The sequence below is a fragment of the Benincasa hispida genome, chromosome 7, assembly GCF_027475165.1.
Source record: "Benincasa hispida cultivar pf3 chromosome 7, pf3_genome.v1.1, whole genome shotgun sequence".
Lineage (NCBI taxonomy): Eukaryota > Viridiplantae > Streptophyta > Magnoliopsida > Cucurbitales > Cucurbitaceae > Benincasa > Benincasa hispida.
In genome coordinates, this window is record NC_143484.1 from 38,830,323 (window position 1) to 38,902,411 (window position 72,089).

Here is a 72,089-nt window from a genome sequence, read left to right on the forward strand (position 1 = left end):
AAAGAGATTGTCCTTAGCTAAGTCGTGGAACACAAAATGAACAAAGACAAGTAACACAGACGGTAAACCAACCTAGAATGACTGGAACTAGAGGTGAAGGATCCAGTGTAGCTAAGCAGAAAGACGGTACTCTTAGATTATGCATAGACTATAGACAACTGAATAAAGTGACCATTAAGAATAAGTACCCATTGCCTCGTATAGATGATCTCTTCGATCAGTTAAAGGGAGCAACAATGTTCTCTTAGATAGATTTGAGGTCAGGCTATTACCAGTTGAAGGTGAAAGACACAGATGTTCCTAAAACTGCATTCAGAACTAGTTATGGACATTTTGAGTTCCTAGTAATGCCGTTTGGACTGACAAATACTCCTACAGTATTTATGGACTTGATGAATAGGATATTCCATTCTTATCTGGATCAGTTTGTGATAGTATTTATAGATGACATACTAGTGTATTCTAATAGTGCGGAAAAACACAAAGAACATCTAAGGATGGTATTACAAACTTTAAGAGAAAAGAAGTTATATGCCAAATTTAGTAAGTGTGATTTTTGGTTTAATGAAGTCATATTTATTGGGCATATAGTTTCAGCTGACAGAGTTAGTGTTGATTCCCAAAAGATAGAAGCAATAGTTAATTGGGAATGACCCCTGAATGTAACCGAAGTACGCAATTTTCTGGGTTTAGCAGGTTATTATAGGAGATTCGTGGAGGGTTTCTCTAATATAGCCCTTCCATTGACAAACCTGACCAGAAAAGATGCGAAGTTTGAATGGTCGCCAGAATGCGAGCATAGTTTCCAAGTGCTGAAACAAAGGTTAGTATGAGCAGCAGTATTAACTCTACCTAAACCAGGTAAGGGGTTTGAAGTTTATTGTGATGCATCCCAACAAGGATTAGGATGTGTGCTGATGCAGGAGGGAAAAGTAATAGCTTATGCTTCGCGACAGTTAAAGAAGCATGAATGTAATTACCCTACACACGACTTAGAATTAGCAGCAGTTGTGTTAGCTCTAAAATTGAGGAGACATTACCTGTTTGGTAAGCAATGTCATATATTTACAGATCATAAGAGTCTAAAGCATATCTTTGATCAAAAGGAACTAAACTTAAGACAGAGAAAATGGCTTGAATTGATTAAAGATTATAACTGTACAATTGACTATCACCCAGGTAAAGCAAATGTGGTAGTTGATGCCTTAAGTCGAAAAACTAGATCAGTTAAAACTAGTATCAATTCAGTGAAGGGTACACTGATTCATGAGTTGTATAATGCTAGGGCAATATTATCAGTAGGTCGAAAAGGAGAATTACTAGCCTTATTTCAAGTACGTCCTACTCTTGTAGAAAATATTCTACGTGAGTAATTAAAGGAGAACTGTCTGTGTTACGTGAGCAATTAAAGTATTCGAGGGTGGAACGAGATAGTGCACTGGAGAACTGTCTCTCGATGCTTGTAAGATATTTCTCCAGTAGTACGATCTCACCATACAACAGATGATCGATGAATAGACTGGTCGTACAAAACATCAGGATCAACAGGTCCTGGGTTTTAAAGCCATGATCTGAAAAAAAAAATATTTATTTCTCAATTAAAAAATATTTGTTTCTCAATTAGAAGAATAATGTACAACTTAATTAAAAGAATAATGTACAACTTTATAATAAAAAAAAATTGAATATACAATAAAAGATAAGTGGGTGAAAGAAATCTCGCTAATTTTTTTATGAGGATCTCGCTCTAGAAGAAAATCTCGTTAATTTTGTGATGAGGATCTCACTCTAGAAGAGAATCTCGCTAGAAATGTGGGTTGAATCTCGCTGGTAAGGTGAGCATCGCTAGGAAGACAGTTTGTTAAAGAAATGTTTGATCTCGCTCATGAGGATCTCGCTCATGAGGAGGATCTCGCTCATGAGCAAGATCTTGCTCATAATTGTCTTCACTTTATTTACTTTCCATAGAAATATATATATATATATATACATGACCAATGGGAAAAAAGCTAATAATCATTAATGAAAAAATAACAACAATAACAGAATTTTGTTACAACTAATAACTATAATTGAGTAAGTTTATGAAAGTGCATATATTAAAATTGACTATAATCGAATAAGTCTGAAAAAATATAGTCAATCTTGATTTTATTATCAAGTAAATTAAAAAAATGCAAAATAAGTAAATAGAATAGTAGAGAAAAGTAAGAGTAAATTCACTTAGGATATGCAGTGTGTGGGTAAAAAATAATGTAGAACTTTATTGATTACAATAAAAAAAATTGAATATACAATAAATTATTATAAAAAAAATTGTATATACAATAAATTATAATAAAAAAAATTGAATATACAATAAATTATAATAAAAAAATTGAATATACAATAAAATGAATATATAATAAAAAAAATTATTTATTTTTCAATCCCTAACTATCTGGAGCTTGTCTTAGTAACGAAGGACACTTCCTTTGATTATGTCCTAACTAATTATAAAATCCACAGCGTTGTCGAGTGGCTGGTTCTGTCCAATCCATTTCGTTGTGATAACGTGAACTTTTCGGTCTATCAGGTTTTCTCAACAACGATGGATCAGGATGTAAGACGGGCATATTAAGGTGCGTGATTCAGTAATCTTCATGAGGTACAGGTTAAAATTGAAGAGAGTAACATTCAGCATACGAGGGAGTGAGTGAGCAAAAATGAAGAGGATGGTGGTTTAAAAGGATATATATATTGTTTAGAAAAACTTTGTTTTTCAAAAAATTTTCTCAAATCTCTCTCTTGAATTGGTCCAAGTCTGTTTTTGGGCATTGTTATTCTTCTCCTCAAAATTGCAGTGCCTGTGGGCTTCTTCATTTGAATTTGATGTTGTTGGGCTAGTATTAGTGGGTTGGATCCACCACTACTTGGGCCTTTACATTTGAAGTTTAACAAGGGGTTTCAACACATAGCCTAATTTAATAGGCCTAATTACATTATGGCATAAACCTACCATTTTTTCATAAATATCCCAATGGGCTAAGATTTTTCAAAATAGTCAGGCCCAAATATCATATAGACTTCTGTCTTATTTCTGAGGGTTTCGAAAATTAAAATAATAATAATAATATAAAATAAACCTATGTTTTTGTGTATCTCTTCTCCATGCATAGCCTAGGGTTTCGTGTCTATGTGCCATTGTCATTCCTTTTTTTAAAAAAAGGAAAAATTGTTGGACCCTTATTTCTTTCTTATTCTTTCTCCTTTCTTCCTCCTCTCTCTTTTTCTTCTTCCCCGTGATGTGAGTTGCAGTTGCTGATTGAAGGAATGGCAACACCAATCCCACTAACTTGGTGTTGATTGAAGTGTCAATCAGCATTGCCTAGTAGTAGTTGCATGCATATTCTTCATAAATATGTTGAATTTCAGCATTGAACGGAAGAAAGTATTGTGAATTTCTGAAATTCTACTGATTCCTCCAAAACCCTCTTCCTTCTCAGCTCAATTGATCTCAATTCAGTATTTCAACCACAATCTGAGTTAGAGAATAGTAGAGAAGATCCTCTTAATAGTCTACTGTGCATTTAGAGGCCAAATTCGTGAAGAGGAGCTGGAATTGAAAAGTTACTTCAAAGGTATTGTTCATCTTGAAACCCTCTCTTGAAAATAGTTTTACATGTATGCTTTCAAATTCAAATTAAGTGTAATTAGAGTGCTTATTGATTCTGATTTCTTTCAATGCATGTATGTTTACTCTATCAATTGGTATCAGAGCATGATTTAAGCACTTCATTAACGTTAATTTAAGTTTGGTGGGTGAATTTCTATAGATGCATGTTTGTGTTACTGATATGGTTGAAATTCAAATTTGGCGTTAGATTACTCTTTGATTATGTTGTTAAATTTGTAATTGGCTCTCGATTGATGAGCTTATATGTGTGCTCTAGAGTCTGTAATTTTATTAGAGTCAATAGAGTTGATTAGGTTGTAATCGAAGATGGAAGCAAATAAGGTCAGCAGCAAAAACTAAACTAGAGTTACTGCCCTCGCAGCGTCGCAACGCTGTTTGTAGAGCGTCACGATGTTGTTCATCTTGGAGCTGGAGGCGTTGCAACGCTGGGATGAAGCGTCATGACGTTGTTCATCCCAGCCCATAAAGGCTTGCGTTCTTGAGCCTGTTCACGGGAATTGACCGGTTCAGATGTCTCTTGGTCCGGTTCAGCCTCATTTGGAGCCTTGAAGAGTCGATTTAGACGGTTCGGGTCCGATTTGGGCCAGGTCAAGTGGTCTAGATTCAAATTAGAGTGTTTTTTTTAATTATTATTTGTAATAATTAGTTAATTTGCTTGCTTAGGATGCCAAAGTTGAACCATATCGGTGTTGTTTAAATATTTATGCATGTGATGTATGTTATATTTAAATTAAACATGTATGTACATAATATATGCCATGTAGATTTAAAATTCTGCCATAGGAAGCATGTTACATGCATTAAAAATATATTATAAAGAGTTATAATATATAGTATGCATGTTTAGGGTTTCTAAAGTTTAATATAAATATTATATTAAAGTTCGAATGTCTTTGATGATTGTTATGGATGGAAAGCATATCTATTGTTTTATAAGTTGTTATAAAATTAAATTAGACATTAAAATCCATAACAAAGATAAGTTGCATGCTCATTTAGGTTAACAATTTGTTTTAATAGTTAAAATATTTTGTTATCTTATAAAATACAGTTACAAACTCAACGGGTATATAATCTTGTCTAAGGCTGGAGGTATTTAAGTTGATGGTCTATGGAACACCTCCTACCTGGGGATTATGACCGACTAATTGAGCATTGCTAACCCATTTTATGAGCTTGTGTGAGCAGTGTGAGGTAATAAAATGATTGTATCACCTAGACATCGTAGGTTAAATCCAAATATAAACGTTATTCTTCAATAAATAATTACTTTAATGTATTTGATACATTAAATGAGAGGAAATAAATATTTGAATTTGATTCAAATATTTATTATGTAAATTGGATTTATATAATTAAGTTTAACATAAATAGGATTTATATTAAATATCATGCATTGTTGAGAGAATGAAAACTGCAGGTCATATTGTATTTGATACAATATTAAACTATAGGTCATGTGTTATATTAGATATAACATATAGTTTAATATATATTATATGATAAGGTAGTTATCATATATTTATATATTAAATTATTTTAATTTATTTTGAAAATGGTTTTGGGTGGGAGTTGTAACTCCCTTCCTCTCATTTCTCTCTATTTTAGTGTATGTGTGGATGTAATGCTTAATAAACTTATAGAATTCCAAAAAGATATAGATGTTTTTCTTTGGAAAAATAGTTTTTCCTCTCTTCTAAAAACCTAAGAGCCCACAACTTCTTAGTGATTCTCATCCCATTAGAGGATATAAGAGGCCTTTTTCGTGGTGGTGACCATTTGGATTGAGTTTGTTCGTGACAGATCCGGAAAAAGGAAATACGTAAAGAAGGGTTCTTCAAGGGTAAGTTTTTTCTCACCTAATTCTCTCATTTCCTTTTTGTTTGCATGCTGTAAATTTATGATTATGCATAACATTTTTACTCTGTAATTTTGATTCTATGAAAATAATTTTGGATCGATCTCCATGCTTTTGTTTAAGAAATTTCAAAGGTTCCTTCACCCTTGGTCTTCATTATTCTTCTTCCACTTTTTGGTGCTGGAAGAAAAGGATACAAACTTGGTTCTAGAGGTCGAACCTCTATGGAACTTCTTTGAGGATGAGGCAACATTTGCCTCACCCTTCTGTTCCTTGACTTTCATCAAAGATTGGTATGTTTATAGCTTGTTGAGCAAGGTGATCAGGTTGTAGTCAACTCTATTCATAATAACATTGTTATAGAACTGTAGGAAACTTTTGGGTAAAGTTTCCAAGATGAAGCTAACCTGACTGGCTTCATCAATAACAGACTCATTCATCTCTGTCACATTAAAGTAGACCATCATGTTCAGAACATGTTCTCAAACAGAGGCCCACTCTGGCATGTGGGCATTGAAGATGTATTTGAGCACATTATGCCTGATCTGAATGGACGACTGTCCAAACAATCCTCTTAGGACTCCATAATCTCACGGGCAATGAGCATGGGATCATGCTTCTTGGCCAAGACCTCAGATAGGCTTTCCAAGATGTACGCTTGGGCCTTTTCATTTGTCTGGACCCATTGCTCATATGCCTCTCGAACATTTCCGGTGGCATTGGCTGGTAGGACTTGAGGACACTCCTCGATCAGGATAAAACATAGGTCATCGATTATTAGAACTGTATTGATTGTGTTTTTCCAATTGCGTAGTTATTGTCTTTTAATTTTTCGGTGGCCAATATATTAAGTGTAGCAGAAGTCATATTGAATATTGCTAAAACATGCAATTTATTTATATTAGTTAAACAAACATGACCCAATTTGAAAAACCAATCAATTTAGCAAAATAATTTAATACACTCTATGTGACATCTATTTTGCAATTATGCTTTAGTGAAGTACGGTAAAAGCCACCGTAGGGTGAATCGTTATCCTTTCATTGAATTGAGACTATCTCAACCATTAATTACACAAAAAAAACTCTTGTTCCTATAATTATTAGTCATTATTGTTTGGTCCAAAAAATTGTTAACTAGTTTAACATTTTTCTTGTAAGTATAACCCCTCATTTTAGATTCTAGAGTTCCATCCCAATGAGCCAACCGTAGGAAAAAACCGATTGGACCAAAAACTAAAGCAATCCTATCCATTTCTGGAATTTGAGCAAAAAGTCATGCAAATGTTATCCATAAGGAGACACAAACAAAAGAAGCCTTAAAAGAGGTAGGAAAAAGTTAACACCTAGAGAAAAAGAGGGTTCCATGCATTGGAACTGGTAAGCACCATGCGGCAAGCTTGGTTCAATGATGCGGCCAGAGGCCTAAGGAGGGGCATTGTGGCTAAGTATAGAAAGTGGTATGTAGAGTTTATGCGATTAACTTTGTATGCCATTGATGAGGGTTAAGCTGGCAAGTGATGCGGCAGAAAGTCATGCCTTGAAGGGAGAAGGCTTGGGTGACCGCAAGGCTATGCAATGAAGTTTAAGCTGAGGAATTCAGCTTAATTAACGAGTAAGTAAACCAGGTGGCAGCCTTGTAAATTGATGGAACGAACACATGTGTAGTGGAAGAAAAACGAATCTAGTACTCTAATTAGGTTAATTACAAAGATAAGCATGCATTAATAAAACAAGTAAAAGGGAAAATAATACAACCTTTGTAGACTTTGAATCTCCTCCAAATTAGCTCCAATCTCCTCACGAACGGTTCGTAGACCACCACGATAGTCTTCCCGACTATTCTCATAATCTCATCCAATTCCACTATGGCCAAGAGTTTTTTTTTTTAAATTCAATAAACACTCCATTTTAAAGACCATTACATGCAAAATATATAACTTTGAGTTTGATGAGAATTTGACACTAAAAAATCCATTAACTCAAAATGGGGTTTAGTGGGGCATGTGTCTTCAAATGAAGACACCACTTAGCAATTCAATAGTTGGAATTTCTCACTCACAAATGTTGGATCTTTCCACTAACTTGGTCAAATTTTGACTCTCAAAGTCCAAAGTCAACAAATTTGACTTTTTGACTTTCAAAAATCAAAAGTCAACAATTTGACTTCCAATTTTGACCTAGTCAACAATTTGACTTTTAATGCAATTTTGACCAATTCCATTTAATTTAAAAAATAATTCTAACCATTAATTTAAAAATTAAATTAATATTAAATAATTAATTAAACAATTTAATTAATTTAATTTAATATTAAATCCAACACTAATCTCAATTTATACGAATCCCTATTCATAATCTTGATATTTAAATCTTATTTAAATATCTCCTATTTCCTCTCTCTTTATGTTTAATTCACAATTAAATATTAGGTCAAATAAATCGTATATATTTAACGCTTTGCTCCAAAAATCTAATTTGAACACTTCAAATTCGTTCATCACACTGTTCTATGGTTTAGTCCGATATGAGCTAGTAAAGGGACCTCATGGACCTACAGATCATGGGCTCCAATGATCCGTAATTAACCAAGTAAACTCTTTAACCTAATTAACCATCATTCGTTAACTACCGGATCACTCCAATAAAGCCCAGTAGTTGTACTCCGCTCACTGTAGATATATTATGTCCACTTGATATAACCATGGTTAGTAAGTTAACCCTTCACAGATTGTTCGTAATAACTGCTGGGTCAAAAGCTGTTTTACCTTCGAGATTACATCTTGCTCCTTAAGTCCCATTGATCCTTTAATGAACAATTGGTTTGTGATCAAATCACTAAATTGAGTCTTTCTCAGGTCAATGAAAGGGTGGGGCCCCTTTTCAAGACCTGAAGTCAACACTTAAAGGAACAACCTCTCTACTATCCCTAAAAGCAAGTAGGAGTGAATTTCGTCTTGCACCCTATGTCCCCAACTATCTACCCGTTCTTACCCTTGAAATGGGAGGCTTATTGAGCCAGTGCTGTTGAGCCAACCCTCACCCATGCAAATCTAAGGATAATCCCGTATAAATAGGGGTTCATGGTTAGCTCAGGATTAAGGTCAAGTTACCTAGGTCATTGTTGTGAAATAGTTAGTCTTAAACAGTAAACAACGTTATAAAGTAATAGTGACTTAATTCTTGATTTGATCTTATGCAAACTCATTACATAGGACGCCCTCTCTTCTTATGTCAATACATGAACAAATTAGGATCACTTCGTTTGTAGTACTTTACAATAAATTGTGACAACTATAGAATGGGTCGCATCTAATAGTGTTACCAGAATAAAGCACCCAATCTTATTCGGATACTATAGATCATTTTGACTATTTACTTGAACCTGATCCACTCTTATGTCTCCATATAAAGTTCAAGTACTCATATAATAGTCATGGATCTTTTAATTTATTAGATTTATTTCTCAAAACAAAATAAATAATTCATATATTCAATAACAACTTTATCGATTTACAAAATAAGTTAATTATTTACAAACCACGAGTTTTAGGACATAAAACCCAACAAACTCCCACTTGGACTAAAACTCCAGTGGTAACATACATATGAATACATTGAGTTTTTGAGTTTTACAGAGAAATACAATAAACTAAGACATCACATACCCATGGTTTGCCTTTAGGTTTCACATACCCATGGGTTTTTCTCCCACTTGCCCTAGGTTATACAACCTGCAGTCCTAGTTTCACTAGATGATCCTCAAACACTTTAGCCGAGAGGATCGCTGTAAACATATTAGTATACAAAGGACTTCTATACAAAACAATATAGGGAATGCATCTTATTACCACAACTTCTTGTTTCTTGATACTGTCACCAAAACCTAATGACTTGAGTTTCCACTAAATCCAAATTATGGCTAGGCTATTATACATTCCTCCCACTATATCGAGGTACCCTTAACTCTTTGAGTAAGATGCATCTGACTTATTGAAACAACTTTTGTTACAGTGTCAATTTTAATCAATAACTCTTATTGATATACTTTTGCTCTTATGGAAACTAAATATAATACACGGTGGCTTCTTGTACATATACTCACAAATACTTGATTTTCTTTTAAATGAAGAGTATACTACTTTGGGTTATCTACAGATAGGCATGCTATTTGAACGGTATTCCAATACTTAAGGTTTCGACATTAACACATGTGTCGATCTATTCCAGATTTCTGAACTATGTAAATATATTTTACTATCATAAACAGCTTTTATGAGCTCTCCATATCTCATATGGAGTTTCAGAAACACCTTAAAATGGAATGATGTTCAAAACGATTAAGGCAACTAGATGTAAAGAATTGTCACTAGATTTCATGTTCTATCAAAATAGCCCCAGAAATCTCTAATTCTCTGTACTCTCTACTTCGATCTAATTGAAGTGTTTCGCTTATTTTACCTAACAAGTTTTATATACCTTGAACCTTTTAAGTGTTTTAAACTTACAACATAGATAAATATAACTGTACTTTAGAATAACTATTGAAATATTCATACCCTTCTTTATGTTTTAACATTCACCAGACCATAAAAATTTGAATGTACAAGCTCTTAAGGGTTCTTTGGTTCTTAAAATTTTGATCATCTTATCTTCAAGATAAGACACGTATAGAGTTAAAAGATTTGTCTTCTAACTTATTTAGATGACCACTTTTAACCTTCTTAATCTGTTAGGTTTTTAAATGATGTATATTTTCTATGTTTATTCCCTCAATTGTGTTTATTATTTGCTTTAATTGCTAATTTTGTAGGTTTAAATGATTCCCGAAGCATTTTGGAGTCATTATAAGAAAATTGTGCAAAAAAAAAAAAAAAAAACTAAAAATGACTAAGAAAATCAACAAATTGAAGAGAACCGAGTAAACACCTAGGAGAGCATCGATTAAGGCTGTTGGATCATCAACCATCAAGTATTTAGCAGAATACTGTCAAATAGCATCAAGTAAAGATTATCGAGTATTTCAACCATCTTCCATCGAGTCATTGAGTTTCGTTTGATTCATTTTTCATCGAGTTAAGGCAATCGAGTAAAGAGCATCCTAAGCGTCGAGGATCGAGTATTGACCGTCGGGTGTCGAGGAGCAAGTATTAAACAAAAAAATTCGATGCGCTCATTCCTCTTTCCGAATTTTGACGCGATCCATCCGTGCACTTCGCAATGATTTCCTACTAGTATAAATGAGTTCAGTTCTTCAACGAGACAGGGGGAGATATTATTTTTTAGAAAATTCATCATTTTCTTGAGAGAAAAACTTAAAAGAAGAAAAACTCATTTTTTAGAGAGAGATTTCGATTTCCAAGAGCGATTCTTGTAATTTTCTGTGAGATTGAGTCAATTTGTACTTAGACTTGTATCAATATAAAACTATCAATGAAATGCTTAAAGAACTTCAACCTCTATGAGTAGGTAAATCTTTTTCATGGGTACTATGTAATTAGGCATTTTCTTGAGACTTTTCTTGAACTTTCTTTCATATAATTACTTTCTTTTGATTGTTCTTGCTGAGATTTAGAATCAAATTGATTAAGATTGAATTGACGAATCAAGATTAATTAATTTTTGTATGCAAAAATTACATGGTTCTATAACAAAATTGTAATTGTAGTTGCAAGAATTAGTAGTCTTGATAGAAAATGTGGACTTCTTTTCCTTTTTTCTTTAAAGAATCTATTAATTTAGCACATTCATGTAATCAATCTTGAATTTTTAGTCTTTTAATTTTAAGATTAGAATAGTTAAGAAAACCCATGAGTTCAATGCAATTTAGAGATCAGTTGTGAAATATCTTTAGGAAACAATTAAGACCTAGATTAGGGTTAATTATGAAATTAGCTAATTAGGGTAATAGAAATGTATTCTTAATGACTATTGATAATCTAATTACATGATTTCTTATTAAGTCAATGATAGAATTGCCTAGTTATATAAAATCCCCAAGATTTCATTTCCATTGAATTTTATCAATAAGATATTATTGAGTTTTTTACTCAATAAAGTTATTGATATTGCATTCTATTAGAAAATCCAATAAACAAATCCATGGCTATAGTGTGAATACTTTAACTTTATGTAGTGACATAAATAGGATCAAGTTATAGTATATAGTCTAATAGTCTATAATTATATCGATGAAATTGGGTATCTCATCTTGGTAACACTATTGGATGAGACCCATTTTGTATGCGGATATAAATGATGTGATCCACAAATCATTCATGCAGACACAGTGAGTGAGGGCATCCTATGCAATGAGTTTGCATAAAGACTAGACCTCGAAATATTCACTTTTCTTTATAACGACCGTTTACTGTTAAAACTGACTATTTCATACTAAAAAAACATAGGGTAACTCGATCTTAATCCTAAGCCAACTTTGAACTTCTATTTATTCAGGATTATCTTTTGATCTGCATAGGTGAGAGTAGTCCAACAACATTGTTCGATAAGCCTCCCATTTTGGGGAGCAGACCAGATAGATAGCCAGGGACATAGTTTTGCAATATGGAACTCACTCCTACCTGATTTAGGGTTAGCAGCTGGGTTGTTCTCTTAAGCACTGATGCATTGTCTTGAACAACGAGACCTCGCCCTCTCAAGGAGGAAAGGATTATGATTTATAAGTTGGACTATAAATCAATTGTTCAATGGAGGATTAGTGGGAGCTTAAGGAGCAAGATGTATTTATAGGGATAAAACGGTAATCTTTGACCCAACTGTAAATACGAGCGACCTATGAAGGATTAACTTATTGATTATGGTTAAAATAAACAGAAATATAACTACAGTGAGGAGAGTACAACTTTGAGCTATAGTGGAATGTCTTGGTAATTAACGAATAGTGATTAATTTAGTTTAAAGAGTTTAACCAATTAATTATAAGTCGTTAGATCTCATGATTTGTAGGTTCATAAGGTCCCTCTACTAGCTCGTATTTTGGATTAGTAAATTGAGTAATCTTAATGAGATTTGAAATTAGGGTTTAGAATTTAAAATATTCAAATTCAATTAGGGTTTAGAATTTAAAATGTTCAAATTCAATTAGGGTTTCTATTCAATTGTATTCGATATAATTGAAATGTTTAATTCTATCGAAATTAAAAGAAATTGAAGAATCAATTAGTGTTTAAAATATGATTTAATTTAATTTCATTATAACTGAATTGGTCTTTTATTAATTTAATATTAGATATTAAATTAACAAAATTAATTAAAAATTTTAATTAATCAATTTTATTTAAAAGTTAATTAATTGAGTTAATATATATATAACTAATAATTCAAATAAAATAGTTTAATTTGGAAATTAATTTTAGAAAACAAAACCAAATTTGGAAAATTCAAAAGTGGAGATTTACAAAAGTTGGAAAAGTTGGAAATCTCCACTGTGGTGCAAGACACCTTATTCATCCAATTCCATTTTCTCCATGAAGTAGGAGCTGGCCTTCATGCAAGCTTTGATTTTGCATGATGAAAGCTCCATAAATTGAAGTGCTAGGCTGAATAATTGATTCATGTTTTCAAGAATTTCTTGAAGAACACTGCATAAACCAAAAAATCTTCTTCATACTTTCATAATATCCAGCTCAATTTAGCGTTTCCACCACACAATCCTTACAAGAGAATAGTTAAGGAGATCTTCGTGATGGTCTACTTGTGGATTGAAGCACTTTCACGTAGAGTTATTTTCAAAATATAATGTTTTCTCAAACTATTTCCTCTTATAAATTCCTTTTCAAATGTGAGTTATTTGTTTCATATGTACTCGTATTTATGCTTGATGAAGCCTACTTTTGTGCAATTTTGAATTTTTATTGAAACTAGTGAGCTTTTAGTGTTGGTAAAAAAGGTCTCATATTCCCATGAATTTGGAAATTTATTATGAAAATTAATAGTTTAAATTACAACTTTAGCTCCTAAATTTTGCTTTTTTAGTTTGAAATTTCTAAAATTATAAATTTAGTTCTTAAATTTTTAATTTTTAAATAAATTATAGATGTATAAACATTAAAAAAAAGTTTAATTAGGTTCATATTTGTATCTAATAGCTTAATTATTTATAAAAAAAAAATTTGAATTTGTCATGGTCCTATTAAATACAAATTAAAAATCATATGGAGCAAAATAAAAAAATTTCTAGATATAAGACCATTTCCAATTTGATTGGTAATTTAACTAAATTAATATATATCAGCAAGTGATTGGAAAATGGTTAGAAATAGTACTTTAAGTTTTCATCTTACAAAACTAGCACGTTTTTTAAAATTTAGTTGAAATAATTTTCTCATACATCTAACATCGAGTTTTTGTTAAAAATTTTATTTTTCTAATTTATCTATTGTTTTGAGCCTTTTCTCACTATAACTTGATTACAAGATTTTTGTAAAAAAATCAAAATATTATCTAATCTTCTCAAACCTTTACAAAATTAAAAATTCACAATATCAAATAATATACAATTTGGAGAAATTTGAAAAGATAATCAATAAATTATTTAGATATTCAGGAAATCAATTTAGAAATTCGTCTAAATATAAATTAAAAGTAAGATTGGAAGACTTTATATAAAATTTCAGAAATATTTGCAAGTGGAAATTCAATAAGAAATAAGAGTTGGTATAAGATCTGGAGGGATTGAATATAATTTGAAAAAGTTATGTTATCGAGACATAAATAACACCGAAGTTCGATATATTTAACTTTTTCGATGAAATCTCGAACAAGATTAACACTGAGATTCTATATATATCCCAACTCTTACCCAATTTTTGCAAAATTTGATATTTTTCAAAACTTAAAAAGGTCAAATCAATTTAGAAAATCCATTTGGAAGTTCTTGTAAAAACATAAATTATGCTAAAGATTTAAAAAATTACGACATAATTTGATATAATATTTAGTAAAGATAAAGGAGAAAATTGAAAATATATTGGCATAAAATTTGGGAAGATTACATTGAAATTTAATAATGTCTGTGTATAATCAAGCGACATGTAACGAGAATGCTCAAAAGAATCGATAAATTAGAAAAAATTGATTTTAGGTTTTACTAAATATCGATCATCAATTTGGAATAGACCGAGAAAAACTATTATTATATAATTTTAAGAAAACACACTAATTTGGTAGGGTGAGAACTCGAAAGAGCTATTGATTACCTTTTCAAATATATATATATATATATATATATATATATATATATATATATATATATATATATATGTGGCGTTTGATAAATGGGTATGAGTTGTTGGGTTGGGTGGTATTTATTACCCATGTTTGTTAAACTCATAAAGAAAAACTGTGGGTTTTTAAAACCACTTTTTTTTACCCACCCAAAACTAATCCTAAAAAGCAGTGATATTTTCATTTCTTTCTCTCTTCCCTCATCTTTGCCGTTTGGATTATTCTCTGATTTTTTTTTTTACAGTCAAAGAATGATAACTTTTGCATACGTCATGACATGTAATTTTTTGTTTGTATTATGACACAGATATTATAAGTATCGAAAAGAACATATATTTTGTGAATTTTTTTTGGAAACGGCCACATGTTCGGTCGGTTCATATTATTTTTATGATCTTATGAAAAATGTTACTGTACTACATTACATTCTCACCATCATAATCAAATGAAAGGTAATTATTCTATGTACAATTTCAATTCCAAATATACTATCCATATTATATAAAAATAAACTCTATGATATATGAAATAATAAAGTTAAGTTAGCAAGATTCCATATCTATATATACAATATACCAATTAGTAATTGGGATAATTACCTTCAATATATATACAAACATTCAATATATACATACAATATATAATATACCAATTAATTTAGCAGCAATATGAAATATATTTTGTTGGTATGTTTTACCGATTGAAGAAAATTATAATTATTACAGTTTTTTAAAAGAATATATGGAAAATATTTTATTATGTTCTACAAATTGAGAAAAAAATTGAGATTGTTCAGTTTATGTCATAAATGATTTGAGAAAGTATGTGTATATTTGAAAATTAATCAACAATAGCAAAGCATAAAACTAAAAAAATAAAAGAATGAAATAAAAAACAAACAGAAAAAAATAGAACTAATCTCATTCACCAAAAACTGCATCAAATCCCAACTCAACTCTACACAACAAACACAGATAATAATTACCAACTCAACTCTACACAACAAACACAAACAATAATTACCAACTTAGCAACTCTTTGTAAATAAACACAAACAATTTAACTCATAATTTAACTTTCAAAATAATAATTACCTATCCAACTCAAAACTATGTACTTTTATCATATACCAAACACATCCCATGTGATTGTAGAAACTAGAAAGAGAGAAGTCTTTAGAAGCTCGGGGCCGGGGGTTTATGGTAATCGCCATTCTTCCTTCATCTTCCCCTTGTTTCTCCGTAGCCCGGTTTCTGATGGGACGCCGCATCCTTTGAAGTTTGGCCATGGAGGAGGAGATACGAACCTCTATTGATTCGTCTTCTTCAATCAATCTTCCTTTGCGGACCATCTGTCATGTGTATGTCATTCTCTCACTCAATTCATTACCACTTCAAATTTCTTTCCCTCCATTTCCTAATTTCATCCTTTCGATTTCGAATGCACTCATTTCAGGTGCCACAAACAATTTTCACACTATACATGTCCTCGTTGTAATTCTCGGTACTGTTCTCTGCAATGTTACAAGGTTAGTGAAAACCCATACAATAATTTTTTAGGGTTAGTGAGTGACGGGCTTGATTGGTGTATTTACTTGAATTATTTTTGGGTTTGCAGTCTCATAGTAACCGTTGTACTGAATCTTTCATGCGAGAAAATGTTGTCGAGGAGCTGCGTCAATTGCGGACGGACGATAGTACTAAACTTAAAACACTCGACATTTTGAAAAGGTTTCATTTGGAAGAGGAAAGGGAAAACTTGGATGAGGAGGATGGTATGTGGTTGCAAACCTTGGTTTGTTTACTAGTTATTTCTGAAAGTAAAATTCTGGTTTTGTATTTTATGGCTAAGTATAATTAAATTCAGCTCTGGTACCCTTTTCCCGGATAGAACTGTTGGGCAGATTCTAGCCATGTTCTAAACGGCTATTAAGGCTTGTGCCTTGAGGCTCGTCTCGAGTCTTCCACCTCTTTTGAGTCATAAGAGACTTATGCCTCCATGAAAACATACTGTGGCTTCAAGTCTTTATGTCTCATGAAATGATTAGAAGAATAGTATTCATTTTTCTCGTCCTTCAAAAAAATGAATGTTTGAGTTGTGACAATTTAACTATCACTACTTTTACTGTTTCACTTAGAAAGCATTGAAGGCATAAAATTTATGGTGCAGGTCAATCCTATTTGGCGATTGGGTGATTTTTTTCTAATACTTCTACGTGACTATTATGTGGTCATACTAATTTAGAGTTTGTAAACATATCATTAATTACATTTGAGACATACAGCTTAGTCTCGTGGCTTACAAAAAGCCTCAAGAATGCCTTTAGCCTTTTAAAAAATTGATTCTAGTTCTTAGTTGAGTGATGCTTTGCTTACTTCTCTAATTGAGACAAATAGTGGAACTTGATAGTGGCAATCAGAAGTTATCGGCACTATTGTTCTTTACTGATAAAATTGAAATGAAAATTTCTTTTTGTGAAGTTCTTTTAACAGAGTTTCGTAATTAAATCTTCCAACAGCTTATTATCTGCAATAACATGACTAAAGATTTTTTGTGCCTTTTTGCAGATTCGACTTTATCCGAGGAAACTATTGAAAAAGTTCTTGCAGGTATGATCCTCGGGAATCACTTCATTTTATGATAGGCCTTGATTCTATCTGAATTGTTCTCGCTTGACTTTCTTCCAATGCTTTTTAAACTGATTTTTCAACTCTTCTGTTTTTATGATATGTTCTCATCTGTAGGATTTCTATAAGTTTGTTTTATTTTTAGTTTTGACTGTCTCCAGATGGCAAATCATCTGATTCACATTGATGAAAGCAGAATTTTCTTCCTAATTTCTGCAGGTGACCAACTAAGTTTTGATGATTTATCTGTGGAGGAGAAGAAACGGTTCTTAAGGGCTATGGCGTCAGGAGAGTTGAGCAAGATGATTGAACCTTGGGAAGCTTGGTGGACGAAACCTTCTGCTAGAACAATATCTTTGAGCAAAGAAGGAACACCACTTGTTCAACTCCCCGCTGAGCAGAAACCGACAACTTCACTGGCAAGTGGAATGGAAGCGATGCAATCAAGTGCAATTCCTCAAGCACCTGATACCCCGTTACCTCCACTTAGCAAGCTTAGTTCTGCAGAGCCATCACCCTTGTTGGCTATACACTTGGTTGACATCATTTATAGTTATTGTTTCACACTTCGCTTGTACAATGGAGACTGGCAATCCGATGCTATAGGATCAGCTCTGGTTGTTTTGAGTGTCTCCTCTGTCTTGGGTCAAACTGGTCAACCAGAAACAGTTCTAGAGGCATTGTCATCTTGCTTGGAACAAACCTGTTCTCCAACTTATCGACACGTGGGGGGCTTGCAGCTTGGATTGAGTCTTATTGACGATGTCGCAATCCTGCTTTCACTGGGCAGTCCAGCTTTAGTGTGCTTGCTTTGCGACTTGCAGAGGCTTATTCAAGCTGGGGAGAGAGATCTGAAATCAGAAAAGAGGAGAAGAAAATCCAAGTGGTCAAACATTGGTACTAAGCTTAAACACGCTGACAGGAAGATCTTTTTCATCATGTGCTGGGTTCATGAGCAGCCAAGCGAAGTTTGGTCGACTTTGGAGAATATTGTAAAGATGGAGAAAAGTTCAATTATGGAGTTTGAGAATCATAAATTGTCAACAAAAATGGATAATAAGGTCAAAAGCAGGGATAAAGTTTTGATACAGGAGATAAAATGAGAATCATGTGCATACTTCTTTATATTTGTTGTGTTTTATCTTTGTCCTGGTTTATATATTAAGGATCCATTATGCCTTGGAACCTATTTCAGGGGTTTTGAATAGCTTGTGTGCTCAATCCTTGGAACAAATACAGGGAGAGAATTTGCAAGAACTATGATCATTGAGCACATTTTTTTTCGACCTTCCCCAAGTGCAAATTTGTTGACATTCTCTGATGTTATGAGCAAATCCACCGGTGGGGGGAAGTGTAAAGTATGGATATGTTATATAAGACGGGTCTTAACATTTTTTTTTCTTTTCGTTCTTATGAAAAGGAGACAATTGTTAAGACTATCATTACAAATTTGTCGAGAATAAGTTTAAGCAATCCCCTATCTTGGATTGAGCCAAATAGGTGGCTCCATATCCTCTTCACTATCGATCACTTTATTTTTCACTTGGAGAATAAAACAAATCAAACAGGTTTTCTAAGAGGCCAATGTCTATGTCGACATTTCTATTGATGTTCTCGTGTTTGACATTCGAGAGGGTGATTTTTAAAAAACAAAAAAACAAAAAAAAAGTCCATAAAATAAACATAAATAAATAATAAGCATCGATACTTTAGCGTTAGTTATCTTGACATACATTTTAAACTTTTGTTACTAAACACTATCTACCTCAAGACCTATGCTTGCTCCCTAGTCTCTTGAATGAGGAATTATGAATTGTAAACTCGTGGACTCACAATTTATATGTTCTTTTGTTGTGGGTTATTTTTTTACTCTATTTTCTAACTCTTGAGCCAAACAGACTCCTAATTGCTTAGGACCCCTCTTCTTGCTATTCCCAACTAATTAATAAGCAGCACATCACTTCAAGTTCTCTCCTTGTTGCTTGATTATGCCCACTTCCCTTCTCCCTTTGACTAAATTGGATTGAGTGCAATGGTCTATTTGCAGGCTTATTAGATTTATAATATAGACAATGAGGGAAATGGATAACAAAATGGACAAAAATCATTACATCCACAAAAGAAGACAACAAAATTAACAGCCCAAACCAGTGCTTAAACTAAACTACACAAAAAACCAGGTAGAGTAACAACAAATAAGATAAAAACATATGATAGACAAAACATTTGGCCAAAATCTGGTTAAAAAACAGAAGGTAGTTAGCTAACTTATTTGGATTTTATAGTTATCTTGCTGACAAGGTCATCAAGTTTTCATTTCAAGGGACAATATTTGGCTGTTTCAAACAATCACAATTTTAGCACAAGTTTTAGATATTATAATATAAACAACATAAAGTTTTAAAACCACCTTATTCCTCCTCTAAGCCCATTGAATTATCGTATTAATTTTAAAGAAATGGTTGTTTTAAATAAGCATCCAATAAGAGAGGTTTTTCTATTCTTTCCTTATTCCTCTTTTTTTTTTTTTTCCTTTTTTTTTTCACTACAAAGTGATTTTATTCACTTGAGGAATGGATTGCACTACTAAAAAAAAATACAGAGGGAAGTTAATTAATATAAAGGCTACAGACCATAGAAAGAACTACATAATACTAGACATTTATAAAAAGAAAAAAAAAAAAGAAAAAGAACTTAAATTTAAGGGGAACATATTCGATGTTCCTATGAACTGGAATCTTATTCTTGACACAATGTAAAAAATGCACAGATTCTTACTATAATGAGAAAAAGGACAACCTCTCAGTTATGCTGTTCACACCCCCTTTCTCTTGGGTAGGGACAGCTCAAGGTAGCTCGAGACCTTGGATGAATCCTTTTTGCTAAGCGAACTTTCAAGTCCAATTATATGCTTTAATCCCTACTGTTTGAGCCTTTTTTTTCAATATAGTCTTTTAAGTATTGACATTTTTCAATTTATTCCTTCACAGTTGATGGAGGTTGATACCTGGCAGTTTTAAGCTTCAGTATGTTCCATAATTGCTGAAAGAGAATAAAAAATTTCAGCTTGGTAAAGTTCTAAATGTTTTCATACCTAATGATTCTTAAATCCGCCTGTCACATTCAAAGAAGAATCTTTCACTCTGAAATCTCTAATCTTTGTTCTACTTTCTTGAAGACTCTGGAGAATGTATGAGCTTAGCTGTGAGCAAACTCTTGAACATAAATGAAAAGAAGAATCTCTGTTAGGTAAATTAGATCACTTAAGCATATATAGGAAAACAATATAAGGGTTGTTCATTGAGATTGCACAGAATTAACCGTTCCTTTGCAACAGGATATAAAACAGTGAAACCTTAGGATCAGTGATCTGTCTTTCTTCTGATGGCACGTGAAGATGCAAGAAAAAACGAGTGCTGCCATGTAGCAGATGCTCCAACCCAACCTCAGCCTCTGCCATCAGGTTTTTTATTTCTTTCTTACAGGCTCTTTTCTTGTGGTGTGTGTGTGTGGGTGGGTGGGGAGGGAGTGCCTTAGTTTCTATAAAATAGTTGGAATGAAGTTAAGGTAAATCTTGTTTCAATTCGCTTATCAGGAAAAAAGAGTTTTCGATGCCCACATACACAAAAGAAAGGGAACAGAAGCTTCCTTGAAGGATGGTAAGTATAGTTCTTAACCACCAGGTATTTCTCTTTGCAGTTTCATCCATCAACAACCAGAGACCGACATATTTTTGTTTACTTTGGAAATGTTTTTCTTTCTGGTTTAGTGTAGAAATTTAGGAAGACTGTCTTTTCACTGAGCAGATGCACTTGGTTTATCTGTTTAGTGTGTGTTTCATAAACTAATGGTTTTCAAAATTCTCTGCAGCATCTTTGCTTTGTGCTGTTGTTGGATTTGTGATGCTTGCTTTGATGTTAGTGTTATTGTATGATAAACATCAGCAGCAGCAAGATTTACACCAGATGCATAACCAACAGCCAATTATATTTAGCAATTTCACTATTAAGGCATGACTGAATTATGTATCCATGTGATCTATCACAATCTAAATATTTTCAAAATACCTTCTCTTCATATAGTTCTTCCAGGCCTCAGACAGCTGTACACATTTTCTAGTGGCTTCCACACTTGCAAGTTTCATGTCAATGTAATGAGAAGTGAAAACGTGTGAAATAGAGATATATTCTCATCCACTAATGGGTTACTGCTATAATTTAATTCTCTAACACCCCTGCCTTGCCAAGCCAAAAATCGAACTGATTATCCAAAGCATGTAAAGAACCAATCTAAAACAGATTGTTTTATCAACTAATGATAGTAACCAAGCAATCTTTAGATCATTGAGAAGCAGTTTAGTTTCATCAAGGCCCAAATCTTGCAGTTTAGGAAATGAAGAACAAGAATGATGGAATGTGTGGATAGTCCACTTAAAATGGACAAATTCGATGATATCAAAACAAACTTTGTGTGTTAGGTCACTTTGTGTGTTAGGTCATTTAAGTGATTGTATAAAGTTCATTGTTTTACTTCAAATTGAGAAAACTTGTTGCTTATCAGAAAGCAATGAAGTTACCTGCAACAACTTGTCTGAAACTGCACATAAATTGACACTAGCTTTTCTTTATTGCCCAAGATCTTTTTGAGAAGGAATGTCCTTAAACAATGGTTTCAAGACAGTCTCAAGAATTCCAGGAATTGTTCTTATGTTGATCTTCTATGATTAGCCAATCTAAAAATACAGTAGTTCCAGAAACGGCTCTCTTTTTCAACTCTTTTAGTACTTCAAAAATATATAAGTTGTAACTTGTAAGTAGTAATACACATTCGTATTTTAATGGAAATCTTTCGAGCAACTGAATAAGCAAAAATCATAGTAAACTGAACATGAATGTTTATGGACAAAAGTTATGGTATATACCATGCTGTTCAAATTTGCTCACAGGTACCTAAGTTATTGAAATTGAAATAGCTCCAGACGTACTAATAGCTTCGCAATGGTTGACTTCAAACTTGAATCGCCTTTCTGGGACAAATCAACAAGCACTGACCAAGCAGTTTCTCCATATTGGACTCTGTGCTCCTCAATTCTGAATATTCTCTCCAGTATCCACAATGCTTTTTGTTGAGCATCAACGTGGCCTGAACCTAAAACTTTTAAGATGGCTTGAATTCCAGACATCTTAACTATGTACTTGCTTCCATTGTCACAAATTTCATCTTCCAAAAGCGTGGTAAGGGCACTGAGGACAGCTTCATCTACTTCACTTTCTTTTCCTTCCAAAATTTGGATCATAGGAGGGATTGCATCAGCCTTGACCAAACAAAATGTTTTTTTTATAAAGCATTGCCTTCCATGAACTTCACAAATTGAATCTTTTGAAGGAGGTCCACATAACCACCTAGAAGTCCGGGACTTGCTGAGAGAGAGTGAGTTCTGCGACAACTGAGCTAGTGAAGTTGCTGCTTTGCTCTGAGCAATGGGCGACTCGCTTGACAGCAACTTCACCAGTAAAGGAATCACCCCTTGTTCTGCTGAATGAAGCTGTAATTTCCTATCAAATGGATTAGTAAACCGTACTAATAAACCCGCTACACTTTCTGAAGACAAAGATATAGAAACATCCGAATTAGCCAAGCCGGAATTCATGATGGAAATCAAGATGGGCACGAGATTTGCTTTTCTCAGCATCTCTGTTATTTTCTTTTGAGTTACAGGAACATTGCTTAGTATACCAACAGCAAAGACCCTTTCAGATATGCAATTGGTCGAGGAAATTATATTCAGAATTACACTTATGTGGCTCTCTTCTAGCTCTTCTGGTGCATCTTTCAATAGAGTATAAAGCAATTTCAAGGCACCGCTCTTGATCTTAGCATTATCTTCCATCAAAAAGGGGAAGAGAAGCTGGATTGCACCACTCTCCACCATCTTTTTTCTAACTTCAAGCGCATCAGGATTAGCAACAATGTTATTGAGTGCTTGCAAGAGGTGATTCTGAATTACAGGACTTGATAAGTTCAGAAGCGAGAGCATTTGCAGAGCCACATCATGGTTCATCAGGATTGATTCTGATTCAGAAATCTTTGCGAGAATTGCGGCTGCAGGTTCTCGTAGAGTCATAAGCACAGAAGTTACAGAGAAAAGGAGTTGAAGCAATAAAATGACAATCCCAGAACTAATCAACCGCTGGACATTTTCCTGCAAGCCTGAGAGGCTTTGCAATGCGCTTAAGGCTGATAATTTAGCTTCAAGCTTTTCAGTACGGAACATTTGGACAAGGGGTTCAATTGCTCCTTCTTCACCTAGTGAGGCTTTACTTTGTTCAGTGTGCTCCATCCTTGAAAGTGCCGTTGCCATAAGTATCTTATTCATGTTAGAACCTAAACACATGGACAGCATTCAACATTAAGAACTCATGAATTGCTTGATCTTAAAAGCATAAACATCGTATTTCTTTTTATGAGCTCGAAATCCAGAAATTTATAACTATAAGTGAATTTGGATCCTCCAGCAATCCAGATTTCCTGTTGGAGGGATGTAAAAGGGGATGCTAGAATCACTTGTATATCTCTACATTTGTACGATAATGTCTACATTGAGCATAACTCGCATGATTTCTCATATAAATGAAGATAGTGTCACTCAAATTGTATATCCACGCCTTATCTAGATAAGGAGAGATACTTTGGTTGCACTCCAATCAACTCCAAAGAACTAAACTAATCAAATGCTTTTAAACCTTGCAACAACATGATCAGTAATGCGGTGATCGCCACTAGATTATAGACATGATATTAAGATAAAGCATTAGTTCCCTCTTAAATGAGCTACTATAATTGCTCCCAAGTGTATAGTTCTCAAAGCATGTTCTGAAGAAATAAACAAAATGCATACTAGTTAGAGTTTTTGCTTTTGTTCTCTCACTTTACCTTCGATCAAATGCTGCACCATTGGCTTAAAATAACCAGCTTCTGCCATATAAAGCACATTCTGGGTATTCCCTGACAATACATTCAACAGTTTCCTTGCATCAGAGGAAGCAATTTGATCGTCCCCTTTCAGTATGGCAACCAACATAACAATACAACCCTGAACTCTGCCAAGCCGGCGCCGTACATTAACAAGATCACAGAGTTCCAACAACAATCCCACAGCTTCCCTCCTCTCCTCCTCATCCCCAGCCAAAGACTTGACCAATGTTGACAAAGGTCCCACATCTGCCATCATTTCCTGCAAATTATTGTGTTTCAGTGGATCGAAAATAACGGTCTCATAAAGGGTGCAATAGTCAGTTCCACTTATGGTTCTACCTTGCTTGCAGGACTGTTCCAAACAAGATACCTAAGTACTTGAATGATTATTAATCGATTAGTGGATTTGCTAGAACCCAAACGGTTCAGCAGAATTGAAATGATTCCCTCTTCATTGAGCCATTCATCATTAATATTTTTACTCTGTATCAACTCTTTCAACCCGACAACTGCACGCTTGACTTCATCATCATTCCCATACTTGAGATGCAGTGCAATGTCACAGACTTTAATGCTAATTCGTTCTTCTTCAATCTCCTCCACTCTCAAATCACATATGAACTCCGTGGTTCTACTTGAAGTTGAAGTTGAAGTTGGACTGCAATTCTCATTAAACTTCATGTTCATTAGTTCCTTGTGCAGCTCTCCAATCTTTGTTTTGAACTGCGTTGAAACCTCAACAGTAGCAAACAGGACAAGGCCCAAGGACCGGCCAAGATCATGAGCAATAGATTCAACATGTTTCATTTTTTGGTTGTGAACTTTAATCAAACTCTTGGCACGCTTTATCTCCTTCTCAAGGGATTCAACTGCTTTTCTGATTGATGGGGTGTCCATGATCTTGTCGTAGTCTCTCAAATCATTGAAAATTGGTGGGATTTTTTCCAAAACAAGAGCTAATTCAGTAAACATCTCTTTCTCTGTTTCTGAACTCTTGGATATGGACGCTAACTCATCTGTAGATGCTATAATTTGAGAGACAACCTCTGAGAAGGTCCTGTTTTCCATCTCCTTCAAATCTTTCATCTCTAAATTGATTTTCATCAACAGACAGATAGGAATAAAAATTTAACAACAAAGAACAAAACTATATAGAAATGGTCAAAAGGGTCTGTGAGGAATTCAAAGTAGAATAATAGAAAAAATGGAAAGGCAAGTTCTGAGCTGGTGTGATGCGATAATATAGAGAAAGAACAAGAAGACGATTAGATTAAAGCCCAGAGAAAAACGACAAAGACTTGCAGTTATATGACTAACTGTAGACTTAAAACTTGGAATTCGAAAATTTCATATTAAACATTAAACCCATATCTAACATAATACATTTTTAGAAAGGTCTAAATGGAAGTTTGTTGACGTTCAAAAGAGGCTTGTTCAGGTTAAAATTCGACAAATTTGAACCTCTGATCTAACCATTTATGATATGTTAAAAGAATCATATGTATTCAATTTTAAATATATACATAATTAAAAGAAACTCTTAATATAGTTTAAGTAGTGATAATGGATACTCACAAATAAATCGAGGGAAAGCTTGGTAGCTTAAATCTTTCTCGAACTAAAACAAAGTTTAATGGATTATTTAGTTTACATAGTTGATTACTAAATATTAAATGTTGACTTTTAAAATAAATGAGTATATATTTTAAAGAGCAATGATTAGGTGCAATCTATTCTTGTGCTCTCCACATCTTTATCACACAAAAAAGAAATTAGAGAAAATATTATCTTTTTAAAAAATAAAAATACTACATGATAATATTTGATTGAATTATACTTATTTTGATGCATGGTAGAGAATACCCAAATTTTTCATATTTAAAATGGCTTAAATTTATTTGTATGGCGTGAGTGGTTCGTGGGGCTAAGGAAAATTTGAGTGTTTGGAGTATTGGGAGGGAGGAATCAGGTACGAGTGGTGGACGGCTGTTCCATATGCTGAAATTGCTTAGCTAATTCCCTGTTTTTATTGTAGTTTCTTTTTCCTTTCCTTATACGATGGAATGACAATGACTCATCGTTGACCAAGTCTTTTTGTTCAAAAAGAGAGAGAGATTATCCCTTTTTCTTTTTTTTTTTAAGAAAAATCTTTTTATTTGAGAATAATTTTCGTATGGTCTAAAAAATTTCAAAATGTCACGCTAATTTTCAGCTTTTATCACCATTTTTATTTGATCCTTAAATTTTAAAGTTATGTATTTTTATTAGGAGGATTTTTAAAAGTAGAAATATAAGAAATTTATTTACACAAAATAACAAATTTTTAATCTTCATGGATAGAGAGTGATAAAAATCTATCATTGATAGACACTAATAGAATTTCATCAATTTTTTTTTTGTTATTTCTATAAATAGTTTAACATTGTTTCTATCTGTGAAAATTTTTCTTTTTATTAATGCTCACTTTCAGTCAATTTAGTTAATTGTTTTAGAATAGTTGTATGAAATTATTTGATTATTTTAAATAGTGAATTAAAATTGAAGAAAATTTGAGCTGGGATGACATAGAAATTGTATTGTTTTTAAATTAATTTATATAAAATTAACTAAAAGTCGGCATAAATGAAATTCTCGTGTAAATGTGTAAAAAGTTGAACTTAAGATCAATTAGAAACTAACTCAAATTTTAAACATAAAAATGTAATATTTTGAAATCTTAGATCAAATGAAAATTAGATTCAAAATTCAATAATAAAGGTAGAAATGAAAATGAACGTAACTCGACTGAATAAAAGTATAAGCCAAGATTAGAATTTTTTTAGACAATCATTACGAAGTTGGGTAACTTAGAAGTAAATTAAAACAATATATGAATTTGGATATATATATATATATATATATATATATATATATATATATACTAAGTTTATGTGATTTTTTTACAATTTTAATTGGATTTGTGTAGTTCAGAAGCCCTTTGACGAACTAGCTTACTCTATTAAGAAATTTCATATTAATTATCATTTTTTAAAATCTAATTAGCTAGTCAAAATTTGATCAATGATCATTTAATAAAAATTTAAAGTTGGGAGACATATAAATTGAGTTCAAAGATACAAAGAAATGACTATACAAATAAAGAGTATAATATGTTAATGTTGATACAAGTTTCAATAAAGTAGACGTTCATAAGTTAGAAATTATGTAGCTTTGTGATAATGAGATGTAAATTCTAGTTATAATAAATAAACTCACTATATAGATTTCATTTCTTAAGTATACATATTTGTTCTTTTGGTTTTCAATGTCAAACTTCTTATCAGACATCAATAAATCAAATCAGAATAAATTAAGTATTCCGATAGATTTGACAAAATAAATTTAAAAAATTAGGTCCATAATTCAGACTCATTATTTTTGTAAAAATAGCAAAAAAACAAGTTCATCCCAAATGATACATTTGGTATTCTTAATATACTATTAATATACACTTGATACACTACTAGTAGTATACACATGATACAATTGTTACATTGCTGATACACATTCAATACACTTGATACGCTATTGATATACGATTGAAAATGACTAGTTATTTAAGTGTTCTAAAAAAATATAAAAATGATTTTTCTTAAAAAAACATTTTTTCTCTAGTTATTCCAAACACGACCAAGTTGTCAAAATAAGTAAACTAAACTGAGTATCAGTGAGCTTTAGGTTGAATCTTTCCAACCTATTGTACTTTTGTATTTAAAAAAATGAAAGAAACAACATTATTTAAAAAGGAAAAATGTTCCAAAAGGGATATAAAAATGTAGCAAATATAAAAATTAAAGTAAGTAATAACTCATATTGTTGTAAACAAAAAAAAAAAAAAAAAAAAAATACAAAAAGTATATAGATAAAAAGGAAAAAAATATATAACTAATATACTTTAAATGTGTCATATTAGTTGATTAATATATATATATATAAAAAAGAGGGTGTGTTAAAAGAGCAAAATTAAAATACAGAATAACAAAAGTTTAAATTTGAAAACTTTACCATATCTACAATTTTCCATACGTTGAAAGTATGTCTCTAACAATACTTTTTAGATTTGCCACCCATTATAAATTCCCAATAAATTATGAAAAGGAACGAGAACAAATTATAGTTAGACATTTTTATGGTGCTGAAAATATACTCATTCAATAAATCTAATTTACCGGAAGATAATTCAATTGATATAAATTGTATATTCTCCCTGAAAAAAAAAAAAAGATATGAATGTTGGTACTGAAAAAATAAATTAATCCAACTTACAATATTCAAGATTTATTCAAAAATAAATTTCTTATTAAAATTAAAAGCCATAATGAACAACAACCTAATTACCACAAAAAATCAGAAAAAAGAAAGAAAGAAAGAAAAAAGAAATCGAATTTCTAACCTTTGAGAGAATGAGAGATTGTCTTATGCACTATATATAAAGAAAATATTTAAATTTCCCTTTCAATTTAAATTAAATTGATTTATATATCCAAGTGGCCAATATATGTGTCACTCTCGATTCATATACATGTTTTTAAGGAGATGACCATACATATCTTCCATATATTAATATTTGCAACCAATTATTTTTGTCCGTTTAAATTTATAATTTAACAATAATTAAAAAAAAAAAGAGAGAATAGTTTGAGTTCACACGTTATTGACTATAAATTAAATCTAAAAAAAAAACTATAAATTAAGTCTTATTCGTCTTTTGTCATTCCTTAATGAATTCAATATTCTATACCACAGTCCAAATGGAGACTTTGTTTGTGCTTTATTTATATATATACAAACGCAAGCTATAAATTGTTTTTTTTTGTTCAAAAAGTTTGAAGTAAAGGTACATAAAAAAAAAGGGTCCAATTCAAGGGGAGAAATTAAGAATATATATAAGAAAAAGAAAAAAAAAATGTATAAAGAATAACCTATCCATCAAATAATTACTAAGTTATCATTCATATGAGCATAACTGAGCAACTTTGACTTGATTGATAACGTTACTATTTTCTAATTTTTTTCATCCTTTTTAAAAAATAAATTTATTTGATAATCTATCTCCATTTTATTGAATGTGTTCAAGCCTTTCATTTTAGGCACGATAGTACATGTTTTTATATCATTTGAGTTATGCTTATTTTGATAAGTTTAAAACATACTTAAATTATAAAAATAATGAAAAAAAAGTATTTTATATTTGTAACCATCTAATTTCAAATTTCGTAGTATGATAGATATTGAAGTTTTTGACCTCAAGAATACGTGAAAATTACCATTGAGTTATCTTATTGTTATTTAATTTCAAATCTACATCTATTAACATAATAAAATACAAAATAAAAAACAAACTACTACATCTCATATGTTCGAAAAACATATAATTGTGTTATTATTTGTAAATGTATACTTTCGAAATTATATATATTCATAGCTAACGTATTTTTTTTTACGTTGTCAGAATTTTAAATCATCACACTCAATAATAAAAATATAAAAAAGATGAAATTATAAAAACTACTTTAACCCACGTCTGCTTGCATAGTCCTATTTCATGAATATGAATATTAAGTATCTTATTTTATTGTGTTATTATTTATTGGTAAATGCGTATATCTTAAGATTTTCTTTTGTAAATCATTAGTTCATCTATTCTAATTATTTGTTTTATAAAATCAATTTTAGAAGAAATTTAGCTTTGATGCATAAATGATTTTAAAAGATAATTCCAATAAAAATATAAAACTTAATTAAATAAAAACATTATACAAGCACCATTTTGATCAATTATGAGTTATAGTTTGTTATAACTCTCAAAATTCATTAAAAAAAAAAAAAAGAAAAGAAAAATTATTTCAAATGATAAAATTATTGAAAATATTTACAAGATATAGCAAAATTTTAGAAGTACTATAACGATGGATATTGAAAGACTTCAATCAGTGTCTGATTGAAGTCTTTCAATGTCTGTCAACATCTATCTTTGATAGTTCTAAAATTTTGTTATATTTTATAAGTATTTTGGTTCATTTTTTTATATTTAAAAACCGCCTTAAAAAAAAAAAACTTCCAAAATTCTTAATGTTTTTGCCTAAAAATTAAATAATTAATCGGAAAAACGACAGAATTGAACTACCAATCAGAGATTCTGCTCTACAATTTGCCGCCAGTTTCGGTTACGTTTTGCCACGAAGCCTTAGTTCACGACCTCCTTGCATGTGATATCCCGCCACGTATCATCGACGACGGCGACGGGGGCGGCAGCGGTTTCCGCTTTCTCTCCTGTAGCTTCAGATTCTCGACGGGGATGATTAAGGATCGTATTGTGCTAGCTTAGCTCCTTCAAACAATATGAATCCAGGAAGTTTGTTCGCTTCTGCGGCCATTAACATAGGCTTGGCCTTCATAGTTCTCTCCATCTTCTCCATCCTCAAGAAGCAGCCATCAAATGCCGCCATATATTACGCTCGCCGGCTCGCGCTCGGCCACCGCATTTCATTTGAACCTTTCACTTTCCATCGACTTATCCCTTCTGTCGCTTGGATTCCTCGGGCTTTTCGCCTCTCCGAAGATGAAATACTCTCTTCCGGTGGCCTTGATGCCCTCGTTACCATCAGACTCTTCAAGCTCGGGTGCAATTTCTCGGCATTTTCACTTCTCTCTAGCCTCGTTTTTGCTGAATTTAAGCGTTATTGAATCTCGATTGGGTTAAACCATTTGGCAAACTTTGCGAGTGTATTTTCTTTAAATGATTTGATCCTCTCGTCGTTTGAAGTTGAACTAATTTTTCGATTGATTGGTTTCAAGTCAGTAGCATTTCCAGTATTTCAATCATCATGATATAAGAGAGTATTAATTTTCAAGAATTATATGCGATGGTCTTTGATAAACCTAATCTGGTTTGCTTCTGGATGTAGCATAAATTTCGCTGCCGTGTGCTCTGTTATTGGGTTGGTGGTACTTCTCCCTATAAATTACTTCGGACAGGATAAGCCGTCCAGGAGCCACCATTCTCTGGATTCTTTAACAATATCCAATATCAGGGAAGGATCTGACTGGTTAGTATCGATTCTCCCCACGTTTTCTGTTTCATTAGAAACTGTTCCATAAAACGAGTTCATTTACTCATTTTCATAGGTTATAGGTTAATATCTAACTTAATCCTTAAATCATTGTTTATTTTGTTTTATTGAAGTTAATTTAGTGCCAATAACCAATCCAAACATAATAGCTCAATAGATAAGGAACCTATTAACATCCCAAAAGTTTCAATCCTTGACCTCTGCCATTGTTAAACTAAAATAAATAAATAAAATAAAATAAATTGAATGTCAATGTAAAATTTGGTATTAGAATTGTATGTAATATGGAAGGCTACCAATGGCTGATAATCTGGTCAATGGCTTTTGTAGAGCAGAACTATACTAAGTAGACAGTTAGTGGTTAGGTGGTTAATTCTGTTAATTGGCTTATAGTTTCGGCTGTGAAGGCAAATACTGCCTTAGCTGTATATACAATGCATCCGACTCTCTGGCATTTCAGATGAATATAAACATATTTGGTCCTTCTAGAGTATAAAATTCTTTGAATCTACTAGGATTTTAGGAAGCTGAAGCCACGTTGATGCATGTCAATCTGCCTCTGTTAACTTGAAAATACTTTTGGGCTAAGCTAGTCAGAAAGAATGAAGAAATTAGTGTTCAACCAATCACACTCACACTCAATTATCGAGTTTAATTTTGCGCATCACTTAAATGTTCATTTGTACAGAGTCTAAACCAACAAAGCAGATCATAACTGAACTGCTGGGACTTGACAGAAGCAGTTAGATCAGACTAACTTACAATGTCTCAGCTCTAGTATAACTAGTACCTGACTTATTGCATCTATATTCTTTATTGATTTATTCCTTCTCCACAGGCTTTGGGTACATTTTTCATGTTTATGCTTCATATCATTTTATGGAATATACCTCTTGCATAAGGTGACTACTAACCCTGAAGAAGCATTTATGTATATTAGATACGTGGAAAACAAGAGTTAACTGCATCCATCGATTTGTTTCAGGAGTATAAGGGGATATTGGTTAAAAGAATTCAACAGCTTAAGAGCATGAGACAAGGGCCTAATCAGTTTACTCTTCTAGTTCGTGAAGTTCCCTTATGCATTGAACACAAGGCTCATGGGTGTAGTGTTGAGCACTTCTTCTCAAAGTATCATCCATGTGCATATCATTCTTATCAAATATTATCTGATGTAAAGGAGCTTGACCATTCGTTGGTAATTTTAAAAGTTCTTGAGAGCTTAAGATATAGTTCTTATTTTACTCTAATGTTCTTATTAAAGACTTCTAATCATCTGATGTAGATGCTTATTTGCAGAAGCAGGCAAAGTCTATCATGGGAAAGATTGAGGAAGGAAGAAAAAAGTTTGGTTCTCAGAATGATAAGCGAGAACCCTTGCTCTCATATACATCTCAGCAAAATGCTTTGAAGATAGCTCTCCTTGAGGAAAAGCTTCGGAAGTATCATGATATAATTCATAACTTGCAGGTTCAAACTGCATCTAAGCACAAGGTAATTTTACCAGATTCAATTATTACATTTCAGTGGTAATCTGTAATCGATATTGGAGGTTACTTGACTATGATCATTATTTTAACCTATAAAAGTAGGAAAAATCTTGTCATTTTGTTAATAAGATGCTTTCTACTGACCAGGTGCTTTGTATTTGATATTCCCAGGGCAAAGTAGTTCATCACATCTCTTTACGTTGAATGATAGTATTAGATGATAGTGTGATATGCGTGCTACTACCCTGACCCTTCTGGTAACTTAAAATATGGGGATTCTTCGGGTACATAGTACACTACTTTATCATTTGATTCTTTCATATTATGTAGGAGCTTCCTGTAGCCTTTGTTACATTCAAGTCCCGTTTGGGTGCTGCATTGGCTTCTCAGTCACAACACTCCTTAAATCCTCTTTTGTGGATCACCGAGTTGGCTCCAGAACCAAGGGATGTATCATGGAAGAATTTGGCAATCCCTGTTAGACTTTTGCCCCTTCATGAATTTGGAGTTATTGTTGGAGCATCCCTTCTTACAATTTTCTTTGCAATCCCGGTTACTGCTGTTCAAGGAATAGCCAAATTTGAGAAATTAAAGAAGTGGTTTCCACCAGCCATGGCAATAAACATGATGTAATTTTATTTTTGTGGCATTTCTTGTCTTATGAATATAAATCCTGTTTTCTTTTCCTCTTTCTTTTCTTTTCATTTTTTTTTTCCAATTAACTCCTATTGTCCATTTTCATAGTTTTTCTTTTTCGTTTGGTCAAAATGTTATGTTAGTACAGTTTTTTATTTCTTTCATATAACTATTGATTTCATTTGATTGGATGATGTGTTATGATGGCAAGAGGTTTAAGTCTGTCATTCCATTGTCACCATTCCACTTACAGCCATACAAATAAGCGGCAAAAATTAATGCTTGTAGCTAAGTAAAAACTGTACTTTTGCGGCTGATTGCTTACTAGATCTCTTTCCATTGGATCATCACTTCTTGAAACCTTGAGAGCTAGTGTAATTATCTGAAAATCTGAATGATATGTGCTTACGCAACAACATACATATCATTAAACCAATAAGATTGCTTCTTCTATGTATTCTTTCTACATCAGATTTTCTTTCTGCTATCCTATTTAGTAGACTGCATCCACGAGGGTTCTAATGTATCAATTTTTCCTTCAGACCAGGATTAAGCTCCATTGTGACGGGTTATCTTCCTAGTGCAATACTAAACGGATTTATATATGTGGTCCCTTTTGCAATGCTTGCGATGGCCAAACTAGCAGGCTGTGTTTCAAGGAGTAAAGAGGAGATAAAAGCTTGTAACATGGTTTTTTATTTTCTGGTGGGAAATGTGTTCTTTTTGAGTTTGATATCAGGATCCTTACTTGATGAAATTGAAGAATATCTTACACATCCTAAAAACTTCCCCAGTCATCTTGCAAGTGCTGTATCTGCTCAAGTATGCCTATTCTCTTGTTCATAGTTTCTGACTGCTACACTGCTTCCGGAGTGTATGTGATTCTTGAATAAATTGCATGCATGCTTGGACAAAATTATTTGCTTCCATTATCTACATTTTTAAATCTACTAGAGAAACAAATCAATATAGTCCCCTAAACTTAGGGTGTTGCATAAATTAAAACTCCAAACTAATAATTGTATCAATTTAAACTTTAAACTTTCTTAAATGAATTAATTTACATACTCCATTAGAATTCTGTTTTAAAATCATTAATACACAACTTTCACACGTGTATAAGTCTTTTTTATATGTAGGGATTAACATAATATTATATATAAACACTAGAATCAAATAGATAGTAATAAATTTATTTATTTATTTTTTTTATTAATATGAGTAGTTTTTCATCAACTCATCTTCCCCTAGTTTTCTATACTTATTCAAGAAGAATTGCATAGTATTTTTTTCTTATGAATTTGGTGAGATGTTGGGAGAAGAATAATTTTATTTTAGGTGATTTAGAGTTGATTTTAAATGGAATAAAGTGAAAATAGTTATAGATCACTAATAGAGGGTTTAAATTGATTCACTTATGAAAGTTTAGGATTTAATTCGATACAATTATTAGTTTGAGATTTTAATTGATACAACTCCCGGTTGAAGGGTATAAGTTGATTTTTTACCCAGTTTATTAATATGAATTTTGCAATAACTATTTTTATTGGTTGAAGGTTGGTTTCTTTGTGTCACAGGCTGATTTCTTTGTGACGTATATATTGACAAATGGCTTATCAGGATTTTCTTTAGAGATTCTTCAACCTGGTTTACTATCATGGGATCTTCTAAAGTCATGTATATGTTGCAGTGGAAAGGAGAAAGAAGCTTATTTATACTCTCTCCCACATTCTAGAATTATCCCTTTTATCTCTCTCTTCCTACTCATTGGCATGGTATATGCAGTTGTTGCACCGTTACTGCTTCCAATTCTCATTGGCTACTTCTGCTTGGGCTATGTTGTATATGTCAATCAGGTTAATGCTCTCTAGTCTTATATCCCAAACGGGTTTTTCTTTTATTTTGTATGTGTGTGAATCATCTATATCTTGTGATGCATTTCACATCAGTGTGATGCGAATAGTTGCATGGTTTTTATACCCGTGTGAAAGGGACAAAAATAGATTTTTTTTGAAAGTTTGGGTTGGGTCGATCGGTTCGCCTATGGTGAGCACAGGTCGGATCCACCCTTCTACTGGTGATGCGTTCTTAGCCTAAGTTAGGAACAGTTAATTTTGTGTACTTGTGAATGAAGAATCATGTTCATGGTCCTGCTTTGGCCATATTTCTTCTTTTCTGGAGCAAGGGATTATCTTCTAAACATTTTACTGTAAACTAAAACAGAAGAGTGGAAACTGGTCCTTTGTCCCAATTTTGGGCCGTTATTAATTTTAATTGTCCATTTGTTAATTGATTCAACGGTTAGGATTTTAATCACAGTTGTCAATTTCTTCAATCTTCCCCTTTCATAAAATAACATCAAGGTTATATAAGATCAATCATCTAGGTTCTAAATAACTTATATTAAGCTTACTTCTTGCAGATTGAAGACGTTTATGCAACCACGTATGATACATTTGGGCTATACTGGCCCCACATTCATCACTATATAATAATAGGGATCCTTCTAATGCAAGTTACCATGATTGGCCTTTTTGGACTGAAGTCCAAGCCAGCAGCTTCCATTTCCACAATTCCACTACTTCTGATAACTTTATACTTCAACGAGCACTGTAAGAGTCGATTTCTTCCTACATTTCACTGCTATCCAATACAGGTAACTCATACCCATGTATTTTTTAATTTTTTATTCGAAGTAGAACAGAGATTTCAATGGTCGCCACTCTGAATCACGTAGCTGTGGTATTGAATATTTTACTAGCTTCCTTGTGGCAAAGTTTACAAAAGGAATTTGACAAGTTTTTATATCAACTCAACTCAAGCAATATATGTTGGGTTGATTGAATATTTTGAGTCTTAAAAACTGCAGGAAGCCTGGAAATATCTGTTCTTTTTTTAAAAAAATTATCATTATTATTTTTTTAATGCTGCATTTGTGCTCAGAGAACTGAAGGTCTAAGAAGCTAAGGAAGGAATGTTTGGTAGAATATGTCTCGTAGTATCTGTATTATTTACCCATATAATAAAAGTTGGGTAAATTGCTTTGCTTAGGAGGCTATGGAAAATGATGAACTTGACAAAAAGAGCAACGAGTTGGAAGTTAACTATGAAAAAGCAGCTGATGCTTATTGCCTGCCCTGCCTACAACCTCCGGACTTCTTACTGGCATCGGTGTCAACCTCCACACAGCCACTGGTAATCCCAACTTGATTTCAAGATTTACCAACTTTGATGGACTCCTTCGTAGGAAGTAGTTTAGAATAAATTTTGTGGAAAAACAAATTTGAGTTTGTTCCTGACCACCATTTAAGAACAAGAACGTGTGATGTCAGCATCCAATAAAGTTGGATCTTTAGCTGGTTCATGGAAAAGTATCAAATCTATTGATTACAATTGTATTTCCTGACTATTTTTTGTTATACGATTTCATGTTGAGTTTGAACATTGAATGCATAATAATTGAAGTGATACGTTCATTAGGTGGTCATCTTTTGTTCCTCTTGGATTGTTTGTGTAGTTCCATGCTTCTGAGTTCTAAATAGAGATATCATAGTGATTCATAATCATCCTATTAATATGTCTAATGTTTTTAAAAATTTCCAAATTGTTTCATGGATTTAAAATGATGGGAACTTTAAAGCATTCTGAGTTTCCCATGACAATATAATGAACGGTACAGAAACTTCTATGGTCAAATTCCCCATTCATGATTTTTCTTCTATTGTTAATTTTTTTAACACTATATTACGTATCTTTAGCATATCATGATGAGTATATTTTCTATTATATTCCAGCCTGTAAAGGCTTTTATTAAAGGTTCGATGACATGATGAAGATTATATTGAAGTTTGGTTTTCATAATACGTATCTCTTAATCATTGGTTGACCCAAAAGCTTAAGTTAATGGGTGAAGGTAAATTTAATATCATATCATCTAAAAGTATCTTTAGCATATCAAACTGAGTATATTTTCAAGGATAGTGGAGGAACACTGGTGAACTTTTGGTAAAGGCGGACTGGGAATTTTGGAATTGGTTTCTTGAAAATGGGATATTTTGTTGAAATTCATGATCTCAATGAACTTTAATGGGTTCAAAAGTAGATGGGATTGAAGAAGAAAGAAGGTACGTAACCTCAACCACCTTTTCTGATTAGTTATCATTGTTATTCAATTTGATCACACTGCTCCCTCAAAACATTTGTATGTGAAAGATAATTTCTTAACCACTGATCATACATTGGCTGTGCTTTTGTAAGGGTTTGTTCAGATTTTGCTCGGATTAATGATTATTTATTGTTAGTTATCTTGCTGCTTTCTTAACTTTATAGACCTTTCTTTTTAACAAGAAACAAACCTTTCACCGAAAGTAGAGATCTGCTTTTAGTTGGACAGTGTGTAAATAAGCTAACAACGAAAATTGAAGACATAATTATTAAGAATGAAAAAAAATGATCTTGAGAGCTGACAGATACAGATGGTTTGTAAACTCCCATACAAGTAAGCTGGCCTAAAACTTCTTAAGAAAATTTTGATAATCCACCCATTTGTCTAGGTATGATTTGAAGGAAATCAGCCTGGTGCATGTCCAAATTATCTTGAATCATTTAAAGCACATCCTTTGAAGGGATGCGATAAGCTAAAACAAGACTTTTATTAATAGCAAGAAACTAAACTCTTTGTTGATTTAATGAAAAGAGAGCTCAAGATAAAATAGGATTATAAGCGTAGAGAAATGAGAAACAAATCTTACCATGATATATACAAAGATTTGCCATGGAAATACTTCATCTAAGGATATAATAGTATCTATTCTCTGTAACACAAGGAGATGTTCCTGGATTTCTTAATGGGTGAAAATTGAAATAAATTATGAATTTTAAAAGTGAGTTTTAACATTCTGCTAACAAGAAAGGAACTTTTTGTTGATATATGAAAAGAAAGAATAAACACTTGTTCTATAACATTCTACTACAAACTTTTTGAACTGGGAACAAACTTTTCATGCCGTAGAAGTTCAAATTCTACAACTACAATTTAAACACTATTAAAATTTGTGTAATACTTTTCAGAATACCTTTGTCAAATGTGAAACTAAATGTTTATTTGGAAATGGTTTGCAAGAGAATAAACAGAGTCTGAGTATATTCAACACTCGCAAGATAATTATTAAGTTATGCAAGATATTATTCCACGAAACAGAACTCAAAAGGAAGCCATTCCCATTAGAAAATAAAAAAAAACCAAATCATATACTTTTATCTCCTCTTTACTCCACGTTTCAAAAAAAAAAAAAAAAAAAAAAAAAAAACTTGTTTAACCAATAAAATTATTTCTTTTACAACAAAAGATGGATGTAACAACTTTTTTTGACAGCTAACAGCATCCTTTCCTAATTATTAAATAGCTTATTATTGGTTGAAAATGGCTCAAAGTGTTCCATTAACATGTTGAAGGCTAACTTCATTCAAGGTTGTGTTCCTATCTTCTTGCAAGCTACACTAGGATGGCCTAATGCTCAATAAAGGTCATGTAAATAATAAAAGCGCTAAAAGGAAATGAATACAAGTCATGATTGCCACCTACTTATAATTTAATATCCTAGGAGGTTTCTGGCCAACCAAATGTGGTAGCGCTAGACGGTTGTCCTATGAGAATAGTTGATGATAATACTCTTTGATCAACTCATTATCATTTTTCTAAAATTGGTCATCTATCATGATCATTTAATCTGCATCAAATTTTCCTAGTAAAAGTGGCAGAGGTTTTTTAATCATTTTCATTATTCTCCTTGGAGGATAATATTATTTCTGCTTGACCTGAATTTAATTGACATTCATATTTTGTGAACACCTAATCCATATGTTAGCAGAAGAAGGAATTTCTCATGTTCCACCAGAAACTTGCTGTCATGCATTTCTCCTTTTCCCATCTCTTACATGGGTACTATGGAACTGATCAATAACTCTTCTTCCCTCTATTATTATTATTATTATTTTTTGTTTAGTTTATTTTTCCCTATAATTTGCTTCATGTCTGAGGTTTCTGATTTATTACTAACATTTATCAAACTATTTCTTTTTTAATAAAAAAAAGTGAATTTTTTCTTTGATTTTCCTTTTGATTTTGGGAATTCATGGCTGTTGTCTAATCGTTGATACCCTTTCTTGTTAACTGGTTATTTCGGAACAGATGAAAAGACTTTTAGTTATTGGTGCCAAATCTTCTTTATGACTATAAATTATACTTAACATTAATCTCACTGAAGTTGCAGTTCGAAAGGAAAATAAATGAAGAAACATGTTGAGTTGAGCATTCTTCCACAGCAGTATAACTAAGTTCATGCTAACATGTGCGCATAATTATTAGGATCATAGTGTTCGTACTGTGTCAAAATTTTCGCATTGTTATAGATTCATTAAGGACTGTTGTAGAACTTTAACTAAAAATGGTTTCCTCTGAAAATTAAAACATGTTTGGATTACTTTTTCTAAAAAGTTACTTTCTCGTAGTTTCTTTTTATTTTGTTATCATTGATAACTTGATTTTCTTTAGCGTTTCTTTAATTTTTGAGAACATCTAAAACCATTTCTTTCAGTTTTTTTTAAGTTGATTCATTACTTTCACAAGCCAACCACTGTTCTAGTAAACAATTTTGTTTACAGAAACAGAATAAAAAAATGTTTCTAAAATTGGCTCCCAAACAGTCACTCAAGTGTGATTGTGATTGAATTCCAGCAAGGGGTAAAGCTGTCATAAACAAGTGTAAATTGGATATGCACATAGCCTCTGTAGTGAAGATAATATGAATATATTATATTGGACCAAAATACACACTAGACTCAACATTGTTTGTTTTTATTGCTGCATTGCATAATCAACCACGTCACCTTGAACATAACAGTAACATAAATGAGTAGTATAGGAAGCTCAATCTATCTTTATTTTCCCCCTTAACAAGTTATTGTTTTCTTCATATAACTTCTTGACTCCCAGCTTGAAAGCTTCATTTATAAACTTACTTCTAAAATGAAACCATGCTAAAGTTTAAGGTTACTACATGTGTTCTTATTCCATGACATTATAAGCTTGAGGATACTTTCAAGGATGGCTGGGAAAAACTGGTGGATAATGTGGTTTTGGAAATGGCTTCTTGGGGATTGGGTGATGAGGAATTGGCTTGAAAAAGGGCTTCTTGTAGAATGGTATGTGGTGAGGAAGATACTTGAGTTTCTCTTCTTTGGTTTCTTCTCCATTTTTGGTCATATCAGCACCTGCATAATGAAAATATGGAAATGCTCTTAGATACTGTTTCCTTGGCCCTTGTACTAGAATTTTATGTTCAAATTAACAGGTATAGCAAAACAGAACTGTGATGTTCTTCAAAAGGAGTTGTGTAAAATAAGCATTTATGCCTTAAAGTGACCCAAGCGCTAACCCGAGAATAACTCAACTCCCACATGTTGTCAATAATGACCTAAAAAGAAGAAAAAGAATTAGTGAAGATACCTTGGGCAGGCAGAAAGGCAGCCTCATTTTCTTCTGCTGCATAGCAGAAGTTGGCAAGCAAAAACAAGGAGAGGAGGATGGCCACACAAATGGAAACAGTCTTCATTGCAAAAGGAGAGGTAAAACAAGGCAGACCCAAATTTTGATTCAAAAGTGCTTTTGGTTAAAGAAGGTTTTTATGGTGAGTTGCTCAGCACTCCCCGCACTTCTCCTATTTTATAGTGTGGCTATGGTCACTATGTTTACTTTGATAGCTACTTTGGAGGGTGTGTATGTGACTGCTGGCTAAAATTCATGGTTTTTTAACCTTTCGGATGGCGTAAAATTAAAGGGTTGTTTAAGAGTTGGTAATCTCACCAGCTTATTTGTGCTTAGGATTTATTAGCATTTAATCCAATTTCCAGCTGCCACCTATACTTTTAACACCGACCTCTTTTTTTGCATTATTATTCAAAGGTTCGAAATATCGAGGTTCTGATTTTATGGAAATATCAATAGAAATATTAGGAATCTTTATGGAAATTGATAGAAATTGTGATAATTAGTTAACGAAACTTTGATTTTGGCTTAACTAGACTATAGTTAACTATTTTTAATTATCATTTCTATAAAATAATACAACATTCAAATGTATATTGTAAATGTGTATGTAAATTTCGACACAAAAGTATAATTTTTTTTAAAGAATAGAAAAATAATTATAAAGTAATATAATTAAATATTTTGAGGGTGAAATGATGTCAAAATGAAAATTTTGGATGGTAAAAGAAAAAAAAAACTCACATTAATTCAATTTTAGGTAAAATGATGTGAAAATTTAATGGAAAAAGTTTGAATGAGGTTAAAAATAAATATTGATTCTTTTGTAGTTTTTTTAAAATTTAATTTCTTTAGAAAGGAAAGTTTTGGTTTATGATTTAAGTTTTAGGTAAATCGATATTTCCATTATCATGATCTTGATAATTCCAACATTTTCGTAAATTTGATGCATCGTAAACATTGACATTAAATCTTGTGTGTGTCTTATAAAATAATTAATTATTAAAATTTTTTAATATGTCTAAATTCTAGTAGGTAAATGGTTGGTTTGAAAAATGAGCTAATTTATTTATTAATATAACAAAGTATCATTATCTATCAGTGATAGACTGCGATAAATGTCTATCGCAGTCTTCCACGATCTATCACAATAATATATAAACACATATAAGAAAATGAAATTTAAAGAAAGGTTTAAAAAGTGAAATAATAAAGTACAAAGTCATTTATTTTAAAAAAGGGGAAAAAAAAGAGTACAAACACATTTAGGAAAAGAACTTAGGTGCAATTGGGTTGCACCTATCTTTTATGCAACTTGGACAACACCCAATGTAATTGTGCCATGAATTTTTTTAAGTGATTTTTTTTTGTGTGTGAGTAAAAGAAATAGAGAATAGGTTGCACCTAATCATTCTCTTTCTGGAGTGTCCGACACTCGGATATTGGAGATGGGGACAAAATAAAATATCAATGTCTAACCCAATTTGAAAATTTGTTCAAAATTATAGACATAATTTAAAAAAGTTGTAGTTCTAAAAAAATAATTAGAAAAATAAGATAGAGAAATATTTAGGAGTGGTAGTTCTGCAGGAGTGTGCAACTTCAACTTGAGAGCTTCTCACTTTTATTCAAATTTTATTAAAAAAAAAAAAAAAGAAATTGTTCCCAACCTGAAAAGAAAAATAACTTAACTTCAAGATGCCTCGATAAAAAAAAAAAAAAAGAAAAAAGAAAAGGGTAAACATTGAGTTACCAAAAAATACTTCGCCCAAACAAATTTTCTTCTTTTTCTTTTTCAGCAAAGTACACAAACAAAACTTGAATTCAATGGAAGAAACAAATGATAAAGCAGCTTCAGGTTATTTGTCCTCAGAAAATGATATTTTCATTCCATGATAGTTTGAGCAAGAAATCTTTATAATTTCCTTTGCATGAAAATTCAACGTGTGCTTGTAGTGAAATTATAGTGATTTGATCATATCTAGTTATGATTATTATTCTATTTATAAAAGTCATGTAATTCAATGATTCTCCATCCTCGTCATCATCAATCTTACATCGATTACAAGCCAGATAACGACGAACCTAATCATTCTAGAAAGAAAAAACTTAGGTTTAGTCGAGCTACACTTATCTACTGTGTAGATCAGCCAACATCCAATGAACTTGTGCCACGTGACACTTTTTTTTAAATGTTTTTTTTTAAAATTTTGTGAGTAAAAGAAATGGGAGTATGGCTGCACCTATTCATTTCCTTTATGAAAGAAAAAAATTTGAGTATAGCCGGGTTGCACCATCTGTTGGGCAGCTTGGTCAACTCCCAATGGGATTGTACCATATGACACAATTTTTTTTTAAAAAAAATGATTGTAAAAAAAAATAGAGTATGGGGGAAAGGGCAATCTTGCTGCACCTAATCATTCCATTACGAGAGGAAAAAAAATTAGGTGTAGCTTGTGTGTAGCACCACCAACACCCAATGGGTTGCGCCACATGACACAATTTTTTAAGAAATTATCTTTTAAAGATTTTTTAGTGAGTAAAAGAAAGGAAGAGTATGAGTATAGGCTGCACCTAATCATTCCCTTTTAGAAAGAAAAAACTTCATTTGTTGAGAGCAGTTGGATCCATCATTGGTCATGCACTTGTGCTTTTTGAAAAGAAATTAAAAAAAAAAAAAACTGTCATTTTTACTGCAAGATGCCTCAGTAAAAAATTGTAAACATTGAGCTACTAAAAGCACCCTGCCCAAACAAGTTTCTTTCTTTTTCTTTTTTAGCAAAGTACATAAACAAAACTTGAACAATAAATAAAATCAATGGAAGAAACAAATGATAAAGCAAATTCAGCTTACCATATTTGTCTTGAAAAAAGGATATTTTCATTCGACAATAGTTTAAGCACCAAATCCTTATAATTTTCTTTGTATGAAAATTCAACGTGTTCTTGTAGTGAAATTCTAATGATCTCTTTGAACTTGTCTTTGATCTCATCAAGGTCAAGGTCACGTCTGGTTATAATTATTCTACTTACGAAATCCATGCAATTCAATGATTTTCCATCCTCTCGTCATCAATCTTTGCGTCGATTACAAGTCTATACAACGATGAACCATCCGACGAACCATCCAGTAACTAGCACGTAAAAGTTAAGAAAATTAAATGGCATCATAAACAAACAAGCAAGTAAATTTATGGGACTGCGTGGAAAAAATTATATATCAAGATTTATGAATAAAAATGGGCGAGACAAGGAGGGCAACTACTAATTCTTTGCATAATTTGAAAACTGCACGGAGATGATCGATGCTTCTTTGTATCATTATTTCTATTATTTCTTAATCTGCTACATGGGTTCTAGAATTGTCGTAATTGCATTCACAAGCTTGTCAAATCTTTTTCTCATATCTACTCGTTTCTTGAAATCTTTTGAGTGTTTAGTAAAGAGTACTAAAGTTGCCATCGAAACAACATTATTACAACAAACTTAATTTATCAAAAATGGTATAAAAACATAACTCTTTTAGGATTATGAACATATTGTATGTTCGCACCCAACTACATTTGGACAAATCGAACTCGAGCATGTTCCTATAAAGCCCGTGATTGGCTTTCTTTACTAATCACTAACAGCCAATGGGATTGTGCCATGTGGCAATTAAAAAAAAAAGTGATCTAGGACTGTTTTTAAATATAGAAAAATAAACCAAAATATTTACAAGGTATAGCAAAATTTTAGAACTATCAATGATAGACGCTGATAGACACTGATATACTTCTATCAGTGTCTATCAATATCACTGATAGAAGTCTATCAGTGTCTATCAGCGTCTATCATTGACAGTTCTAAAATTCTGCTATATTGTAAATATTTTCAACAATTTTACCATTTGAAATAATTTTTCAATGATCTATTTATTTATTTTTTGTGAGTAAGAGAAAGGGGAGTATGGGGATAGATACAACCTAGACTGCACTTAATCATTCCCCTTCTAAAAGAAAAAAAAAACTTGTGCAGTCGGCCTTCACCTATCTATTGGGCTAGTTAGCCAACACCCAATTGCATTGTGCCATGTGGTACAATTCTTTTTTAAAATTATTATTTTTTGTACAAGAAAGGGGGAGTATCGCGATAGGTTTAGCCTAGGCTGCACCTAATCGTTCCCCTTCTCAAAAGAAAAAAAAAACGTGGTGTAATCCAGCTACACCCATTTGTTGTGTAGCCCAACCAACACTTAAAGGGATTTTGCCATATGGCATAATTTTTTAAATGATTTTTTAATTTTTTTTTTTTGTGAATAAAAGAATGGAGGAGTATGGGGATAGGTGTAGGCTGCACCTCCTGTTGTAGTCTCTGCATCAATTTTGTCTGTAAGAGTACCTCTTGGTGTTGCATCTATTGTTCCTCTATTGTTAATCATTAAACCCAAGTAGAAGGACTGTATCAGGAATTGGTCTGATATTTGATGGTGGAGGAAACTGGCACACAGCTGTCTATATCTTTCCTAATACTCAAACGGTGTTTCTCCAATACCTTGGGTTATCCCATAGATCTTCTTTCTGATATTATTGGCTCTTAAAGCGAGGAAGTAGTTTTCAAAGAATTGTTTCTTAAGCCCATTCCACGTTCAAATCGATCCAAGTAGTTGGTAATATAATCAATCCTTTGTCTCATCCTTCAGTTAGAAGGGAAAAGCTCCCAAATTGAGTTGCTCCTCTATAACTCCATGCGATCTCATGCATTCACAAACTACGTGGATTTCTTTCGAGTTCTTGTGAGGGTCTTCCCCTGCACTTCCTTTGAGCTCAAACGACACTGTAGTCTCAGGATAAACTATACACAATGGCTATTGTGTCATATCTGGCTCAAACAGCAGCCTTATGGTTTTTTTGGAACTTGCCTCATCTCAACTTTTGGATCTTCTATCTTTTCTAGTTCATCCTGTTGATACTCTTGGTTTTCCTCTTGATCTAGTTCAACTTGTTCAATCTTCTCAGCTTCTTCTCTTCTCCTTTCCTAACGGATTCTCCTCTCTTCCCTATTTATATTTGCAAAAAATTGAAGCCTAGGACTTCCAAAAGATCGGGTCATAAACCATAGGAATTAAATCACACAATTATTTTTTATTTTTTAGTTTAAAAAGAATTCAATAATTGACTAATACATTTAGAACCACTCTCACGAGCTTGTAGGCAAGTGAGAACGAATTGTCTCAACAGGGATTCTTATTCTTTGGTAACAATGGGAGAGGGGATTTGTATGGTGATTAAGCAAGAATTGAAAAACACATAAATAAATTGCAGAAGATTAAACGAGAACAGTTGATTGTTAATGAAAATTTTCATGTGGGGGACTGTTGAACTTTTTTTAATATTTTATTCCAAATAAAGATCCCACATTGTTAAGGTTAACAAGTGGAACCTCCTTTATAAACCCCCACCTTGAGTTATGGGTTTGGGCCTCAAGGGATACTCATGCTTTAAAGGGGTGAAGAGATAGGCAAATGTATATGTGATGATCTTTTCACACGTGTGTGACATTGTGAACGGGCGAGGCAAGGAATAAAAATAATAATTTTTTATTATTTATTTATTTATATTATTAAAAAAAAAAAAAAAGAAGAAAAGGTTTTTAGTCTTCGCTTCTTATGCGTAGCCCTCACACATTCCATGGTTCCGCGCTCTTCTCCTCTTTTGTTTTACGTTACCATTGGCCTTCAAGGCCTATAAATTACGCCGAGTTTCATTAGTTTTAATACAACAAAAATCGCAGTCTTTTCTTCACTCCAATTTTCTGCATTCTTTACACTCTTCAATTTCCAAGCACATTCTGGTAGGGTGTTGTTTTTCTATAGGCTTCTAGTGCAGTTCCAATTGAGACAAGTTTTCCGTATGGGCTGTTTTATCCTGGGGACGACATGGCCTTTCTGAAACTACTTGCCAAAGGGCAGAGCCGTGAAACGTCTTAAAGAGAGCGAGATCCGCAACTTAGCCTTTACCAAGCTTCTGTTTTACAGGTTCTGTTCGTCGTCACTATGTTTCGCTTCTGTTCTTGTTTTCGAGTAGTCACTCTAGCATATCTAACTCTGTGTCTTGTTACCGTATTCTGGTTTTGGTTCTTGTACAAGTGTAATTGTTCGAACAATTTTAAGACGTTATCCATTTGTGATAGTTCGTGATGAACTTGTCAACACAGACCGACTTCATGTCCTCTGATCTCAACCGTCTTTTCTCTTTCAAAGGGCTACACTTCAAACAATGGAAGTAGAAGATGTTGTTCTTCCTTACCGTCAAGAAGGTTGTTCATGCTTGCACCATAGAGAAGCCAACTGTTCCAAAAGAAGACCCTACTGAAGAACAAATCAAAGAAGCAACTATTTGGGAAGAAATGATTTTTTTTTTACAAAAACTTTATTTTAAACAGGCTAACAGATGATCTCTATGACTATTATAGTACAATGAAGATAGCAAAAGAAGTTTGGGACGCCCTGCAGAAAAAATACAATACCGAGGAAGCCGGTTTGAAAAAATGTGCATTAAACTGTTACCTGAAGTTTCAAATGACAGATGATAAATCTATGGAGGTCTAATCCCATGAACTACAGAAAATAACTCATGAGATAACAAGTGAAGGTATGCCTCTTGATGAGCAATTTCAAATTGCTATTATTATTGACAAGTTGTCCTCCTTGTGGAAGGATTTTAAAAATACCCTAAGGCACAAGACCAAGGAATTCTCCTTGGAGAGTCTAATAAGATGCCTAAGAATTGAGGAGGAAGCCTGCAAGCAGGACCAAAGAGAGGAGGTTAACATCGTACTAGGAAGGTCCACCTCTACTGTGATAAAACCTGAACCAAAGTCAAAGGGAACTAAGAGGAAAGATCAGAATCAGAGCTCCAACAACCAAAAAAATCAAAAGAAGCAGAAACCCCTTTAAGAGAAATGGTACAATTTCTTTGCTATAACTGTAACGAACCTGGACATATGGCCAAGAACTATAGGAATAGATGTCCTGCTACTAAGCAGGCGAAACTGACAGAAGAACTGTTAGTAGCCATGATCACAGAAGTAAATGTAATCGATGGTTCTAAGGGGTGGTGGATAGAAATTGCCGCTATGCGCCATATCTATCATGATCTTAGTTTATTTAAGACTTATTCTGAAATTAAGGATAAAAATATACTATCAGGGGATCATCACTCAACAAAAGTTACTGGAATCGGCAAGGTGAAACTGAAGTTTACCTCTAGAAAGACCTTCACTCTTATGGAAGTTCTACACACTCCAGAGATAAGGAAGAATCTGGTCTTGGGCTATCTCCTCAACAAGGCGGTCTTTACTCAGACCATAGGGGTTGACTTGTATACCCTTACAAAGAATAATGTCTTTGTGGGAAAAGGCTATGCAACTAATGGAATGTTTAGACTTAATCTGACTTGAATAAAACTAAGTATTTCGTTTATATGTTGTGTTCTTTTAATATTTGGCACACTAGGTTTTTTCATGTTCATAAACAGATAATTACCAGCATGAGTAGGTTGGAAATGGTTCCTAAACTATCCATGAATGAATTTGATAAATGTGAATATCGTAGTCATGTTAAAATAACTAAAACTTTTCATAAATTTGTATTTAGGGAATCTGAGTGTCTAGATTTAATTCATTTAGACTTATGTGAATTTGATGGTGTCTTGACTAGGAATAGTAAAAGATACCTTATCATGTTTGTAGATGACTACTTGAGCTTCACTTTTGTATATTTGCTGAAAAATAAACGTGATATTTTTAACGTGTTGAAATTGTTTGTGACTGAAATAGAAAACTTGTTTAATAGAAAAGTTAAGAGAATTCTTAGTGATAGAGGAACTGAATATGATTAAGATGTATTTAATAATTTCTATTACTCACATGGAATAATTCATGAAAAGACGCCACATTATTCTCCTGAAATGAATGGAAAAGATGAAAGAAAAAATAGAACTCTATCTAAACTAGTAGTTGTTATTTTACTTAATTCAAGAGCTGCATCTTATTGATAGAGTGAAATTATCCTTACCATGTGCTATGTGCTTAATAGAATACCAAAGTCTAAAAACAAAACCTCACCCTACAAAGTCTTTAAGAATAAGAAACCAAACTCATCATATTTCAGAACTTGGGGGTGTCTAGCCTATGTAAGAACACCAGATCCCAAAAGAAGAAAGCTTGCCAGTAGAGCTTACGATGAGTCTTCATAGGATACGCAGTAAATGGTAAAGCCTATAGGTTCTATGACCTAACAAATCAAGTGATTATAGAATCCAATGACGCTGACTTCTTTGAGGATAAATTTCCCTTTAAATCAAGAAATAGTGTGGGTTCAAGTTCTAGTACTCTACCTTCAATTAGAATTCAAACTCCAAATGAGAAAGCAGACCCATAGCCTAGGAGAAGTGAGAGAACTCGTACTGTCAAGGACTTTGGTGATGACTTCCAAATTTTCAATGTAGAAGAAGATCCTAAGAACCTAAAAGATGCCCTGTCCTCAGTAGATGCAAATTTATGGCAAGAAGCTATAAATGATGAAATGGACTCTCTTGAGTCAAATAGGACTTGGCATTTGGTAGACCTACTCCCTGGTTGTAAAGCAATAGGATGTAAATTGATCTTGAGGAAGAAACTCAAACCTGATGGAATAGTTGACAAGTTCAAAACCAGACTTGTGGTTAAGGGTTTTAGACAAAGAGAAAACATAGATTTCTTTGACACCTTCTCCCTTGTGACTAGGATCACCTCAATTCGTGTGTTGTTTTCTCTGACTGTCCTAAACAACCTTATAGTTCATCAGATGGATATAAAGACTGCATACTTGAATGGTGAACTTGAAGAAAAGATTTACTGGAATAGCCTAAAGGCTTTGTAATCCATGGTAAAGAGAACAAGATTTGTAAGTTAGATAAACTTCTTTATGGCCTGAAACAAGCTCCTAAGCAATAACATGAGAAACTCGATAATCTCATCACATCTAAAGGGTTCAAAGTTAATGAAAGTGACAAATGCATCTACTATATGTTTGAAAATAATCTATGCACTATCATATATTTGTATGTAGATGATTTTTTAATTTGTGGATCAAACTTGCATGTTATAAATGATGTGAAATTCTTATTGAGTGCAAACTTTGATATGAAAGACTTAGGAGGAGTAGATGTAATCTTAGGCATAAAAGTAACTAGGTCTGAAAAGGAAATTTCTTTATATCAATCTCACTATATAAAGAAGATTCTAAAGAAATATAATTACTTTGAATGTAAACTAGCATGTACTTCTTATGACCTTAGTATTAAGTTGTTCAAGAACACCAATGACGGTGTTAATCAATTTGAGTAGCGAGCGTCATAGGCAGTCTTAGATACATTGCTGACTGCACTAGATCTGGTATAGCTTATGCTTAGGAATGTCCACTTACCCCGCAGGGTCGGGACCCCATGGAGACCTGCCCCGAATGGGGTAGGAAATCCCCAATTAGACGGGGAATGGGGGAGGCAGCGGGGATATTTTTTTCCTGTTGTCTCGTCCCCGTCCTCGTCCCGATGAATATGTTATATAATTATATTTATATAATAATAATTACTTATTATTATTATTAACTCCTATTCTGTTTACATAAATAGAATATGAGTTTATAATAATAATAATAATTATTTATTATAATAGTTATTATTATTATTTTATCTATACACTTTTTGCAATAAATGTGGTATAAAAAGTTAGTTATTTTCTAATTTTCATTTCAACCTTTTCGTACTTTAATACATTTCTAAATTGTTTTAACATTTAAGACTTTCTACACTAAGCCATAAATGTTGTAGTATTTAAATGGAAAACTTGACTATGATATTGTAATATTTAAATTTTAACTTTTAGAAATTATAGGATTAAAGTATATTTTTACACAGATAATAGTATTATTTTTATAATAAATTTTTATACTATTTTCTTTGAATGAAAAATTTGTTGGAAATAACTCATTTATATATATAATTTTATTTGGTTGAGAATAAACAAAATTGCTAAAAATAAATATATTAAAAAAAACAAATGGAGAAATTTTTTCCGCGGGGAATTTCGTGGGGCAGGGAATGAAATAGAAGCATGGGGATGGGGATGGGGAAGCCTTTCTCGTCCCGCTTCACCCCGTGGACATCTCTACTTATGTTGTAAGATTACTTTGTAGGTTTACAAGCAGACCTAGTATAAAGCATTGGAATGGTAAAGGGTTATGAGGTATTTAAAGAAAACCTATAACCTAGGATACATTATCAAAGGTTTTCCGCCGTCTTGGAACTCCCTCTCAGATGATTCAAAAGCTACTAGTGGCTATATTTTTAATATAGCAAGTGGAGCTGTTTCTTGAAAGTCCAAGAAACTGACTATTTTAGCCCAATCTATGATGGAGTCAGAAATGATAGCACTTGTAATAACTAGTGAAGAAGCAGGCTGGCTTAGAAATCTACTATCAGAGATTCCCTTATGGGTAAAACTGATACTAGCCATATTAATCCATTGCAATAGTACTGCAACAATCGTAAAAGTTCAGAAACATTACTATAATGGAAAGAGATGAAAAATACATCGTAAGCACAACACTATTAGAGATTTTCTCACTAATTGTGTGGTTAGAATGGATCACATACGGACTGATGAAAACATGGCAGATCCTTTGACGAAAGGACTAGCTAAAGAGAAGGCTTTCAAAACCTCAGAAAGGATGAGACTCATGCCTATAGAGAAATGAATCACGTGTGAGGAAAACTCAACCTATAGATTGGAGATCCCAAGAAATAGGTTAACGGGTAATAACTGATCACAAGTGATATGAATGAATCATGCTAAAACGGACATAAAGTTCCCTTCCTATGACCTAGAGTCTGAGCATGATATCCTGAAGCGTAAGAAGTAAACTTAGTTTTAATGAGATTTATACTTGATGTCAAGTGGAGTACATAGCTACATGAGTACTCTTGATATACTCACCTATGTGGATGTGAAAGTGAGGGCCATATCCTATGGAATTTAAGGAAAGTTCTCTAGATCATTCATTAAACTGGGATAAATGTGTTAGGCCTTAAACCACAGGCTTTCGAACTACACCCAAATGATATTGTGTGTGAAATGTTGTTAGAGATAGGATTTAAAACCAAGAGTTAATATAATATATTCTAAATCATCTTCACTATGTAAAATTTTAAGTCATAAGACATCTTTGTTGATGAACATTGTACAAATTGATATTACTCAATGGAAAATGTTTTAAAATTTTCAAGTGGAGGATTGTTTGTGAAAATTTTCACGTGGGGGATTGTTAAAATTTTTTTTAAATAGTTTATTCCAAATAGAGATTCCCACATTGCTAGGGTTAACAAGTGGAACCTCCTTTATAAACCTCCACATTGAGTTATGAGTTTGGGCCCCAATGAGTACCCATATTTTAGAGAAGGTGAAGAGATAGGTAAATGTGGATGTGATGATCTTTCCACACATGTGCATTGCCATCGTTTGACCGGCGGACGGGTAAGGCAAAGCAAGGAATAAAAATAATATGTTTTTTCATTTTTTATTTATTATTAAAAGAGAAGAAAAAGATTTTCAGTCTTTTCGCGCGCTTCTTACGCATGGCCCTCGTGCATGTTCCACGGTTCTGCGCACTCTTCTCTTCTTGTTTCGCATTACCGTTGGCCTTCAAGGCTTATAAATTGCATTAAGTTTCATCAGTTTTAATACAACGAAAACCAATGTCTTTTTTCACTCTCGTTTTCTGCTTTCTTTACGTTCTTCGTTTTCCAAGCACATTCTGGTGGGTGTTGTTTTCCAATTGGCTTTCAGTATAGATTCGATCGAGACAGGTTTTCCATTTGGGCTATTTTATCCTGGGGACGACGCGACCTTTTTGAAACTGCTTGCACAAAGGGTAAAGTTGCGGAATGTCTTAAAGAGAGCTAGATTAGCGATTCAGCCTTTAACGAGCTTATAAATAATAATATGTTTTTTTTATATTATTATTATTTCTATATTTTTTTATTTATTATTAAAAAAGAAGAAAAATATTTTCAGTCTTTTCGCGAGCTTCTTACGCATGGCCCTCGCGCACGTTCCACGGTTCCGCACACTCTTCTCTTCTTGTTTCACATTACCGTTGGCCTTCAAGGCTTATAAATTGCATTGAGTTTCATCAGTTTTAATACAACGAAAACCAATGTCTTTTTTTCACTCTCTTTTTCTGCTTTCTTTACGTTCTTCGTTTTCTAAGCACATTCTGGTGGGTGTTGTTTTCCAATCGGCTTTCAGTATAGATTCGATCGAGACAGGTTTTCCATCTGGGCTGTTTTATCCTGGGGATGATGTGGCCTTTTTGAAACTGCTTGCACAAAGGGTAGAGTTGCGGAACGTCTTAAAGAGAGCGAGATTAACGACTCAATCTTTAACGAGCTTTTGTTTTACAAGTTTTGTTCGTTGTCACTGTGTTCCACTTCCGTTCCTGTTTTCGAGTAGCTACTTCATCAGATTTGACTCTGACTCTGTGTCTTGTTGCTATATTCTCGTTTTGGTTCCTATACAAGCGTAATTGTTCCAACACTTTTGTAAAATTCATTCAGAGGAAAACATCACGGGGATAGGAATGAATTTGGTTAGTTTCTTATCATAGAATACTAAAGATTAGGCCATTCTTTAGTAAACTCATGACCATTTACCAATTTTATTAATAAATGTTCCTAAATATTAATTAAGAGAAAATCCTAATTAAATTAAACCTTTCAAGATTACTTTGAAATGGAAGCACTCTAGGTAACTATTCGAGCTTGCATTAAGTGCCATGGGAGATTGTCATGACGTATGTTAGATAAGATAGCCCAATTCTAGCATGTGATTTCCTTTTGGTTTTAATATAGATCATGAATATAGAACTAAAGGATTAAGCCTATAATTGAATATTCAATCCCTAATCGTGCCTCTATGTTCATTGTTAAGAGTAAAGACTAAAGGAACAAGACTAACAAGAATCATCTAGCAAAATTTGTCAAATTCATTAAGACAATTCCACAAAAATATGATGAATAAGTTCACAACAGAAATTCCCAAACATGTAAACAAAAAATTTGTCAAGTTCACAACAGAAATTCCCAAACATGTAAACAAGTCCTCAAAGAAAAATCTAACCTAAAATCTTGTCCCCAAGTTGAGAAAATACATTAGCCACTCATATTCTTCAAGTCTTCAATACAATATGATGAATAATTAAGAGAAAAATAGGGGAATATTGAAAGAAGGAAAGAAAATGTGAAGAACAATAGATGAAATTATGTAGGTTGGAAAAATCAAGCTAACTTTGTCCTATAAAATCATGCAACTATTTATTAAATCTGTCTAGCACTGCAGCTCTCCTCGAATCTCATCTATGCATGTGCAATGATAAGTCCGTCAAAGTTTAGAGCACCGCGGTGCTCTACCAAATGGGTGCTCTCAGGAAAGAAGTGTCGCTGCACTCAAGCACTAACATGGCTACTAGATAAAGGCGTCGGGTAGGGGCTGCTACCTCTGCCTGAGGGGTAGAATTGTAATTTTTGCCTTTTTTCTTGACTAATGCTTCTAGAGCTCCATTTGATCACGTTTTAGTCCTAAATCTACTCTAATAGTCAGTTCCAACTTCTTAGCGCTCAAGACCTACAAAAGTCAAGAAATAAACTAATAAAACTATGGAGCGAGCATGAATTAAACGAAGTAAGATAGCACCTTTTTGGAGCTATCAGTTAGCCATTAGATGTTACTGATTTTCTTTTTTTTTTTTTTTTTTTGTGAAAAACCCTATCGGATTTCATTTTGGTGCTGATACATTTGTCGATCTTAAACACTGTTTCTTTTCTTCATTGAACTTTTTTTTTTTTTTTTTTTTTTTCAATTTGGGCTCTTGTATCAGAACTGGTGACATAAGACTATTATATGGATATTAATATGACCAAAACTTAGAAAATATAGAACCCAATATACCAAAAAGAATCTGAGCCCGACGACTTCAAGTTGTCTCCTTAAGACAATTTTACTCACTCTAGCGTCTGAATTTCATGACTAATTGTCTCCCAGGTTATAACATATTAACTTTCATATAGAAGTAGCACCTCGTCCACAAGATCCAATGAACTACACTTTATGTAAATAAACTGAACTTGCACAAATTTATAAAAAAGGAGAAAAGTTTTATCAAAGAAAAATGCTTATGAAAAAATTGTTTAAAGCATTTTGAAGAATATGCATATTTATAGACTATTCGTGGCCATTCAAATAGTCGTGTCTCTTCTTGAGGTGGGTTATTTCAATAGGACATTCATTCATGAAACAATGCAACTTCACACGAAAGGTCACATATCATTTATTCCAACAATCCACCCTATAAATGGTAAGTTCAATTTAAGATCAAAGAAAATAAAACGTTCGGTATTTCTCAATGAAAAATCTGCATCAGGATAAGTAGTAAAAGCTTTAAACTTTCCCTAGTGAACATCAATCGAGTTTACTTGGTTGATTAGTGGACTTAATGTCACCGTTCTAGAGTAACTAAGATAATTGAAGTCATGCAGTTTCTCATTATAACAAAGTTTTTTTTCTCATAACTGTGTTCATTTTGGCCTTGAAGACTGGCTGGTCTCATGAGTGTTTTTAAAGAATTTGCCTTAAAAATTCTCATAAAAGCGGCTCCTTCACATCTACATAGGTGATTCCTATAAAGAAAATCATATATGCTTTTTCCATAAAAAATTATTCAACAAATTATAGAAATCATTAAAAGCACAATGTTTACCCCACACTTTCACCGTCTCAACATCCTTAGAATGGGTAAGAAGAAAAAAAATCAACGTAATGCTCACTAAGTTATCCTGAGGTCGGTTTGCCTATTGAACCTAAATCTTGGGATCTACAGTCAACTAAGTCGGGTTGCCTTTCTGGTTAACTTTTTAAAATTAAAGGTTTTAATCTCATTCTCCTTGATGAACTTTCAACCAACTCTCTAGTTAAGCCTTTTACAAGCAGATCTGCAACATTATTTTCTGACTTGCAAAGTCAATTGTGATAATTTCACTAGAAAGTAGTTGTCTGATTGTATTAAGTCTTTATCATATATGTCAAGACTTGTTATTATTCACTAAAGAGGTTTAGGTTGTATTCACACTTTATGAATACCATACAAATTTTTTTTAGCCAACTCAAACATATCCCAAACTCTTTTTAAATTGTTACTGAATATTGTAAATCCCTAACCTTGTTTTATTAGTTAATTATGTTTAAGTCCTATTAATTATGAATTTAAGTTTTTGTAAGGATGTATGTATGATTATTGAATTAGTTGAAATGGATGAAAGGGTTAATATGGATGTATGTAAAGGTTAAATGAGAAAAAATATTCTGAGTATTAGGGAGCAATGCTCTTGGGTATTTATTGAAGGAACTCGTTTTACAAGGAGATCCTTGAGCAGAAGCGGATCGTCCAAATTCTATTTTTATTGAAATCTAAATTTACAGTAAACATACAAGATATGCATTTATAAACTAATTATAGCATACTTTTTACATAAGAAAAAAAGGGTTCAAGAGATATCACCTTTGAAGAACCTTCTTTTTGGAAATTCCCTCGAACGGTCACCAGCCTCAAACTGAGCAACTTCTTGAAGACTTTCTTCAAGAACTTCACGAACCAAATAAAGACACTACCACAGTGAACCTTTGGTATTCTCAGGGTGAGAACCTAGGAGTAGTGGGTTCTGACTATTTTATTTAGGAGGGATTGTTTGAGTTTGAAGGAAGAAGATGAAGAGAATGCACATAACGTTTTTGCAGTCTCTCAATCGTTTGGACAAAAGCCTTCAATCGTGTAAAAAAAACGTAGTGGAAGAAGAATATTATTCAAAATAATAACCACCCATTAAGGTGGTTGGAGAGAAAATAAGATAGTTATTATTCAAAATAATAAAATAATATAAATAAATATGATAACTAACTTATCATATTATATTTATATTAAACTATATGTTATATCAAATATAACACATAACCTATGGTTTTAATATTGTATTATATACAATATAAACTATAGTTTCTTTTCTCTATTTTATGACATTTAATATAAATCATATTTATATTAAATTAACAACTATGAATCACATTCATAGAATATATAATTAAATTCCCTCTTATTAATTTGAATAATTCAAATTAACTTAAAAACTGATTCTCAACTAAATCCTTTTGAGCTACCAAGGGGACCTTATAGACCTTTAGCTTGAAGCTCCAACGGTACATGGATAATTAATTAAACTCTTTAATTACATTATCCCCCATTCGTTAACTGTCAGACACTCCATTAAAGACCGACAGTTGCACTCTTCACACTACATATATATTTTTGTGTCCATTGGATATAACCAATCAATAGTACGATGACCTTTCACAAATTGCTCGTAAGTACAGTTGGACCAAATTATCGTTTTGTCCCTGTAGTTACATCTATCTCCTTAAGTACCACCGATTCCTCTAATGAACAATAGATCATAGTCCCACTATGACTAAATTCTTCTCGAGCCAGGAGAGGGTGTGGCGCCACATTATTCAAGACCTGGAATCAACCCTTAAGGGAGCAATTTATCTACTTACCCCTACTTCGGGCAAGAAGTGAATTCCATCTTGTGTAGCTGTGTTCCCAACTCCCCAATTAGACGAATCCCCAAAATGGTAGGGTTGTTAAGTCGGCGATCTGGCCACTCTCACTCATACAAATCAAATGACCGCTCTCATAGGCAGGAGTTCACAACTCACTCAAGATTAAGGTCATGTTACCTATGGTCATCCTGGTGAAATGAAGGTCTCTATTATGAATGGTGTTATATAATAAGACTAAACATTTTGTGGTCCAGTCTTATACAAACTCGTTTGTATGGAATATCCCCGCTTGCATGTCTAATACATGAATGATTAGGATCAAATTATTTGTAGTACTTTACAACAGTCGTAACATTTACAAAGTGGGCCATACTTGTAGTGTCACCAGGATAAAGTACCCAATCTTATCCATATACTACAAACCATTTAGGTTATTACTTAAACATGATCCATTTGTATGTCCCACATACATGTTTAAGTTATAATGATAACATTTGATGTTAGTTTTATTGGTTTATAGTTAATGAAACTAAAATATCACATATTTTATAGACAAAGTGAATAAAATATCATATATTATTTATCACATAAAAGTTTGTTTATATAAAATTTACAATCTATAGGACCCTACAAAATTTAGGGCATCAACCCCAACATTTAGAGGGTAGAAAAATATTCTAAGTTTGGAATGTTAAGCTCTCATGTGAAGTAGAGAGGAATTAACACTTAGAAGAAAAAGAAAATTTTATGGGATGAAATTATGTCACGCTATGCGGCTAGTCTTGTTGAACTATGCAGCTAAAAGTCCAAGAAGAGAACATTACGACTAAGTATAGCCATATTGTATATGGAAGGCCATGGAAGAAGTAAGTTGGCTCTGGAGTGAGAAAGAATGGTCGAGGCTGGTATATGGGCAGTATATGACCAAACTCAAATAAGATTGGTGAGGATTAATGTAGGCGTTGTACAAGTGGCCCAATTTCCTAAGCAAGCACTTCAAGAAGATGCTAAGGTAGTGTGTTAGGAGGGTCGTGAAGTAAGTGTTGGTTGAGAGGCTTAGAAGTTAGTAAACGAGGTTGTCGTGGATTTATGCAATAATGGTGTCGCTCAATTTATGCGATGATGGATAGGACTATGCAATGACCCGGAAATGAGTTAAATGATCGCAAGCTCTGTGCAATGAAGTGAAGATGAGCATTCAGTTTAATCACCCAGTTAGTGGGCTAAGTGGTAGCCTTAGGAGTGTTAACTAAAGATTAATGAGTCAGGGGGCACTTAATTAAGCAAGCTCTCCATGCAAACCTAAGTATAAATAGGCCTTGCAAAGAAGAAAACTGTTTTGCCAAAATTTTCCTATGCCTAAAAGGAAATGTTGTTGCCATTTGGAAGCTTAAAAGGAGTTGAAGGAATTCTTGGCAAGCTCAAGAGATTAAGATAAGAAGAGTTAAGATGTTTAGGAGCAAATTCTTGAAGAAAATTTAGTTAAATAATGGTTGGATTAAAAGTTATGAATGTAGAAGTTGAAATATGCAATGGTATTATGGATGAATAAGCAAGTAGCTGCATCCGAGGGATAAGCAAGCAGCTGACCAGGCAAAGAATGCAACGAAGTGTATACACAATTAGTAAAGATTTATGCGATCGCAGGCAGTGGACATCCATTGCATAGGCACAAAGGCGTGTCTTCGTGACTTCCTGAGTAGTCGGTAGCAAGGATTGCCTATCTGGAGCCAAGTAAAAGGTAAATTGGCTAAGTATAAGCGATACGATGAGCTTAGTCATGATGCGATGAAATTACTAGTATGCGATGAAGTTAAGTTTATATGTTAAGCTCAGAGGGAGCTAATGATACTAACCAAGGAACCTTTCCCTATTTCAAGATAGACGCAAATAGGAGAGGCTTACCGACCCTTGGATAAGTAGCTTAAGACAACAAGTGAACTGTTTTTATAAATGATTTCTAATGAATAATTTCATAAATGATTTTCAGTGCATAACTAGCTTATCATGTTGTTTTATAACGTGATTTCCTCAACGCATGCTTTATTTATATATTGATTGCATGATCCATAATTTCAAAGAATGAGATTTTAATTGTATATTTGGCATGCATTTTCAGTAAGCTTAGGTCCACATTATGAAATGTTTGAATGTTTTGTGCCTTGTATAAGCCTCACTCCAATGTTGGTACCAAAGGTATAGTAAGATACCCAAATTCTCGATTATGCTATGGATCCCTGATACCGAAGATATGGTAAGGTAGTTAGGATCCTATTTAGTTCTATGTGCACGTATGATCTATATTATTGACTTTGATGAGATTGAGCAAAAGAGTTATCTCTCAACTAAGGTTATTGGAGATCGAGCAAAAGGGTTCTCCCACATGTTCAGGCAGAGGAATAGGCTTTATAGGAAAAGAAAGGAATTTTATTTCAGAGTTTTTATATGTTATGATTCCATGTTTTCAATTTTATTTTCAGACCCTGAAAATGAGCATGTAAATATTTTTGAAAAGTATGTTTATGTTTGTTTATATATGAAAGTATGTTTCTTTAAAATTAGTCACTCACTGAGTATTTTTAGGCTCATTCTTTTAAATTTTTCTCTCCTCAGGTAGCGGTCAATGCCTTGAATCCTAGCATATTGCTAGTCAGTCACTACTCAGTTTTTTTAGTAACTCGGAGTTTAGGTGGTCTACTATATTACGTTTAAACCCTGGTCTTGTCTATACATATCATGGGGAACAAGGTAGAACTTGTGTCAACTTATGTTGTATATAGTCTTTGATTCTTGAATTCACTGAGTATATTGATGTTAATTTCCTAATTAGAAGTACTTCGTATGGAATGGGCTATTAAAACCTAATTTGAAATCGAACCGAACTGCATATATAGGATTCGGTTCGGTTTAGTTTGAAGCAATAAATCGGTTCGGTTCGGTTTCAATATTAGAAAATTCAAATTGATTCGATTTGACCACCAAACCGAATCGAACCAAACTGTTTTCACCCCTAATGAGAAGGAAAAGTCGTTGAAAGTTAAACTAGCCAATCTTTACATCCTAAAAGCTCTTTTAATCCCCAAGCAACAACAAAACAATGTAAATTTCAAATATCTAGACATTTTGGATGATGACCAAATCTTCAAAGACCATCCTTGGGGAAGATTGTCTTACAACCTAACCTATCAATTTTTTAAGAGAGCATCATATACTGAGAAGGATGTTGTCTACCTTCAAGGATTCCCATAAGCATTAACTTATTGGGCTTCTAGACAATCCCAAAACTTTCTAATTTAGATTTTGGATTTGAAGGAAACTTGGAATCAAAGGTCCAAGAATCATCACATGGAAGTGCTTGGAGTCAGACGAATGGAAAACTCTAAATGAGAATATTTTCGAAACTGAAGATGTAAATAATTTCTTAAATGAGAAAATTTTCATTGTTTGTCACTTTAAAGATAGGCAATGATAGTGTTCTATCTATGTCTATCACTGATAGACACTGATAGACTACTATCACTGTCTATAACTGATGGTGCTAGTTTTTTTTCTCTAATAATTTAACTTTTGTTCACTTATAGTATTGTATGACACCACTGCATCCAAAAAAAAGAAGAATGTCAATCAATTTTCAAATATTTCATAGAAGTTGAGGCAAAAGAGGAAAAAGAGAAGGAGAAAGAGAGACAAGTGAAAGAAGAAAATATTGAACAAATTAAAGAAGGAGCAAATAGAATAATGAAAGAAATTAATGAATTAAGAAAAGGCCAACAGAAAATAGTAGAAGAACAAAAACTTTTGAATAAGGCCAAAAAGAAATCAAAACAATATTGAGATTCATTATGGACACCCTGAATTGTAGACTTCCGTTAGAAAATCTTTCACAACAACAACATGAAGAAGGTGTGGAAAAAAATAAAATGCCTTCTCTTAGCCTTCGAATATTGGAAGAAAGTCACGATCTTGATACAATGGTTAATTATGCAGCAACATATTTATCTAGGGTAAGTATTTGGTTAGTCATATATATATATATATATATATATATATATTTCATATTTATTAACTAAAATTACTTTTCCTTGTAGATCCAAGTTGAAAATGAGAGTTAAAGGGAAAGGGAAAGAGAGATTTGTATATATATAATAGACAGTGATAGTCTTCTATCACTGTCTATCTTAATATTATATTTTTTAAGTTTCTTACTTTCTTAGATAGAAAACAATAGATTCTTAAATAGAAAACAATTTGTTTTCTTGTAAGAAACTGAGATGCAAACACAACAACTTGAAATAGAAAATGATTTGGATTCAATTCCAACTACAGATTTGGAAACACCTAAAATACAATTGTTGCCTAAGGTTTTATTCTTTTCTTAATCTACTTTTTGTTTAAACACAAGAGATAGGACAGTGATAGTCCTTTATAAATTTGTATCTCAGATAGAAAATCTCACAAAGACTCTGATAGAGGTCTATCATTATCTGTCTATTTGAGATAGACAGAGATATTCTCACATAGACTCTGATAGAGGTCTATCATTGTCTGTCTATCTGAGATAGACAGAGATAGAGCACCATCAGTGTGTATCTGTGATAGACAGAGATAGAGCTCTATCATTGTCTATCTGGGATAAACAGAGATAGAGCTCTATCATTGTCTATCTGGGATATATAGAGATAGAATAATATCTCTGTAGATCCAAGTTGAAAGTGAGAGTCAAAAGGAAAGAGAAAGAAAAGTTTGTATGTATGATAGACAGTGATAGCCCTCTATCACTGTCTATCTTAATATTATATTTTTTAAGTTTATTACTTTCTTAGATAGAAAACAATAGATTCTTAGATAAAAAAAAAACTTGTTATTCTTGTAAAAACTGAGATGCAAACACAACAACTTGAAACAAAAGATGATTTGGATCTGATTCCAACTACAGATTTGGAAATACCCAAAACACAACTGTTGCCTGAGGTTTGATTCTTTTCTTAATCTTCTTTTTGTTCAAACACAAGAGATAGGACAGTGAGAGTCCTCTCTAACTTTGTATCTCAGATAAACAATCTCATATATACTTTGATAGAGGTCTATCATATCTATCTATCTGAGATATACAGAGATAGAGCACTATCAGTGTCTATTTGATATAGACAGAGATAGAGCACTACCAATGTCTATCTGAGATAGATAGAGATAGAGCTCTATCATCGTCTATCTGGGATATATAGAGATAGAATACTATCTCTATCTATTTGAGATAGACCAAGATAGAATACTATTTCTGTAGATCGAAGTTGAAAATGAGAGTCAAAAGGAAAGGGAAAGAGAGGTTTGTATGTATGATAGACAGTGATAGTCCCCTATCACTGTCTATCTTAATATTATATATATTTTTTAAGTTTCTTAATTTTTTAGATAGAAAACAATAGATTCTTAGATAGAAAACAATAACAAATTGTTTTCTTGTAGGAAACTAAGATGCAAACACAATAACTTGAAACAGAAGATGATTTGGATTTAATTCTAACTACATATTTGGAAACACCCAAAACACAATTGTTGCCTGAGGTTTGATTCTTTTCTTAATCTATTTTTTGTTCAAACACAAGAGATAGGACAGTGATAGTCCTCTATAACTTTGTATCTCAAATAGACAATCTCACATAGACTCTAATAGAGGTCTATCACTATCTATCTGAGATATATAGAGATAGAGCACTACTAGTGTCTATCCAAGATAGACAGAGATAGAACTCTGTCATTATCTATTTGGGATATACAGAGATAGAATTTTATCTCTGTTTATCTTAAATTAGATCGAGATAGAATACTATCTTTGTCTATCCAAGATAGACAGTGATAATCCTCTCTCACTGTCTATCTAATATACACAGTGATTCTTAATTTCTATTATATGCTTGCAAGTAGATGAAGTTGAAGAAGACAATGAAACTGAAACATAAAAGGAAGAAGATAAAGTTGAAAAAGCTGTTGAAATAGATAAAAAAAAGAACAAGAAACTAAAGGGAAAGAAGATCTAAACATATAAATGAAAAAAAGGTAAATATGGTTGTTTATATACATGATGATAGATAATGATAGTAGACTATCATTGTTTATCATTCAGTATTCTTCTTATGAACTCCAATATCTTCTTGCAGCAAATCAATGAAGAAGAGCAAATTAAGAAAGAGAAAGGAGATGAAAAGCAACTGGAAGAAGACCAAGAGAAAGTAAATGAAGACAAGTAGAAGAGGAGCAAAATGAGAAGGAATAAATTGAAGAAGAGTACATGGAAGATATTGATAAGGAAGGGAGTGAAGAGTTCACTTTCAGAATGAGAGGCCAAAAAGAAACCAGAAGCGGAAGCAAATTGTTGATGAGGAAGATGAAATAAAAGAAGAAACTGGTAATGAAGAGGATATAGATAAAGAGATTCAAACAAAAGGAAAAAAGAGAAAACAGAAGGGAAAACAACAAGAGTGGGGCAAACATAAAAAGTTTAGACCAAAGATTCTAGAAGACATACACTTTCAAAAGGAAAGACCAAAGAGACAACGGAAACTAACAAAAATAAAATGCAGAGAATATCAGGAAGAAACCTGAGAAAAAGAACGAAGTACAACTTCAAACTTCAATTCAAGAATATGCAAAATTGATGACGGACACTCCAAACTTTAGCTTGAACATTTCTCAAACTCAATCTCAACCTAAATCCCAATCTCAATCTCAGTCTCAATCTTGATTGTAGAATTAATTTATACACTTTGTAAAACTTCAAGTTGAACATTTCTTTATACTTAGTTTTCTACTTTGTACAATTTGTAAGTTTTTTTCTACTCGTTGACAATCAACTACTTCTAGAATTTATAAAATTAACATATTTTGTTCATTGTCTTGTTGTACTATCACTATCTATATTAGGAACTTTAGCAGCTATTAAAAAACTTTAACATCAATGTATTGTTTATCTTAGTGGATCTATTATCGATAAATTTGAATTGAGATAGACAAACATAGATGATTATCTCTGTTTCTTTGAGATAGAAAGTGGTAGAACACTATCACTGTCTATCTGAGATAACTATCTCTGTCTATCTCAGATAGATAGTGATAGAGGGCTATCTCTATCTTAGATAGACAGTGATAGAGGGTTATTATTGATAAATTTGAATTAAGATAGATAGAGATAGAGCTCTATCTTTATCTATCTCAGATAGATAGTGATAAAGATACAATTCTATCTCTGTCTATCTTAGATAGACAATGATAGATAGACAGTGATAGAGGGCTATCTCTGCCTATCTCAGATACACAAAGATAGAATACTATCTCTGTCTATCTCAGATACACAGTGATAGACTTCATTGATAAACACCTGTTTCTATAGCTTCTATATCGTTTGCACTCTATATTTGTTTAGTTGAGTGAATCTATTTAATTGAGTGGATCTTAGAAAAATAGAGCATTATCTCTATCTATCTCAGATAGACATGTTAGGGTTGATGCCTTAAATCTCGTGGCTTGTAGTTTGTAATTGTAATATACAAAAAATTTATTTATTTAATAAAATATGAGATGTTTTATTTAGTATTTAGTAGCATTAACCCATAAACCAATAAGCTAACAACCAAGCTTATCATCTATAGCTTAAACATATATGTAGAGACATACAGGTGGATTATTTTTAAGTGATAACCTAAATGGTCTATAGTAGATAGATAAGACTGGGTACCTTATCTTGGTGACACTACGAATATGACCCACTTTGTAGACGTTACAGTTGTTGTAAAGTGCTACAAATGATCTTATCCTAATCATTCATGTAGAGATCTGTGAGTGGGGGTATTCTATACAAAGAGTTTGTATAAGACCAGACCATGAAATGACTAGTTTCATTATATAACATCGTTCATAATAAAGACTTACATTTCACTAGGATGACCATAGGAGACATGACCTGAATCCTGAGTGAGTTGTGAACTCCTGCATATAAAGGCGGTCCTTTGATTTGTATGGGTGAGAGTGGCCAGATTGTCAACTCAATAAACCTACCATTTTGGGGATTTGTCTGATTAAGGAGTTAGGAACACAACTACACAGGACAGAATTCACTTCTTCCCTAACGTCTGGGTAAGTAGATAAATTGCTCCCTTAAGGGTTGATTTCAGGGTTTGAACAATGTGGTGCCACACCCTCTCTTGGCCTAAGGGGGTTTCGTCATAGTTGAACTATGACTTATTATTCATTTGAGGGATTCGTGGTACTTAAGGAGTTAGATGTAACTACAACGGAAAAACGATAATTTTGGCCTAGCTGTACTTACGAGTAATTTGTGAAGGGTTATCACGTTGTTGATTGATTATATCCAATGGACACAAAAATATATATGTAGTGCAAAGAGTGCAGCTGTCGATTTTTAGTGAAGTGACCGATAGTTAATGGATGTTGGGTAATTTAGTTAAAGAGTTTAATTAATTATCTAAGTACCATTGGAGCTTCAATCTATAGGTCCATAAAATCCCATCTGTAGCTCAATATGGATTATTGAGAATTAATTTTAGATTAATTTTAATGGTTCAAATTAATTGAGAAAATTAACTATATGTGATATAATTAAATTAATTATATATATGATATAATTAATATAATGTATTTAATACATTATAATATAAAGTTTATTTGAGAGGAAATAAATATTTGAATATGATTCAAATATTAATTATATGGATCAGATTCATATAACTAAATTTAGTATAAATGTGATTTATAATAAATATCACAAATGATTGAAAGAATTAAAAACTATAAACTATATTGTATTTGATACAAAATAAAACTATGGGGCTATTTGGGGTACTAAGTTAGGTAGGATGTCTAGAATTCATATGTCTGTGGAGTTCATATATCTGTGGAGTTCATATGTCTGTATTTGGAGTGTAGATTTATTTGGTTTGAGTTCATATGTTTGTGTTTGAGGTGCAGAGTTGAGTTCATATGTTTGGGTATCTGATGCAGTTTTTTGAACTCTAAATAATATGCTTCTATGATTACTATTTTTGTTTTGAAACTTTTTTATTCAATAATTCTACCCATTTTTGTTTGAATAAAATATGGATTGCAATTTTTTCTTTTAATTTTTAAAACTTTTCTTTCTTTTTTTCTTTCTTTTTTGGGCAATGGACAACAATTAACTCATTCCATTTCTTGTAGAAATATGGTTAAATACAATGAGAAACTAAAGCGAAATCAAAACTTTTGATTCTAGCTAATTCTCCATGAGTTTCATTATCATCTTCTTCTTTTTCTTCTTCTTTCTATTGTTTTTCTATATTTTTACTATGTCATGATTTTTTTTTAAAATTAAATCTCCCCCATCATCGTGATAGTTAGTGGAACGTCACCATATTTTTTTCAATAGTTTCACTTTCATTTCCTCTAAACTTGGAGGATCATTGGAGAACAAATCTATATTTTTCACTAATTCTTGCTGGAAAATGTTCCAGGAAAAAACTTTTCATTTTATTGTTTTTTTTGTTATATGTTACATACTTTTCAACTATATACATACTTTTCGTCTAAATATTCTTAATACTCATTTGATATGTGAATTCATTACGTATAAATATTGCACTTAATGTAGAAAAAATAATATTTTTTTGTATATAATCAACAACCCTACAACATACTTTATCAGTCATTAGTCCTATAGTAATCGGAAGTGGTTGTCGAAGTTGATTATCGAAGATAATTTTTGCTGGAGTTTGTAGTCGGAGGTGGTTGTTGGAGCCTAAAGTTGGTCACATGAAGGTTTATTGGAGTTGATTGTCAAAGTTTGTAATCAGAGGTGGTTTTCAAATCCTAGAGGGAAAAAGTGGTCGTCGAAGTTGATCATTGAAGATGATTTTCACTGGAGATTATAGTCGAAGGTGACTGTGATAGACAAAGATAGGCGTCTATCTCTGTCTATCTGAGATAGACAGAGGTAGAGCACTATCTCTATCTATTCGAGATAGATAAGTAATAATACAATACATCATCAATCATTTATACATTTACAGATAAATAAGATGTTGATTGTGTTCACAATATTTAGAATTCGACAATCCAACCATATAAGCTTTTATAAATTGAGTGAAGATCAATCAAAGATAGAGTTCTATCTTTTTCTATCCCTAGACAAAAATAGACGTCTATCTCTATCTATCTGAGATAGAAAAATAATAATATAATACATCATTAATCATTTATGCACTTTCGGTAATAAGATGTTGATCGAAAAGATAGAATTCTATCCCTGATAAGCAAAGATAAGCGTTTATCTCTATCTATCTGTGATAGACAAAGATAGAGTTCTATCTTTGTCTATCCCAAATAGACAAAGATGTCTATATCTGTCTATCTGAGATAGACAAATAATAATACAATATATCATCAATCATTTATGCACTTTTGGTAATAAGATGTTGATCGTGTTCAAAATTTTAAGAATTCAATATTTCAACCATATAAGTTATTATAAATGGAGTGAAGATCAATCAAAGATAGATGTTTGTATCTGTCTATCTGTCTATCTTTGTCTATCCCCAATAGATAAAGATAGATGTCTATATCTGTCTATCCCCAATAGATAAAGATAGAGCACCATCTCTGTCTATATCGACTCCTTTTGATCCAATCCTAAACTAATTTGAAATTTTCGACTAACCGGCTTCCAAAAAAGCTTTGCGCTGTTGTATGCAACAACTTGTTGGAATTGTGGAGCACAAGTTTAATAACTTGGTTTATGAATTGGTTCAAGAATAGTTGTTGTCCTCTGAGTTTTTTTTATTATATATATATATATATATATTTTTTATTTTGGCAGAATAAAGCATTAGAGTGAAGAGAATACTGTGAAGTTCAAAGAAGAAGAAATGTTCTTCACTCGACAACGTAATGTATGAGACATTACAAGGCAACAGAAGAAGGAGGAGAAGAGGTACCTGTGTGATCGATTGAATTGACAAAGAAGAATAAAACCTCGTTGTGTGGTGACAATAAAATGATCAATTGAATTGAAATCGGAGAAGAAAATGAAATGAAGTCGACAATGAATGAAATTGAACAAAATTATTTTGGAATTGAATGAAAATGAAGCTCAGAAGAAGAAGAAGAACGAAAATCGCCATAGGAAATCAAGGGTAGTTTTGGATTTTTTTAAAAAAATATCCATTGATATGATTTTTTGCCATAGTAAGTAAATATTTTGTACTTTTTTTTTTCTATTTTTGACAATTTTCCTTAACTTTAATATTTTACTTATTTAACCGGTCATTCACTTTTCCTACTAAATAGAAAATGGTTATAGACTTGTTAATTTTTTTTTTTTTCCTGAAAAATCAAAACCTTCCTTACTAAATAATTTTATTGGGTTAAAATATCAACTTCATCCTTTACTTCGAGTTTTGTTTAATTTTTAGTCGGTGTACTTTCAGATGTTTAATTCTAATCTCTATACTTTCAATAGATCTTAAATTTAGGACTTACCATATGTGAATATGTTTTCAAAATTTATAGGTAAAATGTCAAATAAATAATAATTTTTTAAAAAAGACTCAACAATAGATTAGTAGGAAGATTTATTGAAAATAGAGGACTAAAATTGAGCATTTGTAACACTAAAATTGAACAAATGGATTAAAATAATACTTTAACCTTTTTTATATGTATAGAAACAATTGCTTTCTTGAGATAATAGAAGGGGCATATAAAAAAATTAGTCCACAAAATAACACCTTAAGAAAGAGGCTTCAGTTAATAATGTTGTCTAGCAAATAATAACAAAAAGCCTCCAAACACAAAGTTCAAAGAGAATTCTGTAGGAATGTCCTTTTCACAAGATGTTTGCGATTAATGATCTACCTCCACAAACGTATGAAATTTAACTTTTTACTACATCAGAGGACACTATCGCATATTATAACATATCGTTAGGCTCGTAGCCTAAACCTAGTGACCATCAATACAGTTGTGTGCTCTACAAAAGATTAAAAAATTCATATGTTTATGGGAGTAGGTCATTAATCATAAAAGTGTTTGAGAAAGGATCATCCGTACAAAAAAAAAACTCAAGTTCAAAGCGAATCAAATTTATTCTTAAAAATTTAGATACTCACTTTGTTTTATGCAAGTGATTTTCATTTAATTTGATTTTAAATGAATAAGTAAAATCATAATGGTTCAGTAGTGAACCATGGAATAATTCGAAGAATGGATGACCTAAAATTAGATGGAAAAATGAAATATGTCATACTTTTCAAAATCAAGGGTTTGTACCTCTCCCTCTCTGTCACCTCTAGCTCTTCTCGCCCTCTCGATCTATGTTTCGAGCAACATTTAATTCAACGGCCAGTGATGACGCCTTTGCAAGATGATCGGAAAAAGAAAATAATTAAGAGGTAATTAAGAGGACAAAATTAAGTTAAAAAAAATTAGGGTTTGGAACTTGGTGTATTATACGATTATGTGGAATAATTATTAGTTTGTTTGTTGGGATTTGTTTAATGTTTAACAAGCAATCATGAAGGGAACAGCATCACCGTCCTCGGCGGGAGAAGGAAGGAACAGTTGGGGCCATCTTGCCCATATCATTCCTTCACAGGCTACGATATTGCACACACACGGTTCCCTTCTCTTGGTTTGTTTCATTACAAATTAGAGGTTATTCTAATTATCTCTCATTTTGTTTTTTTTTTCATCCTCCTAATTTCTGCATTCTTGCTTCTCCTTCCATTACGATCTCCACTTTTATTATTTAGGCCTCGTTTGTTAATTATTTCCTTTTTTTTTTTGTTCTTTTAAAACTAAGTTTTTCTCTCCGTTTTTTACCATAATTTGCATATTTTTTTTTAGTAAATAGTTGAATTCTTAACAATTTTTTTTTTTAATTTTTTTTAAATTTACTTTCTTTTTTAGTTTTCAAATTTGCATAATTTCTAATAATCAAATTTTAAGAAAACAAAAACAAATTTTAAGAAGTTACTTTTTTTTAGATTTCAAATTTTGGCTTGATTTTTTAAACTATTGATAAAAGTAGATAACAAACGAAGAAAGTGGAATTAATATCCATAGACTTAATTTTAAAAACAAAAACCAAAAAACGAAATGATTAATAATAAATGAGAGTTAGTTATTTAAAGTCTATTTCACTTTCCACTCTCTTGACTGGATTGGATGGGTCCTCTAATATGCCAAAGCTAGACCACTGACCCTCATAAAACATAAACAATGCATTTGGAATTGTCCATTAATTAACAAAAACTTGCATTTTTTATTATAGTTACGTTGAAAGGCTGTGTGGTGTATGAATATGTAACAATTAAGGTCATGGGATGAAAAATGATATAATTTTGCTTGATTTCCATTGGACCATCAATCGAAATGGCCTCAATTGTAAATCAATATGATTGTGATGGTTGTTGTTTACTGATTGAGCCTATTTATTTCAAATTATTAATTCAAATGTGGAACAAAAATAACAAAACTATACTCTCATCGCACCATTTCTGATTGACAACATCGTATACGGTCATTCACCCCATTTCAAACAATCTGTCGATTGTTTTAACCCACTATTCTTTACTTCCTCACTATTCATGTTCTGATTTCCATTTTCCAGTTTTCATCGATCACTTATTCGCTCGTCCTCATATAAGTGTAACATATTCTGTTTTTTAATTCGATTTTTTACTTCGTATCAATCGGCAATTGTCTTTGATTAACTGTTCATAACACATACAGCTAGGGTTTCGAGTATCAATGAACTGGTAAATCCATATGCATGAGACTTAATCGGACAACCACGTTATACAATAAACTTTTCCTATCAACGGAACATTATAGCTGTAGATCAATAACCGTAGCATGAATGTGGTTATAACAAAAATATAAAAATTCAATGTTAGACCAATCAAACAAAATAAAATCGATAAAAGCATCGGTATCTTAATCGCTATCGACTTCATCATAGTAACTGATAGATAGGTAAGACGAAGAAAGGGTGTTATAAAATGTTAAAGCGACCAAAATCGATACCATTAGTTCCATCGGTAAACCGGTATATCCTTATATTAAAGGGCAAATGAGACACAAATATTCATAACGAATATGTGGGTTCCACTACATATTCAAACGCAATTAGATTGAGGACCTTCCCACGCTCAATCAAATTACAAGATTTTATTAAAGATGATATGGTGG

General features: G+C 32.5%; 3 protein-coding genes and 2 long non-coding RNA genes across 6 annotated transcripts; 3 read left to right on the plus strand and 2 right to left on the minus strand.

Annotated features, from left to right (window-relative positions):
• Nucleotides 1–15,879: 15,879 nt before the first annotated feature.
• On the plus strand, nucleotides 15,880–18,695 carry LOC120080921 (HIT-type Zinc finger family protein). Its single transcript, XM_039035602.2, has 5 exons — nucleotides 15,880–16,139; nucleotides 16,235–16,307; nucleotides 16,397–16,553; nucleotides 17,347–17,388; nucleotides 17,626–18,695. The coding sequence occupies exons 1-5, from the start codon at nucleotides 16,066–16,068 to the stop codon at nucleotides 18,507–18,509; spliced, it is 1,230 nt and encodes a 409-aa protein (XP_038891530.1). The 5' UTR covers nucleotides 15,880–16,065; the 3' UTR covers nucleotides 18,510–18,695.
• A 1,658-nt stretch (nucleotides 18,696–20,353) lies between these two features.
• On the plus strand, nucleotides 20,354–21,602 carry LOC150035150 (uncharacterized). The gene is made up of 5 exons (XR_016530525.1): nucleotides 20,354–20,476; nucleotides 20,585–20,655; nucleotides 20,744–20,869; nucleotides 21,002–21,065; nucleotides 21,277–21,602. It is a non-coding gene; the product is annotated as an uncharacterized LOC150035150 (long non-coding RNA).
• A 551-nt stretch (nucleotides 21,603–22,153) lies between these two features.
• LOC120081500 (U-box domain-containing protein 44-like) lies at nucleotides 22,154–25,660 on the minus strand. The gene is made up of 3 exons (XM_039036445.2): nucleotides 24,721–25,660; nucleotides 24,340–24,640; nucleotides 22,154–23,790 (listed from the first exon to the last, which is right to left on the minus strand). Exons 1-3 carry the CDS (start codon nucleotides 25,483–25,485, stop codon nucleotides 22,361–22,363), a joined length of 2,496 nt encoding a protein of 831 aa, XP_038892373.1. The 5' UTR covers nucleotides 25,486–25,660; the 3' UTR covers nucleotides 22,154–22,360.
• Nucleotides 25,661–30,545: 4,885 nt separating this feature from the next.
• Nucleotides 30,546–37,063, plus strand: LOC120082146 (Early-responsive to dehydration stress protein (ERD4)). 2 transcript variants are annotated; one of them, XM_039037388.2, is made up of 10 exons: nucleotides 30,546–31,043; nucleotides 31,329–31,469; nucleotides 32,332–32,395; nucleotides 32,479–32,691; nucleotides 32,793–32,987; nucleotides 33,314–33,612; nucleotides 34,162–34,441; nucleotides 35,197–35,475; nucleotides 36,042–36,275; nucleotides 36,671–37,063. In XM_039037388.2, exons 1-10 carry the CDS (start codon nucleotides 30,763–30,765, stop codon nucleotides 36,827–36,829), a joined length of 2,145 nt encoding a protein of 714 aa, XP_038893316.1. In that variant the 5' UTR covers nucleotides 30,546–30,762; the 3' UTR covers nucleotides 36,830–37,063. The 2 variants fall into 2 exon arrangements, with proteins under 2 accessions (XP_038893316.1, XP_038893318.1); XM_039037390.2 differs by having other exon boundaries at nucleotides 30,616–31,043; nucleotides 32,479–32,667.
• Nucleotides 37,064–40,407: 3,344 nt separating this feature from the next.
• Nucleotides 40,408–41,333, minus strand: LOC150035151 (uncharacterized). The gene is made up of 2 exons (XR_016530457.1): nucleotides 41,127–41,333; nucleotides 40,408–40,891 (listed from the first exon to the last, which is right to left on the minus strand). It is a non-coding gene; the product is annotated as an uncharacterized LOC150035151 (long non-coding RNA).
• Between the last annotated feature and the right edge of the window lie 30,756 nt (nucleotides 41,334–72,089).

Coding starts and splice junctions, on each gene's coding strand:
- LOC120082146 (XM_039037388.2), top strand. CDS start 30,763: ATGAATCCAGGAAGTTTGTTCGCTTCTGCGGCCATTAACATAGGCTTG. Junction 31,044..31,328: donor ATCAGACTCTTCAAGCTCGG/GTGCAATTTCTC, acceptor TTCTGGATGTAG/CATAAATTTCGCTGCCGTGT. Junction 35,476..36,041: donor ATGTTGTATATGTCAATCAG/GTTAATGCTCTC, acceptor TACTTCTTGCAG/ATTGAAGACGTTTATGCAAC.
- LOC120081500 (XM_039036445.2), bottom strand. CDS start 25,485: ATGAAAATCAATTTAGAGATGAAAGATTTGAAGGAGATGGAAAACAGG. Junction 24,641..24,720: donor GGAACAGTCCTGCAAGCAAG/GTAGAACCATAA, acceptor AATAATTTGCAG/GAAATGATGGCAGATGTGGG. Junction 23,791..24,339: donor GGTGCAGCATTTGATCGAAG/GTAAAGTGAGAG, acceptor CCATGTGTTTAG/GTTCTAACATGAATAAGATA.
- LOC120080921 (XM_039035602.2), top strand. CDS start 16,066: ATGGAGGAGGAGATACGAACCTCTATTGATTCGTCTTCTTCAATCAAT. Junction 16,308..16,396: donor GTTCTCTGCAATGTTACAAG/GTTAGTGAAAAC, acceptor TTGGGTTTGCAG/TCTCATAGTAACCGTTGTAC. Junction 17,389..17,625: donor TATTGAAAAAGTTCTTGCAG/GTATGATCCTCG, acceptor TAATTTCTGCAG/GTGACCAACTAAGTTTTGAT.